The sequence below is a fragment of the Neltuma alba genome, unplaced genomic scaffold (genome assembly GCF_004799145.2).
Source record: "Neltuma alba isolate B1F8T4 unplaced genomic scaffold, ASM479914v2 tig00011274_pilon, whole genome shotgun sequence".
Taxonomy (NCBI): Eukaryota; Viridiplantae; Streptophyta; class Magnoliopsida; order Fabales; family Fabaceae; genus Neltuma; species Neltuma alba.
In genome coordinates, this window is record NW_021635984.1 from 312,199 (window position 1) to 369,294 (window position 57,096).

At 32.6% G+C, this 57,096-nt stretch overlaps 7 protein-coding genes across 12 annotated transcripts; 2 read left to right on the forward strand and 5 right to left on the reverse strand.

The window, feature by feature from the left end:
• Positions 1 to 1,151: 1,151 nt before the first annotated feature.
• On the reverse strand, positions 1,152 to 1,631 carry LOC114763296 (RING-H2 finger protein ATL70-like). Its single transcript, XM_028952919.1, has one exon. The coding sequence runs from the start codon at positions 1,629 to 1,631 to the stop codon at positions 1,152 to 1,154; it is 480 nt and encodes a 159-aa protein (XP_028808752.1).
• A 3,256-nt stretch (positions 1,632 to 4,887) lies between these two features.
• LOC114763297 (receptor-like protein 33) lies at positions 4,888 to 5,988 on the reverse strand. Its single transcript, XM_028952920.1, has 3 exons — positions 5,848 to 5,988; positions 5,525 to 5,642; positions 4,888 to 5,396 (listed from the first exon to the last, which is right to left on the reverse strand). Exons 1-3 carry the CDS (start codon positions 5,986 to 5,988, stop codon positions 4,888 to 4,890), a joined length of 768 nt encoding a protein of 255 aa, XP_028808753.1.
• Positions 5,989 to 14,090: 8,102 nt separating this feature from the next.
• On the reverse strand, positions 14,091 to 14,522 carry LOC114763298 (RING-H2 finger protein ATL70-like). Its single transcript, XM_028952921.1, has one exon. The coding sequence runs from the start codon at positions 14,520 to 14,522 to the stop codon at positions 14,091 to 14,093; it is 432 nt and encodes a 143-aa protein (XP_028808754.1).
• Positions 14,523 to 18,502: 3,980 nt separating this feature from the next.
• LOC114763327 (pentatricopeptide repeat-containing protein At1g02150) lies at positions 18,503 to 22,512 on the reverse strand. The gene is made up of 2 exons (XM_028952953.1): positions 22,076 to 22,512; positions 18,503 to 20,189 (listed from the first exon to the last, which is right to left on the reverse strand). Exons 1-2 carry the CDS (start codon positions 22,436 to 22,438, stop codon positions 18,972 to 18,974), a joined length of 1,581 nt encoding a protein of 526 aa, XP_028808786.1. The 5' UTR covers positions 22,439 to 22,512; the 3' UTR covers positions 18,503 to 18,971.
• Positions 22,513 to 23,371: 859 nt separating this feature from the next.
• Positions 23,372 to 30,837, forward strand: LOC114763329 (tryptophan--tRNA ligase, cytoplasmic). Of its 2 annotated transcripts, XR_003742335.1 has the most exons (12): positions 23,372 to 23,771; positions 23,850 to 23,969; positions 24,457 to 24,642; positions 25,356 to 25,473; positions 26,019 to 26,105; positions 27,003 to 27,095; positions 28,036 to 28,116; positions 28,769 to 28,840; positions 29,208 to 29,276; positions 29,381 to 29,491; positions 30,377 to 30,497; positions 30,602 to 30,837. XR_003742335.1 is itself a non-coding variant. In XM_028952955.1 (11 exons), exons 1-11 carry the CDS (start codon positions 23,548 to 23,550, stop codon positions 30,425 to 30,427), a joined length of 1,212 nt encoding a protein of 403 aa, XP_028808788.1. In that variant the 5' UTR covers positions 23,372 to 23,547; the 3' UTR covers positions 30,428 to 30,837. The 2 variants fall into 2 exon arrangements, 1 of the variants encoding a protein (XP_028808788.1); XM_028952955.1 differs by having other exon boundaries at positions 30,377 to 30,837.
• A 13,147-nt stretch (positions 30,838 to 43,984) lies between these two features.
• LOC114763324 (nucleoside diphosphate kinase 1) lies at positions 43,985 to 46,432 on the forward strand. Its single transcript, XM_028952947.1, has 4 exons — positions 43,985 to 44,115; positions 44,661 to 44,709; positions 45,074 to 45,305; positions 45,981 to 46,432. Exons 1-4 carry the CDS (start codon positions 44,065 to 44,067, stop codon positions 46,093 to 46,095), a joined length of 447 nt encoding a protein of 148 aa, XP_028808780.1. The 5' UTR covers positions 43,985 to 44,064; the 3' UTR covers positions 46,096 to 46,432.
• Positions 46,433 to 49,391: 2,959 nt separating this feature from the next.
• LOC114763326 (ELMO domain-containing protein A) lies at positions 49,392 to 56,202 on the reverse strand. Of its 5 annotated transcripts, none has more exons than XM_028952950.1 (10): positions 56,029 to 56,202; positions 55,505 to 55,680; positions 54,095 to 54,204; positions 53,077 to 53,145; positions 52,814 to 52,929; positions 52,664 to 52,718; positions 51,547 to 51,667; positions 50,704 to 50,751; positions 50,394 to 50,488; positions 49,392 to 49,927 (listed from the first exon to the last, which is right to left on the reverse strand). In XM_028952950.1, exons 2-10 carry the CDS (start codon positions 55,587 to 55,589, stop codon positions 49,826 to 49,828), a joined length of 801 nt encoding a protein of 266 aa, XP_028808783.1. In that variant the 5' UTR covers positions 55,590 to 55,680; positions 56,029 to 56,202; the 3' UTR covers positions 49,392 to 49,825. The 5 variants fall into 5 exon arrangements, with proteins under 5 accessions (XP_028808783.1, XP_028808782.1, XP_028808784.1 ...); XM_028952949.1 differs by lacking the exon at positions 56,029 to 56,202 and adding an exon at positions 55,900 to 55,938 and having other exon boundaries at positions 55,505 to 55,813; XM_028952951.1 differs by lacking the exon at positions 56,029 to 56,202 and adding an exon at positions 55,900 to 55,937.
• Positions 56,203 to 57,096: the final 894 nt, after the last annotated feature.

Here is a 57,096-nt window from a genome sequence, read left to right on the forward strand (position 1 = left end):
ATTCCATCAGAGGAATTTTTTTTAAGGTGTCTTGCTCCATGAAGTTTTCCGTAATGACTAAATGAAATAAACGACATATTAGTGCTCAGTTCAAAAACAGATTATAGAGGTGGTTTGAAAAGCAAAAAGATTATAAAAAAAAACTCCCTCCGATTTAAAATATAACTACTTGCTCATAATATTTAATTGTAGACATGGGAAAATTAGGAAGAGAAAGCAATTAATGCCATACCTGAGGATCAAATAGGACATGTTCCTTTCTATAAGTCACCTCTAATTATCTCATTAGAATAAAAAAAATAAGCAGTTGATTCATTAACTTTATCTGAAAATAAAACATTTTTTAAAATTTTGCCAATGTTTAAAAGCTTAGAAAAACACTGCATACACTAGTCTTCAGGTCTTGTAGAAAGCTGCTCCCTATATTAAGATTGGAGGAAGTATATGTTGTACTAGAGTTAGCTTAGAGAAAAGAACTTATTTTGGACCTAAGGCAGTATGAAAGAAGAGGGAAGGAGGGAAGGATGAAAGGAGAGGCAGACAGGGCTCATGGGAAACTGGAGGGGCAGAAAAAGAGGAAAATGTGTAAGATATAAAAAGGGGGACACGGAATTACATCTCCGAACATTGTGCTATCTTTTTCTTTTTGGCCAGGTACAGATATGTTTTTATTGAAGGTAATCTTGTTCAAAATACTATTAGATACTAAATGTATATATATCTCCCAACGGAGATTGGAACCTTAGTTCGTTATGTTGTGCAGAATTAGCCTCCTCCGCTAGAACTAACCCAATTGATATTGTGTTGTCTCCATGCTACATTATCCTTATAAGAATTTGATTTAAAAAAGATGAAGAGTTATGTCACGTAAGGTATGAAAGCAATTTTTCAAGGGATTGCCAATCTTTACAACTATGCTATGAGGAGTGACCTTGATAATCCAATAACAGAAAACACCAAGTATTGCGGACTTTGCCTCCAAGCTAATTAAATATTCTTGTTCATAAAACATCAAGGCAAGAAGAATTCTAGAAAACAACCATGGTTATATTTGGATGTAAGTTCAAATCCTACTACCAATATATATATATATGAAGGTCTTGTTAGCAGGTGATGATCTATAACTATCTCTATAAGTGATGTTTGAGTGATCAGACTTGGCTTGATTCGGATATGTTTTGAAAATTCTTTACCGAACTCCTACAAATAGGGCAGGTCAGATGCATAGTGAACCAAGGATCAACACACTTGAGATGAAAGAAATGACCACATTTTGGCAGAACTCGCAAGAGATCAGATTCTTTATAATCCATCAAACATATTGAGCAACAGCAAGGACTACTTGAAATCCCATCATCTTCTTCATCAATCCACAACTTGGCTTTTGATGATGAACTGCAAAGAACCTTAGGGTACATGCAAACCATAGTTTGGTCATCCAAGCATGGCTCCATTACTGTCACGGCCGCCGCTGCCGCCGCCTGGTTCGAGTCTTCTGTAGCTTCAACATTTCTGGTATCAGCCCCATCTGTGTTGGACTGTCTGGTGCAACAATATGATATTACTGAGAGGATAAAGGCTGTAAAGATTACGGTGAAGCACACCGTCAAGCTGTATACTATGTTATTCATCTCTTACAATATAATTAAGCCAATCAGCGATAAAGGAATGATGATAAAATTAGAAAATTGATTCATATGTATAAAATATGTGTGGATATTATGATACCGAGAGATATATAATATTTTTATAAAGTTGTTCTGTTTTCCTTAACGGGTGCTCTATACGAAACTACGTCCGCATTACGGTAGGCGAAAGCAGCAGATTTGAATCATCCCTAATATATGTTTGGAAATTTTAATATTTCTTAAAAGAAATATTACCCAAAATAAAAATAAATATTTAATGATATACTTTCTGAAAAAATATTATCGATAATGAAAAAAAATACAAATAAAATCGGATGAATTTAATCTGACATTTATCCTGCGGTAGGTTTAATATTTCTTTTTTATAGGAGATTATATTTCAAACGTTTAATCTAATTTGAAGATAAACAAAGGAAAAGAAGTGGAAAGGTTCTTGGACCCATATGTTGTCCTGTATTATAATTTTGCAATTACTATTACTATTGTTTCATGACAAATTTTGAGATAAAACATTATAAATTGCAAATTTGTAATTGCCAATATAACTCGTGCCATTGCCGAAATTATTAAAATATCGATTTTACAGGATAGACTTCAAAACTGGTCATAGCCTACGTTGTTGAATTTTACATTGTCTGGGAATATCTACATATAAACAAAACTCCTGTCCTGAAAGAGGCAGCTGCGTGCCGTTTATCTCATTTTCTTATATCAATTATATCCAAAATAGTATTCCACAAAGCTCTCTCTCTCTCTCTCTCTCTCTCTCTCTATCTATCTATAAACATTCAACTTTAATAGCATACTTCATATTTGAGTTAAAAAAATATGATTAGTTGTCAATTTTTTATCCTTACCATTTTTAATATGTACGTGTTAAACGTAGAAACCATAGATACTGCCTCAACTTATAAAATATTAAGGTCACATCATACATACAGCAAACGGAGCTGCGATCTGTCTTCAAATAACATTACTGTCTCCACTACTTAAAATAAGAGTTAGATAACTAATTTAAAAATATTAAAAAATTAGTTAAGTAGGATAATTGTAATAAATGTATATTGACTTTCTTAAATTACTCTATTTAATTATGTGCATTGGAAAGTATTTCTTAGCGGAAATCCTTACAATTAATAAGGATGTTTTAGATAAAACATTATATATCTGAAAAACAAAGTTGATTAAGATCATATATTTAGAACTAAATCAAACTCCTAACTAGTTCTTGTATTAAGGAGTGAAGATAGTATATTGAAATAACATGTTTTTTATCTCGAAATGGCATTGGAAATTACTCCCTTGAAAGAAACCCCTCTTAATATGCATATGGATAGTGTGGAAAAAGAATTATAAATTTAAATGATGCATTGAAGTATTACATTTAAGATTAAAAAATCACTCCCCAAAGTTGCTTCTACATAGAGGAACCAAGGGAGTAACAAATATCGATTGTTTTTAAAATACTCGTGATTGATTGTCTTTATATTTTCAACAATATGAGGAGGCTTTTTTTTCCCCTTCTTTTTTTTGTTGAGCTCAAAGTATCAATCACCAATAGCAGTGACTAATTCCCCTGCATCAGATACTTCTCAAAGAGATTTTAGTGCTGGCCACAAGACCTCCATTTGAATCAGCGATTGAAAAAGTATCTTATGGAGAAGTGAAGTTAGGTAAAAGCTAAATTAGATAAGCTGAATTGTGTTTGGATTGGAGTTCAGAAAAAACTAGTTTGTAAAAGTGAGATTGGTAAAATGTTGTTTGGATTATGGTTAAGTAAAAGTAAATTTGGTTGTAAAATGACCAAAATGGGTATGCATTTTAATAAATAATGAAACATGATAAAAAGAAATGATTTCACATAATACAACGAAATTAAAATAATTTAATATGAAGAAGTCGAATTTAATGAGTGAATTAAATTTTAAAATTTTAGAGAAATCATAAAAAAATATTTTAAATATAAATAAAGTGAAAGATGGAAAAAAAAGAATTGACATAAAAGATATTTTAAATATTTCAAATACTACTTCTAGTACTCCATGAATATACCAACTTGTTTTTTTAATTTTATGTCACGTCCTGTCATTTTCTGAATGCTTGAAAATCGTCAAAGAGTCTCCAAGACGAGGGTCAATATGGTCACAACGGCATGTTCACTCACAACTCATGGGTGACTGCTCTAAATAAAGAAAACAAGTGAACAACTCATGGGAAAATAATTGCCAGAAGGGAGAGAGAGAGGGAATAAAAGAAAATTTTGACACCTCAAAACAGTAACAAGCTCTTCATATTTGAAAAATAAACCCCCTCCTCTGGCTTACTCTGAACGTATGGTGGGATAGCTTATTTTTTCATAAGCCTAATACAATATAAGTTCTCTCAAACAACACCTTCATTTTGGATCGGGCTTCTTGCTATGTTAAGCCACGTTTGGGCCAGCAAACGCTGACCCAAACAGGCTCGAAGGCTTTTTCTTATCCGTGGGGTAAATTTTATCCTCCTTCGAGTTGTGGATTCTTCTAAAGGTAACTTATAATAACAGAACTAATGAATTATGTCGTATTTTCATTTAAAATCTTTTTCAATGTTAGTTATATTTGATGAGAATATTAAAAATATTTCAAAGAATAGAGTATAAGATTAAAACCAACACAATTACATGAAAATATTTAATCATCCCTTTATAATTTGATATTCTAAGGATTGACAGTTTTTTTATTTTAACTAATCAAACTGAAAAGACCAAACCGAATCATCATATATAGTCATTTGTTAACCCTGACCATAACTCTAACGACAAATTATGATATATCGAAGGAAAGAGGAAAGTTACGTATCAACGAGAGGAAAAATTAAAACTTGTTTATTATTGTTATTATTTCTAATGTGAGTTCTTGGGCTTTTCCAAAGCATTAAAAAGCTAGGAACACATTCTGGCACATTGTACACATCAAACCCAAAGACAAATGTAGAAAAATAAACACAAAACAAATTGTAGACGTAGGCACTAATTCTGCTTTTGTTTTTAGTGAATTTTAAAAAGGTTTCCGCCATAAACTTCTGTGAGTTTTCCCACCATGGTTTTCATATACAAAATCAAGCTGAGGGATAATCTTCCAAAGGATTAAGTCCGCACGTTTGAAGTATTTTAGCCTCCATTGCTTCCAAAAAATAAGGGGAAAGATCACAATTCCAAGGTCAAGAATGAATCCCAATGCAAGTCTCTTAAGAAATCCTAATCAATATTGGAAGTTTCAGAATTCTGATTAGAATTGTCATACGATGGTGGTGACGCTAATACTGGAACTGCACCAAAATTGCAGTTCTGTGTCAATGGAGGTCCGCATAATCCTTCATTATTTCCTTCAAATGAATCTGCTTCAAATGACTGTATTTGAGTACCAATTGGGATTGGTCCCTTCAAATGATCGAAGGAAAGCTTTCGAACTGAAAGGAAAGATAGGCTTGCAAGCTCTGTTGGAACATTTCCACTGAAAGAGTTTACTGACAAATCCAATGACTCAAGATACTTCAGATTCCCTATAGATGAAGTGATATGGCCTGAAAAAGCATTCTGTGACAAGTTAAGAGCATGGAGTGCTTTGAAACTCACAAGTTCTTCTGGTATTGGCCCTTCAAAATGGTTCGATGAGAAATCCAAAGAAGTGAAGGCATTAAGAATCTTTACCAACTTCACTTGTCTCCCTTTGTTGACAATTGTTACTGAATCTTGGTAACTCCTTCCTACAAAATCCACAAGACAGACATCATAGAATAAGTGGTCAATCACAAAAGGTGGCACTGCTTCCATAATTTTGGCTAGTTTTATGCAAGATCTTTGGTCAAAAGGAAGTATAATGCACTCCAAAAACCCATTGGATTGATGTTATCGTAGATGTCAAAAGACAAACGGCCAGATTTTGAACCAGCTTCATCACCATCGAGCATAAAGCTTTCCAGCTTTGCAAGAGTGAGGTTGGTATTGTGCCGCTAAAATTGTTGGAGGCAATATCAACAATTTGAAGAGTCTCCCAATAATTTCCAGCGATATTATGTGAGCATGCAAGTGGGCCATGGAAGTTGTTTGATCTTAAAATCATGACCTTTAAGGTGGATATGTTCTTTAAGAAGCAGGGAACCTATCAATTAATTGACTGTTTCCCAGATTCAAGACTTGTAGTTTTTGACAATTGACCAAAGATTTTGGGATGGCACCTTCTAAGAAATTTTCATTGAGATCAAGGAACCTCAAAGCAGAGGAAGTTGGAAATGTATCCAAAATTTGGCCTTCGAGTTTGTTCCTTGCAAGATTTAGTACTCTTAGAGTACTACTCATTCTTGTCAAGCACTTAGGAGTGGTTGGTTTCAATGAAGGAATTATCAGAAAGATCAAGAACCCGAAGATTTTGAATATTACGAAAGGATTCTGGAATTCTCCCATGATAACTATTGTTTGAAAGAGAGAGGGAAAATACAAAATGAAGTTTGGTGACAATGTCGGATGGGGCTATATGGCTAAATCTATTGCTGGAGAAGTCCACAAACATCGCACTTTTCGAAAAAATGGGTGTGGAGCGTTTAAGTTGGTTGGAAAGAAGGTCAACTGTACACAGATTGGTACTGATATTTTGGAAAGCTCCTTCTAAATCTGTCGAAAAATTGTTTGAAAGATTTAGGGAAATCATAAAATTAGACCACCAAATCCAACTGTACCATGAATCTGCGGTTGCTAGATAGGTCTAGATAGAGTAAATTGGACTGTTTCCTTAGAAAGACTGGGAATTCTTTCAACTTGCAAGAAGCTAACATAAGCTGGTTCAATTTGGGAAATGTTGACAAATCAGGTTTATCCCTCAAAGTTGTATTAACTGACAGATTGTAATGATTAAGGCCTAATGTAACCAAACTTTCCATCATTTTCACTGTATCCAAATGCATAGTTCCATTGAACTTGTTTGAGGAAAGTTGGAGAACACTAAGCTTTGTAAGATGGAAGATGGACAGGGGAATAGGCCCTTCTAAATTATTTCACCTAGCGTCGAGGATCTCAAATGAAGAGAATGATTCATTTGGGAATTCATCCAATACACCCTCAAATCTATTATGAGAAAGCATAAGTTCTCCAACAGATCGAAGTGTAAAAAGATACAATGGAACTCTTCGAATTCAAGACTCTTAAAATGGAATGATAGAATTTCACCTATCAAGCGATTGAGAGAATCAGATAGATGCTTGAGGTTCTTGGACATATTGAAATATGGAAGAGGACCAGTGAAGTTGTTGGATAACAAATCCACATGAACAAATTGGGTTAGATAAGACATTGAACCTGGAAGCGTCCTATTGAATTGACAGCTTGATATATCCAAGGTAGATAACTTCCTCAGCTGATGGAAGTTGGTAGTTGCCCTGAGAAATTTGTATGGCTGAGGGTTCAAGGTTTTGAGAGATCCATGATGTGGGAAGTTTGGCAAAGAGCCATGAAGATCTTGATTGTAAGTACATCAATGACTTCCAAATTTGGCATTTGAAAGATCTTTCTACAAAACACTCCACTCAAGTTGCAATTGTTGAGTTACAGGGTGGTTAAATTTGTTAAACTCACAAAGGACTCTGGCGCAAAGCCTGCCAAATTGTTATGGTTCAGTCTAAGAATTTTGAGGGACTGAAGCTCTGAAAGTGAGGAATCAATATCCTCATAGATTGCAAAATGACAAACTAAAAATCTGAAGCCTTTTTCAGTGAAGATAGATCATGGCCCCACTCTATTTCCCTCGCCAATATCTGCACACCATCCAAATGAAGTTCTGTTATTTCAGTAAGACTTTGCAGAAGTTCAACAATATTTGGCTTCTCAAGCTTTAGAGTGTGAAGTGAGGTAGACTAATCAAGAGAAACCAGGTTCGTTAATTGAAAGACTTCAATTGGAGTCTGTCCCTCAAAGCCAGCATTTGACAAATTTAGATGCCTCAAGATATTCAATTTGTGAAACTCCGGAGAAATCACTGAATTGAAGTCACTGTAGGCCAAGTTCAAATCCTGTAGATATTGAAGGTTGAAGAGACCGCTCAAGCTATCAAATCCTCCGGAGATAGATTCTTCACTCAGATCCTAACGCAGGTTTGAAACTGAGGTTATTCTTTAAATGAAGCAAGGCAGATCCTTGATGGCCGAGGCAACCATAACCAGTCACTTCAAAGATATTAAAACTCAAGTTCGTAAAGGGATATCAAGAAATTCCATGAGTGACAGCTAGTTCTCATTGGATTCTCTGAGACGAATATGGTGGGAGACAAGTATGACTGATGATTTTGAGGTTCACGATAGATTTTCCCTTAATTAGATGTTATGCATATCTAACTCGGACTAGGCATTGGTTGTGCCTCTCAGCTACGCCTCATTGTTGAGACCCTTCCCTTTTTATTTGTTCTTCCAATTAATCATTGGATTCTACGTAAAATAGTGACATTTTGACATTTTATTAGCAAAAAATGATTCAGTTTTCAATTTTTTTATGATTTTTCAACCAGCTGGAGGATAACCTTTGAATTAATACTCACATTTGCTTTTCATCTTTTTTCCTATGGGGTGAAAAGCGCAATGCTAGAGTATAACAAGGGGAAATTGTTGTAAAGACTGGTCTTATTCCTGTTTCAGAGCAAATGCACCTTTTCAGGGAAGCTATGAAGAGCCTCAGTTATATGGTTCAGGTTCTGCTAAATGCTGTTGAAACATCAAAATGCAGAATTCTCCATTTGCATTCTGTAGAACATTTGAATGTTTCTTTCTAACTGGTCACCGGTCCCTATAATGCCCTTTGTATTTGCATTAGCCTTTCTTTCTTTCTTTCTTTCTTTTTTCAATTTAGTTTTTGTTTTTTAACGTGGGTCACTATAGTGTGGGCACTTTTATAATTGGTGGAGGATTAATAGTTGCAAGCAACAGTGCAACGCTATATTTTTGCTCCTTCTTTCTTTACATCTCAATACCATCTGCCTGATTGATATTAAAGTTGACGAATCATCTGATATATTATTGTCACCAGTGTTCATTTGCAGTCATACTGAAGCCAAATTGGATTTGAAGATGATCTATATCTCAAATAACTTGCTTAAAGGATTCTTAAAAAAAGCTAAAATATAGAAAACCTCTCCAAACGTTGGCTTAATTGGTTTATGCCAGTTTTTGTATTTTTTATTATATGTCATGTTATTTTTTTTAAAAATAGTTGGTATTTGGCGTGTTTTTCTAAGTATTTTTTATTTTGATTCAAAGAGGGCGTGGACTATTTTGTCATTTCCATGCTCTAAAATTGCAGTGATGGTTTTCCACGTGCAACAAGACAAAGCTTTCCACGTGCAACAAGACAAAGCTCCACGGGTGAAAAAAATCTCAGGCGACAAAACGAAATGGTCAAAACTGATTAAAGGGGTGTTTGGCAACTTCCAAACCATAGATTCAAAAGTACTTTTTCGTAAAATGAGATAAATTTCTTCACATATTTATTTCGTAAACTGTAAAAACACTTCTGAAACTATGGTTTGATTTCTATCCAAACACCTCCAAAAAGAACCTCAATTAACCAAGTTGTGTACAGAGTGAAATACAAGAAATTGAAACTTACAAGCAAGGTCCAAAATGGTGATCCGCTTGCCAACACAATGGCTGGACGGTGGACCTCTGATGCCTGTGTTACAACTAACACTACTAAATCATCTAATGGACTGGCGGTGTCACTTGGAAGAAAATACTAAAAATGGAGTTGTAACGACGACCTCACTTTGGAAGGGGAAGATGGAAAGATTAACAAAAGAATTCAAACACCATGTTTTGAATGGAACAAGTCAACTATGGAGACGACCAAAATATCATGAGAATCTACGAAGTGAGATACAAGCAAATGCATAGGGAATTGTACGTTCTTGACACGCTGGACTATAAATTGCATCAGTCACGTCAGTGACGACTGTCCAGTTCCTTTTGAACTCAAACGCAGTCAACACATCATATATACTGCCTTCCTTCCTAATTATAACCCGCAGTTAACTAATTTGAAAAGATTAAGAAAAGAAATTAAATCAGTTATTTGTAATAAATAGATATTGTCTTTCCTAAAATATTCTTATTAATCAATTATATTGGTTAAGACTACAATTATAAGAAGGACAATCTTGGAAAAAAAATGCATAATATGAGAGACAAAATGGATTGAAGTCTTATATTTAGGACCAAAATAAAAGTCAAATAAGATCTTATATTAAGGATCGGAGGTAATACATACATAAACGCATATCGACGTTCTTTTCTTTATCAACATCAGATCGGTCTTCCAAATGTAAAATGCCTATTTTGCATCTCAATAATAATTATTAAAAATGTTTATAAAAATTCATTAATTAAGTCAAAATAATAATGAAAATTATTAAATTAAAAAATGGGAGGAAAAATGATTAAAATTTTCATAAATGTAAAAATAGATAAATCAAAACAAAATTGACTAGTTTAACATAAAACTGATCGGGTTTTATAGAAGACCTTACTTGGGAAGAAGAAAATCAAGATATCTTTGAATGGAATACAAGATTTGAATTTCAAATCCAAGAAATTAGAAAAGAGAACAAAAAAAACCTGACATATGGGTGTTTAGATTAACTTTCTGCAAAGTGAGGTCTTATATGTCTGGTCTCGTTTGGGGGGGGGGGGGAAGGTGTTTTAGTATAAAGAAAATTTTGTGGGACGGATCAGATATCATTTTATATTACTTAATTAATTACTTTTCTAGATTAAGTAGATAATAAATTATAAATTAATAAGATAATAACATAGTATTCCTCCGGTTCTAAAAATAAAACACATTTTATAGTGTAAATTACATTATAAAATGGATTCCATATTTAGAATTAAAGGAGTACTACATGCATATTAGAATTTCTCCCATATTATTTAAGAATTTATACACAGCGTAGAATATCAGATAATAAGCCGGCTCAGACCATGGCTAGGGACACACGATTCTTAATTAGTCTTTGACCAAAGATTATTTCTTATCGATCATCCAACCGAGAAACAAAATTATATTCGTTATCTTTTACTCCTCCGGTCCTAATTATAAGACCCAATTGACTTATTTGAGGAGATTAAGGAAGTAAGTTAAGTTGGTTATTTATAATAAATAAGTGTTGTCATTCCTAAAATATCCTTGCTAATTAAGTATATTGGCTAAAACTATCATTATTAGAAGGATTATCTTGGAAAAAAATGCATAAATATAAGAGACAAAATGGATTGGGTCTTATAATTAGGACCAAATAAAAAGTCAAATTGGGTCTTATAATAAGGACCGGAAGAGTACTATATAACTAGAAATTTCTCCCCGGACCAAAATATTTGATTAAATTTTAAATTCTAATAAATTGTATTATCTAAAGTAGCTCAAAATTTACTTCTTATAAAAGTGTGATTTTTTTATTCATTCAAATAAGATTTGAACTAGAGATTCCGAAATTAGGAGGAACATATGAAAATTTAAATTTATTTATTTATTTCTCCATTTAAGCCCCTAATTGACATACTATTTAATTATGATGCTTCCCATTTAATTTAATATATTCAAATCCCAATTAATATATTATTCAAATTCAAAACTAATTATTAATTTCTTTATTTGAGCCTCCAATTGAAATTTTATTTAATAATGATGCCCCTCATTTAATTCAATATACTCAAATCTCAATCAAAATATTATTCATACCTCATTAATTAAATATTTTCGGACGTCATAATGCCATACTCGACCCGTATTTAAACGAATCAGATATTACAAATTTTCAAGAATATAGTTGATAGTTGATTCTTTTAAATGAGAAGAAAATTTATTCAAAGGGACACTACAAAATCTTGTGCGTTCTAATGTCTATAGGAGAAAACTAGAAAAGTCTCGCTCCTTGGTGATGTACCACTCTCTTTCGGAGTCAAATACAGTTTAAGTCCCACAATGAACAATGAACAATGAACAATGAACATCACTTCCCCCCATGTCTCATTTTTGAAACTCCATTTACTAGTTCATACCCTTTTTCTATTTAAAAGAGCAGGCCCTAATAGTCTCAAAAAAAAAAATTAAAAGCGAGTTCAAATATACAGGCTACACTTGTGAAAAAGTTTTCATGCTGCTAAATTATAGAGTTAATTAATCCGCAAGTCCTTGTAGTTTCAACGAATTTTGAATCAAGTCCCTATAGTTTTTTTTCTTTTTATCAGGTCCTTATACTTTTATCTTTTTTTAATTAGGTCCTTGTATTTATTTTTCTTTTAATTAAGTCCTTATAATTTCATTAAATTTTTAATCAGGTCCATGTAGTTTTAATTTTTATTTATTAATTAAATATAAGCTTAATTAAATAGATTAATACTGAAATATAAAATATTAATAATTAAATTAAATTAATAATTATGTAATAAAAAAGTAATAGAATTAATTAATTCAGGAAAATTTTTTAGAACAATTAATTTTTTTTCTGAAAAAATTAAAATCATTATAATAATTCAATATCTTGAGAATATTATTGTTTATAAACTAATATTAAATAATATATACTATTTTATGTTTATATAATAGTACTGTTAGAATTTATAAAATAAAGAATAAAAAATTCAGGGACTTAATTAAAAATAAAGTGAATTTATAAGGACTTGATAAAATGAAAAATAAATACAAGGACCTAATTAAAAACAGGTGAAAGTATAAGGACCTAGTAAAAAGAAAAAAAATTATAAAGATCTGATTCAAAATTAGTTGAAACTATAAGGAGCTGTAGATTAATTATCCCTATTTTTTATTATATCTTACTTGTCTTTCCCACTAAACAATTCAAAAGAAATGTATGAGATGGCATGTCTGGTGTTTTTTCATTTGCCCCTTTTTTCGTCTTTTTCTTTTTATTCTTTTCATTTTTCTGGTCTCTTTTGTGATGTGACATGTGATAAGTGCAGGAACGAAGAGAATGAGAAGCTAACACGCACCCATGAACCCGGAAGCGCTCATCCTTGATGAGTACTTTGGACCTTTGGATTTTGGACCCATTTATAATAGTTTATTAGTAGCTTTTAATAGTGATTTATTGAACGAAGTTAATATACCAGAGGAGTTTTGTTTTAATTTACGTAAAATATATTTATAAATAATTTAATTGTGATGACAAATAAGGTTATTATCTTAGCAATCTAGATGTAACATTTTCAATTAATTGCTTTTAAATAAGAATTATTTTTTTGAAGAAAATGACAAGTAAAAAATTATCTTTATTTTACATTATGTACCAATTAAAATTATTATTTTAAAAATATAAAAAAATAAATCTAGGCAATTTACGGATGGGCCCTGGGTGAAAAGAAATAAAGAGGAATATAAAGCTTTTCTTTCTCTGGTTTTATTTTCTTTCTTTTTATTTTTTTTTCAGGTCTAAAGTTATTTTCTTGAACCACAACCACAACCTTTACCTATCCTCTTTTTTCCAAGTCCAACCAAAACCAATTCATTTGTTTTTTGTCCAATTGACTGATTTGTTGGTTCACTTTCTAAAAAAAAAAAAAAGGTTAGACGATAGATATTAATTTTATCCTAAACACAATATTGCATTTTAAACATAAGATTTAATTTGGTTCTACCTTGGTCCAATTATACCAACAATAAAGCGTGTTTTTGTAAACATATCATATAAGGAGTTTGTTACTTGCTAGGGGCTTTAATTTTGATCCAAAGTATAAAATATCAATCCACTTATAATTTTTTTCCCTAAACTATCTAGATTAATAGCATGTGTTAATGGAGGTTCTATCAAGGAGAGTACAAAATGCAGATGGCTAATAACAATATTTTTAAGAAAATCAACACATATTTTTAATAAATAATTAATTTGAATTTTTTAATGTATACAAATTAGTTACCTAATTCTTATATTAAGAAGCAAAGATAGTATATGGCCCCGTTTGGCATAACGGTAGAAATTTCTCATAAACACATTTCACATAAGTCGAGACAAAACTTTCCTCACATACTTGTCTCATATTCTGTAAATCACTATTGAAAAGCTATTTATAAGCTGTTTCAAACAGGTATTACCTTTGCCTAGCTCAAAAAGACTGGCTAATACAAAAACATATGCAACTATCACCAATTGTGTATTTTGGTGTCCGTTTCAGACAATCAAACTCGCATTTAATCACCTAATTAATGAGAAAGGGGGAAAAAAACGTACTTTCTTTAAATTCAGAAATTCGTTGGATCTAAGGAAGCTACTTTCAATTTGTTGTATCCAAACACAGTGGACTTCAGATCATGTTGCTTCAGCAACAAAACGTAGAAGCAGCCTTGTAAAAGTGTGTTTGGAGCCCTTACCAAAAAAAAAAAAGTGTGTTTGGAGCGAAACACGGCCTTAACTAAGCAACATTAACTATCACGGTATTTTGCATAGAATTACTAACTACAGAGGGAGAAGAAGAAGTTCGACACAAGGGACAAGTAGGATGCAACCTGAGCCATGGATCGACACAGTGAAGGTGATAAAGGTGGCCACAATCCGGAAGCAATCTCAACTTATCAGTTTCCTTATAATCCCTCAAGCAGATTGAACAAGAAGAAGGATTGAAGACATTGCTGATCCGCTTCGCCTGCGAGTAGTAAAGCGGCCACGAGTTTCTGCGTAAATTGCTTTCATCATCAGTGACGACATCGACGACGCCGCCCACGGGGGAGCTTTCTTCTCCGACGGCCAGAGAATTTGAAGAAAACTTGTACCTTCGAAGGCGACCACAAGCCAAAAGTACGGTTAAGAGAAAGAAGATCACAACAAAAAGGAAGGAGAATTGCATAATAAGGTGATGGAGTTGATGAAGGTGTTTATTATATATGATTGTTCACTTTCTGCAGAACAAGCAGACAAGTGAGAATGAAGAGTAAAATGTAAGCTTGACTGAAAGTTTATTATGTAAAGTGGGGATCAATGTTTATTTGTATATGTCTTTTTCAGTTTCGAATAGTTTATAGTTTATGTCGTTTTTGTTAATCTCTGGGTTTTATTGGTAGGGTAAGGTTTTTGAATGGACTGGCCGATTGATGTTAGGTTACTGTTTGTTTTGGAATTTTCTGGGAAAAGATCAGGACAAACGAGCTGCGTAGACAATGAGTTTGCGCGGATTCTGATGATCAATTAGATCAATAATACAACACCAATGATTCTAATCCGTTGCTTTTTACTGTGTCAACTTTGGCCCAATATTGGCCTGGCAGGTCATCGATCTCGAGATGAGCAAGAGGCAAATCGAGGGGGGAAAAAACTTGGGACTGTTTTTGGATTAGGATTGGACCAAAATGATATCCAAATCTAACCCCAAGAATACTCTTATTTCCTTCTTTTTTTTTGGTAATTATGTGAATACTACACTTGAGATCGAAACCTCATCTCGAACAATTACAAGATAAAATTATTATAATTTTAAATTTTTAGAATAAATTCGCACTTAAAAAATTTTCAAATACCCAACGTTTATGAGTAAAATTTTTCAAAACAAATTTGCAACTTAATCCTAAAATTATACATAACTTATGAATAGTACTCCTCCGGTCCTTAATATAAGACCCATTTAACTAATTTGATTAGATTAAGGAAATTAGGTAAGTTAGTTAATTATAAGAAAAGTGACACATTTTTCCTAAAACACCATAATCATCTTTCTTTATACCCCATCTCCCTTTTCTACTTGATTATAGTTGAAGGAGTATCCATAGAGGTAATTTAGAGAAAATTAATGAATATGAGAAATGGGTCTTATATTTAAGACCAAAACCAACTCAAGAATTAGGTCTTATATTAAAGACCGGAGGAGTATAATTTATTACCTCCTTTACTCCATATTATAAGGCATTTTAGCTAATTCGCTTGGATCAAAGAATAACAGTTAACTTATTAATTCTGTGTTAAATAAATAAAATTTTTTAACTTTACCAATGAGATTTTGAGGGAGAGAAAAACATGAAGACTTGAAGAGCCATAAATTACCGGGAAAAAATTAATGAATAAGTATTAATGGTTCTTCAAATGACTTATATTAACTATAAATAATCCTCCTAGAAAATAGCTTATAATAAGAATAAGAGATAATATAAAGTTTATATTTTATATTAATTTTAGGAAACATAAAGCATATAATCCAAACACTAAGAAAAGGAAGAGAAAAACAAATAAGATTAGCATTAAAAAAAATTATTAGAACTGAAAACACAGAGAAAAAGTCATTATAGCAGTTTGGCCACTAGCTAGCTTGTTTCCTTTATTTTCTTTGAGTTCACACGCTGGTGTTCATATTCTGGAACTCAGCGTTCATCTTTTAATTTTAGTGTCTTGAAGTTGGTGCTTGGTGCTGCTTGTCATCATCTGAGTCTACTAGTCAACATTCTAGTAAAAAATGGTCAAATGAGTTATTATTTTTAAATAAACCACTTGTTCACTTCACTTAATTATCAAAGTTAAGACTGGTTCAAAAATTACTTGTCGAGGTATTTATATGTAGATAATTTTTATTTGGAAATTTTTTTCCTAGCCATATCTTTCAAGAGGGAAACTTTAAAAGAACAACTTTGAAAATTATCATTAAAACAGTATTTGGGACTCTCAACTTAACTCTTTCATTGTATTGTATCACCTTATATGAAAGTAGTATTCATATTAGCTTGTTTTAAATACTTTTGTGCCATACAAAATAAGGATATTTCATTAATTAAACAAAAATCCTTTTTCGTCAACAGTTAAAAGAAATTCCTCAAAAGAACTCAGTTCATAAAATTCGGAAAAGAAAAATTTATTGCTATAATCTCTGTTTCGGGAAAAATTTATTAAATAGTATGATTTAGGCAGAAAAATTTCCTTCTAAGATTGCGTTGTTTAACCATTTAGCCAAAGCAGGTTCTCCAAATAGATTAAAGGGATTAATTAGTGGTTAAGGAATGTGCTGTCTCTGTTTTCTTTATCTCTAATTATGTGATTACGCTTATATGATAAGCATGATCTGTTAATTTGTCTTATTCAAATTGCTATTATTTCCCCCTTTTTTTCCCCTAACATTTGAAGGCGTGCTGCTGCCATTGTTTTCTGCTGATGTTGACTTATCTGCCTAAATTGCAATTTGTTTTTTCTTTTATTTTTTAAATTAAAATGGTCCAAGAAGAAAGCACTACAACATTAAAGAAATCCAAATAACAAAGAAAAGAAGAAAGAATGGGATGACTGAAGAAGGAGGAGGAGGATGAAAATGAAGAAGGCCAGGAAAAAAATCAGAAGAAGATGGAAATGGAACGAGAGAAGTGAGTAAAATCCAGACAAAGTAAATATGTAAGAAAAATTCTATTTCATGAAACATATAATACTACTTTCGGTTCTTAATATAAAAATTGATCGACTAATTTAGAAATATTAAAGAAGTTAGTTAAATTAATTATTTGTAATAAATATATATTATCTTTTTTAAAATATCATTATTAATAATATAAAATTATCCTTTCATGGAAATTTATAATATGAGTTCCACTATAAGAACTATTTTGAAAAAATGTAAATAAATATAAAAGACAAAGTAAAATAGAATTTTATATTTAAGATCAAATTAAATATCAAGTTAGTTCTTATATTAAAGACTGGAGATGATAATTTTTTTTTTTTTATTGATTCTACCATTTGCCAAACATGTATCAGAGATCCACCGTGCAGCCGTTGTGTTGGCAAGTGGATCACCATTTTGGACCTTGCTTGTAAGTTTCAAGTTCTTGTATTTCACGCTGTACACAACTTGGTTAATTGAGGTTCTTCTTAGGGTGTGTTTGGATGAAACCAAACCGTGGTTTGGAAAAGTGATTCTGGAGAATAGATTCTGGGAAAAATAGATTCTGTGAAGAATAGATTTTGTAAAAAAGTGATTCTGAGAAGTGAGAGTGTTTGGATAGTTGTTATCAGAAGCATTTTTTATACATACAAATTACTAAAAAAAAGACACAAGTTAATATGATAATTACAGAAAAAATAGATTTTATGATATATTTTAATTTGAAAGAATAAAATTATTAATAATATGTTTTTTACCAACATAATTAATAATACATAAGACAATATAATTAATAAATAATTAATGTGTATATATATTTATAAAATATAAGATTAAATATATTTATAAAAAATATGTTTATAAAAAAAATAACAAGATACATATCATATAGGCCCTCACACTCTCCCTTTTTTCTCCAAAAGCAAAAAAATTTTGCTTTTTCCAAAACCATGGTTTTGGAGTCAAAACCATGGTTTTGACCCAAAACCATGGTTTTGGTTTTTGGAGGGGGTGTTTGGGTGACTTATCACCCAAACCATGGTTTGGGTCCCCAAACCATGGTTTGGGGTGTCACCCAAACGGAGCCTTAATCGGTTTTGACCATTTCGTTTTGTTGCCTGAGATTTTTTTCACCCGTGGAGCTTTGTCTTGTTGCACCTGGAAAACCATCCTTGCAATTTTAGAGCATGGAAATGACAAAATGGTCCACGCCCTCTTTGAATCAAAACATAAAATACTTAGAAAAACACGCCAAATACCAACTATTTTTTAAAAAGTTAACATGACATGTAATAAAAAATACAAAAACTGGCATAAACCAATTAAGCCAAAGTTTGGAGAGGTTTTCTATATTTTAGCTTTTTTCAGAATCCTTTAAGCAAGTTATTTGAGATATAGATCATCTTCAAATTCAATTTGGCTTCAGTATGAGTGCAAATGAACACTGGTGACAATAATATATCAGATGATTCGTCAACTTTAATATCAATCAGGCAGATAGTATTGAGATGTAAAGAAAGAACGAGCAAAAATGTATGGCAAATATCATATAGTGTTGCACTGTTGCTTGCAACTATTAATCCTTCACCAATTATAAAAGTGCCCACACTATAATGACCCACATTAAAAAACAAAATTGAAAAAAGAACGAAAGAAAGAAAGGCTAATGCAAATACAGAGGGCATTATAGGGACCGGTGACCAGTTAGAAAGAAACCTTCAAATGGTCTACAGAATGCAAATGGAGAATTCTGCATTTTGATGTTCCAACAGCATTTAGCAGAACCTGAACCATATAACTGAGGCTCTTCATAACTTCCCTGAAAAGGTGCATTTGCTCTGAAACTGGAATAAGATCAGTCTTTACAACAATTTCCCCTTGTTATACTCTAGCATTGCGCTTTTCACCCCATAGGAAAAAAGATAAAAAGAAAATGTGAGTATTAATTCAAAGGTTATCCTCCAGCTGGTTGAGAAGAGTCTGGGAACCATCATCTGTGTTCTCATTGTCATTGTTATTTTCTGCTATATCAGATAATCCTATGAGTGATGCATAAACTTTATCATTATGAAGTCCTGATTGTCGCAACAATTCAATTAACACTTCGGAGCTTGCCGTGTCATTTTCATCTTGACAGAGCTTGAAGTATGCAGAAACATTCACAGGCTTTGGCTTCCAGCTCTTTGAACCCTCCTCCATGAAAGCTTCCTTAAAGCAAGACAAGGCCTCAGAAACCTTCCTTTCTCTAATATGCCCCTCAGCAAGAATCTCCCATGTACTTGAATTCGGTTTCCCGTCAACATCAAGCATATGTTTAAAGAAATCCTGAGCTTTATCTATATTTCCATTCTTCACATGCCACGCTAGGAGAAGATTTCCTATTCTAGCATCATAAGATGTTTTCACAGAAAGCCATTCCTCATAGAGTTTTTCCGCACCTTCAATATCACCTATCCTAACCAGAGAAGAAATAATAGCATGATACCCCAAGTTTGGAATAGTGGGGAAAACCGATTTATAGGTATTCCACATACGATAAACCTCCTCCTTTTTACCAACACTTCCATATAAACTCAGGAGGTAATGATAAGGTATCCTATCTCGACCTCTGATTCGACTCTCAACTTTTCTTAAGCTCTCTTCAGCCTTTTCCAGCAGATCCATCTTAATGTACATTGTAGCTAGTGTGCTGAACGTAGTCCAGTTTGGAATAATGGACTTATCCTTCACCATCTGCTCAAAGACTTGTTCCATCTTTTCTGATGATCCTTGTGATCCACAAGAAGATAACCAGATATTATATGAATATATATCTAACTGTATGTTTTTCTCCATCATTTCTGAAACCATCAAGTCAACCTTATCATATTCCTTTAGGTTCATGTACAGAGTCATCATTACATTAAATGGAAGTGAATGAGTTGCATATTCTTTACTCCTCATGGTGTCAAGCAACGATTCTGCCTTTTCTTTCATCTTATAACGTACATAGGCATTCAAAAGAGCCCCATACGTCCTCCTCTCTTTTAATTTATCAGGCAACTTAAGAAAATATTCTTCAGCAGTAGAAACTCCACGAACTTTGGAAATAAGATCTAATTGAATTGCAGCATCACTTGCAGATAGTCTAAACCTCTCCCCCCTGTTGTTCATCCATTCATATACCTGCAAGATTTGCTTATGGTAAGTGGATTTTATTCATGTGATATTTTTCAAGCTTAATAAAAGCATATTATAAGGCGAACAACAGAAGATATATTTTATCAATGTTTTTCAACGCTGAGATATTAATGTCATTCAAGATATCTGAGTTTCTTTTAGACAATTAGCACGATAAATGGAAACAATAGTGAGGGAAAAAGAAAGAATTCTGCTCAGGCACCTCGGCTCATCTTTCATGTTAGAAAAATGATCATCTACTACAAGAAAACAGTCTTTCCCTTTACCTAAAAAGAAAGTAAATAAAATGTGCAATCCCACCATCTGATAAATTTAAAAGCCATTAGACCATCTCACAATGTGGGGAACGAAAAATGGGCTTTGGAATTGTATGAATTTCACGAATAACGGTCATAGTATTGACAAATCCCAAATCTCAAAATAAAATAAGTAATAATAGTACAATAATCCTCCAAACTCAAATTCTACATAAAAAATGACATAGAAAGCATGCTTTCTCAGGCTCAGACAAAGATAGAGCTCCCAAGGAATCAATCAGGTTATACTGCAGTCTCGATTAATCTGGTGCCTAATACTTTATACCAAAATTTTGAATAGCGCACATATTTTAAGCCAAGTTTTGATATGCTACATTGATGCTTCCAAATTATTGGAACTTATTCTTGGTTTCTACAGAGTGAAGGATAGTCCAAGAATGTCAACTATGCATATAGCCACTGCCTCAGATGACACATAATGAAGCTTGAAAAAAGCCTAACAGATTCTGCTTAGAAATCTTGAATTTTTTTTTTTTTGGGGGGGGGGGGGAGATCAAGACAGAACAGTTCGAGATTTTCCCCTAAATTTAATTTCTTCTTCTGATAATTTACACTCAGAAGCAAGGAAAGCAATACAGAAGTGGCACAGCTAAATGGTTTATTTTGGTGTGGATTGTGACACAAGCAATACCCTCAATTTGTAGAATCTTCATTCTTCCTCTCACCCTCTATCTCGCCCCATTTGGTTGGAGCAGAAAATGCTAATGATTGAAAATTTGAAATCATCTGAAAGGCAGAGCTAGCTGCTCTGTAGAGTTTGTTGAAGGATTGAAAAATATATATATATATATATATTCTACAACACACTTCAAAAAAAAAAAAAACTATTCATGAGTATATCTTTTTTTTTTCTTTTTGGCTTTTATATGTTCCTTTTGTCCCTCTACTCATAACAAAGTAATAAGATGTCCCATGGGGCAAAAATCAATGCTTAACATAGCATAGACCTCAAAGCAATTTCACACAACAAGCTAATAATCTGGACGGAGTGATGTAAATTTGTATCAATGGGGTATCAAATCCTTCCACTAGAAAGATGGTAATGCCTGTATTGCAGTCTTTCTTTGGGGCTAGAAAACTAGCACATGGCCAGCCTACAACCCTGTTATGGTAAGTGAAGATCCATATACTAGTACATATTTAACTAAATATCTTTCAATACCGCAAAAATTCTTTCATTTTACATTATTGGATCACTGAATTTGCATAAGCTGAAAATTCTGACCTCCTATTCCAACAAGCAACAATTCTATCCTACCCTTTGATCTTTCTACAAACTCTGAGGACCTTGGTCTAAAACCCCAAATTTAATGCTTGGGTACAGCAATTCAGCACACATGTAAACTTTAACACAGTCCCCTCTTGTTTCAGCTAGTCAAATAATACCTTGGCATAGAAGTATAGTATCAAAACTAAATAACCAATTCAATCCTGAATTTGCATCATCCATCACGAACTAAACAAAGTAACAAAATAAATCACAGCTGTCAACCAAAATACACAGAAAGCGAATTAAATATTACGAAAGATAGAAAGTCATTTTCAGTTTCTGACCTCAAGAGCTCGGTCATGCTTCTTGTATTTCCTCAATTCTTTCACCACTCTACAAAGCTCCCATTTTGTGAGAGTCTTCCCTTCATTCTCCCACTGATTCAACACACTCGCAGAACCCAACTCTGGGTTTTTCATCAACGATATTCTCCTGTACACATCGTTCCATCTCACAATGGGTCTTCGCTCATAGTCCAGAGTTCCGTAGCTATGAACTTTAGAGATTGAGCATCTGATGGAGAGTCTCTGGAAACATACGGATTGTCGAAGTGTGCAAGTGGAAATTTTCAGAGGAAGGGGTCGAGCGTAACATAGAGACGATGAAAGAGATACGTTTTGATGGTGCAGGGAGGATTGAAGGAGCATGTTGTTGGGTTCAGTGGTACAAGCTCGACCTAGAAAGCGGGAAGTAGATGTGCTCTTTGCCCGAAGGAGATAATAAAAAGGGAGGACAAAGTATCCCAAAATGATGATGCAAGCGAAATTAAATTAAATTAATAAAAATAGGAAAAAATAGGAATCAATCCTCTTTAAAAATTTTACTTGTCTCAATGAATTTTTATATCAAAAAAAGCATTAATACTCCGCAAATTTTTAACAAAGTATTGTTATTTAAGTCTCCCTTACCAGTAAAGTTTCTGATAAGGAATTTTTCATATTTTTCCCTACAAATTAATATTTTAGTACAAATCATACTACCTCTTGTCCTAATTATAAGAGCTAGTTGACTAATTTGAGAAAGTTAAGAAAAGAAGTTAAGTTAACTATTTGTAATAAATATGTATTGTCTTTCCTAAAGTATCCTTATTAATCAAGTGTATTGGTTAAAATTATAATTATTAAAAGGATTATCTTTAAAAAATTGAGTAAATATGAGAGACAAAATGGATTAAAATCTTATATTTAAAATTAATATAAAAGTCAAACAGAATCTTGTATTAAAAACCGAAAGTAGTACAATAAATGAGTTATTATAATAAAAATATTTCTCATGATATGTCTAGTTAGAAAAATAATAGAAACATAATGACATTAAGGATAAAAAAAACTCGGTCTGATCATTCATTTGGGAAGTTATGAGTTTAATATATTCAAAGTTAAAGAATCATTAGAAAAATTCAAAGAGTTAGGTTTATGCAATATTTATAATAACTTATAATTTAATTTTTATGCCCACAATTAAACTTTTTTAAGTCTGTGAAAAAAAATTTAGAATTTTTATTTTCAGTTTCTCACAATTTTTTTTTAAATTTTGGAAAATAAGACGAGGAACTCTAGAATAGTGCTTCACAGGGCCACGCTCACTGGCTCACTGATCCATTCCCCTTGACAACTTTCTCAGCTGAAGCGCGAGGGGCAACGCCGCAACGGCTCTCAATTCGGCTCTAATCGATCAGAATCTTCTCTCTCTTCATTGAATCGCAAAGTCTCTAATCCCAGTTTCTATCTCTTCCTGTCACATAAGAATCGTCGAAATGGCGGCTATGGAGGTTGAAGCTAAAGCAGCAGAAAAAGAAGAGGAGCAGGTGGTGAGTCCATGGGAGGTTTCCGCCAAGGATGGAGGGAAGATCGACTATGACAAGCTCATCGATCGTTTTGGCTGCCAACGGCTTGAACATTCTCATATTGAGCGGGTTGAGCGCTTGACTTCTCGTCCTGCTCATGTCTTCCTCCGTCGTGGTGTTTTCTTCGCTCACCGGTATGCGTTCTGTCTGTTTGAATTTTCTCCTACATAGAAGAAATTCAATTCTAATGTAGATTTCTTATTTGGACGCAGCGATTTCCATGAAATTTTGGATGCATATGAAAGAGGAGAGAAGTTCTATTTGTATACAGGACGAGGACCATCTTCAGAAGCTTTGCATCTGGGTCATCTGATTCCGTTTATGTTTACCAAGTAAGTTGAACATGCGCTTGGCAGTTAAAAGAGAAAAAGTTCAATCATTATATGGACATATAACTCAATTTCTTCTGCAACAAAGTATGCAGCAAGAGAACAGAAGTTTGTAAATTAGCATATACTGTTCAAATTATTTTATTTAGGGAAAACCATATTGAAGGTACCTATACTTTCTCTTCATTTTTAATTTGGTACCTATGTGTTTTTTTCCCTTTAATTAAACATTTAATTTTATCTTTTTAGCAACATTAGCTCTTATAACTTTGTTCTATTGATATTTTTAGTCTCTACATAAGGATTAATGATGTTAATAGAGGAAAAATAAAGATTTAGTTAAGAACAAAAAACACATAGGTACCAAATTGAAAATTGAAAAAAAGTATAGGTACCTCCAATATGGTTTTCCCTTTTATTTAAGGAAATGAAGAATTACAAAAACCGTACTGTTTCAAAAGGATGTTAACTTAGTTTAAAATGTGTGTAGGTATTTGCAAGATGCCTTTAAGGTTCCTCTTGTTATCCAACTCACAGATGATGAGAAGTTCTTGTGGAAAAATCTCAGCATAGAGGAGAGCCAAAGACTTGCACGAGAGAATGCTAAGGATATTATTGCTTGTGGCTTTGATATTTCCAAGACATTCATTTTCTCTGATTTTGATTTTGTTGGCGGGTGAGTTTGACATGAGGGTAGCTTTGGCCTGATGATATATTTTCAAGTATGCTTTCATAAATTTAAGATGTTTTATCAAATTCTATACTATCTACGGTTTTAGGAATTTCATTGGATTAGATATGAATCTATATAGATTCTGGAATCCTGCTACCATTGAGGAACTGAATTGGACCAAAAAAATGAAAATAGAATTTACAATGCTTAAATGATGTTCAATCTTCTAGGAGCGTCTTGCCCATTAAAATGAAAATAAAAGGACTTTTCACTTTCCTCATTATTAGTAGTTATTGACATCTTAAGTCCAATTTGTTGTAGCTTGATCCTTATTAAATGTGTACAGATGAAACTCATTGGTTTAGGAAATCCATTTAGTTTATCATACAATATCTCTATATTCAACGAAGTAAAAAGAGCTTCCTCTCTGATGTTTGGTCTTCCAAAAGAGAATTATGTCATATTCAACCAGCTTATAGATTTGGCCTGTATTAATTGAGAGTTCCAAATCTAAAATTCATGGGGGATTGATCAGATTGCTTGGAGTCTTACATACAGATCATGATATTAAACTATGTGGAAGTTTATTCTGTACATTACTTCTTGAATGAATTATCACTTTCATTATAGAATAACACTGACTATGCATGCTTTTTGCTCAGAACTTCAATTTTTTATATACATTGTTTCTTTTTGACAAAAGCTTTCCTTGCCAGCGCTTTTTACAAGAACATGGTACAGGTTGCAAAGCGTGTAACTTATAATCAGGCTGTTGGCATTTTTGGTTTCACCGGTGAAGATCACATTGGAAAAGTTAGTTTTCCACCAGTGCAAGTAAGGTTCTTCTCTGCTCCACCTCTGTGACGGAAGTACCATTCTATATTTCTGTCAGCGATTTTTTTTTTTGGGGGAAAAAATTGGTTGCCGGGTGCTTGAACTTGTCCCTTTACATTTACACCCTTTCTTCCCTTGATTGTCTTTTCAAGCCTCTGAAAGGTTTCATTTAGCTGTAATTGTTGTTGTATTTCCCCCTGATCTGGTTGTTAGTATTCTTCAATTTTAAGTTTTGCACTTGCTTATTATGATGCAAAAGTTTTTCCATATCAACAAAATTCCCACCACAATCTGTTGCTTCTTGATTTGTCTGGAACGCTGAACTTATTGTGTAAAAGCACATATATGTGTTTGTGTTTGTTGAAGCAGAAAATGTGGCCAAAAGGCAATTTGCATATAATAGATTTGATCTCCTATTCTCCCATGGGGGAAAAAAAAGGGAAAAGATGCTTTCCTAGATTTGTTTTTGTTTGATCATGTTGGATACTTGGAGGTTAATGCATCATACATGAAAGTTACTATGGAAGCTTCATTTCTTCATGCAGGCTGTTCCGTCATTTCCCAGTTCATTTCCTCACCTTTTTTCTGGCAAACAGAACCTCCGTTGCTTGATCCCTTGTGCAATTGATCAGGTCTGTTTGTCATCAAGCACTTTTGTGGCAGTTTTCATGTTGATTGTGCATAGAATTGACTAATAAGACACTATATGTTAACATCTGATTAAATTTTACATTGTTTCTTGTAAATTTGGTGTAATGGGATCCATTATGTTACAGTTGTCTTCATATGAGTCAATATGAGAATGAAAAGGAAAAACTGAAAAGGGACCTGTTGCAACTTCAAAACATTCAGCTTTTATCTATGACAGTGCACCAAAGTATCAAGCTGTCATTTGAAGCCCCGTATCTGGCTTAAATTGTTTGTCAACTTACACGTAATTATGGGGTTTGCTATTTACTGAAGTTGCCACTTGTGTAGCGAAATAGTTCATTTCTTAAAGTAGCTGTTCAATTTTTTCGCTTTTGGTAGACCTCATGTTCATGACTAAGAAGTATTGGGTTTAAATTCTGAGTTTGCCTTACCCATGGTAGTTAATCATTGGATGGATGAAAACTTGTTCGTGCTAGCCTTAAGTTATTCCTAATGGTTAAAGGAACACTCAATCTCATGTTAAATCATGCATTAAATACTTGAAAGTAGTGCATACTATGTTTTACAAAATAAAGAGTCAAAATTAATGAGAATAGGAAGGGAGCAAACAAATATAATGACAACAGGTTATTTCTTTACATCCAGTGACCCCTACTAATATGATAACCACACAAGGCAGTTGTACTTTTTTACTTTCAATTTTCAAACCTGAAGACTTTTTTAACTGCTTTGGGCAGAAAGTTATATATGTTACAACTTTTGACCTTCCATTTGGACACACTTTCTTTCTCTAGGTTTTCCCGACTTGAAAGCTATGATGAATGCGCATTTCAAATTTGCTAACATTCTATAATAGTTATTCTTTATGACATCTCCAGGATCCTTATTTTAGAATGACACGTGATGTTGCTCCTCGGATGGGATATCACAAGCCTGCATTGATAGAATCATCATTCTTCCCTGCCTTGCAGGTATTATAATGTTGTTGTTAAGAAAGAATTCTTTTATTTTATGTTATTTTTTTGGATTGGACCACTAATATTTACTTATTTATAAATACGCAAGTTATTAGTTTGCATGTGTGATTCTGCCGTTCTTGTGTATAGATTTGGCTGTTGGAATGCTAACGTAACATTGCTTTGAGTTGTTGCTAATCCAATGTTTCTTGTTTGACGTTTGTGTTCCAATTTGGCTGTATGTATAGTAACCTAATTGTAACTACTACCTTTAACTTTCTATGTTATGTGTCCCAAAAAAAGTAAACAAAATCTGTGAAATGGGTTAAAAAGTACAAATTTCCAGTGAATATATGTGAGAAGTCCCATGATTAATAGCATTTATGGTTAATCAATGGGATAAGGTGTTTAAATACTTCGGAAGTATCTACGAAGGAGCACTCAACACTTGGAATTTTTTTTTTTTTTGGCTCTTAGATGCTCTTGAAGTTTTATTTTGTAGCATTTCTACCCTGAACCGTATATGCCATTAAGTTTAATTGTTAAAGACCCTAGTCAAACCACATAATTTAATAGTCAAACTTAACAGTGGATCAAGGTATTTTTGCTACGAATATAAACTTCCAGGGCATATAAAAGCTGAAAAAAACTTCCAAATAATGGATACTCCTTTGTGGATACTTCCGGGTTATTTAAGAATCTTATCCCTTAATTAATGACATGATTAGTGACACCCCCCCCCCCAAAAAAAATCTGGTTAACTTTCTGAGAAGCTATGAAATGACTCCACTGCCTTTCCCTTTAAATATTAAGCCTATAATGAATTGCATGTGGATTTCAAGAGTTTACTCCAAAATAGGTATCTGCCCATCTAGCTTTTTCTTTTCCTGCTTGCTGTTTATTATTAATAGATTGCTTTTCGCTCACTGCTTTATTTGAATTTGGATGCTTCCAGGGGGAGACGGGAAAAATGTCTGCTAGTGATCCCAATTCTGCTATATATGTGACTGATTCTGCGAAAGATATTAAAACTAAGGTTTGTTTTGAAATTGCTCTGCTAGCAGCTTACGTGTTCCCAATTGTGTCTATTATATTTTGCAGAATCTCCTGAACATATGATAAATTAGCTACATTCTCGTTTCCTAAACTGGAATTTCTCTGTCTTTTTCTTGATGGTGGTTTTTTTTTTTTTTTTTTTTTGGGGGGGGTGTTATTAGTTCCTTTACTTTGAGTTTATCTGCAAAAGACTTCAGGTTTTCTATTCACTTTTTGAAGACGTTTACTGTTATTGCACTTTGACGGTATTAAAGCCTCCTCAACCAAGAAGTCAAGAAGGCAGTGCTTGTCTCCCGTAAACTTCATAATTAATTAAATTTCAACACGTTATTTGGACCCCATGATTTGTCCATGCTTCATTCCATAGGGTTTTCATGTGATGTGGCATGGCTTGCCCTTGACTGCACAAGATTTTGGAAATTCTTATTCCTCAATCAGTATATTTGCCAAGTCATTGATTACCTATATTTTCATTTATCATTTAGTATAACTTGCTTTATTGCTCTATGTTAGTGGGTAATCTGAAGATTCAATGGGATTGCCACCTTTCTTCCCTCTCTAACGCTCTTCTCTCCTGATTCCCTGTCTGCGCATACAATTCTTATTATTTTCTCCCATGTGTCTTTTGCCAGATAAACAAATATGCATTCTCTGGTGGACAAGACTCTATTGAGAAACATAGGCAACTGGGAGCAAATCTTGAGGTAGAATTTTTTTCCATATTGCCTTTTTCCTCTAAGGAATAGTGTGCTTGTACGGGTGAATATCATTAAGTGTGGTGTGGACAAGATTACTCAAATTTAAGTTTCTTAAATTTCAGAAATACAAATGTAAAAGTTTCTGCAATTTTGGTCCCATGAATGTCTTATCCTTCACACACAATCCTATGTATGTGGTGTGAAAGTTAATTTAATAATGCCACGTTCTGCTCATTTGTCTACCAGTACCAATTTCTTTTGAGTTAGTGCCCCCTTAACTGTCCAGTCAATTCCTTTGCTTATGTTAGTTGCTTGCTACCAAGTATTTTATAGCTCAAGAATGTTGATATATTTTCACTTTTACTTTATTCAGGTTGATATACCTATAAAATACCTTACTTTCTTCTTAGAGGATGATGCTGAGCTTGAACATATGAAGAAGGTTAGATTTCTATTGTTTAATTTGAAAGTCTGTTTACCTGAAATCCTTACCAGTAGCTTGATAAGAATTAGTACGTTTCTTCTCTGATTTTCTGGCATTCCAAGGAATATGGGGCTGGACGCTTGCTAACTGGCGAGGTGAAGCAACGCCTAATTGAAGTTTTGACTGAATTGGTAGAAAGACATCGTAGAGCTCGGGCTGCTGTGACTGAAGAGGTGAGCTTTGTCTGCTCATACAATTTTTGGTCTACATGAGTAATTAAACTGGTTAACTACACAACTGATTGACATTGGTGGATGATTTGTGAAATCTTGGTTTTCGGATTCTCTGAGAATGGAAATAAGAATGTAATACTACCTCACCTGCATTACGTCCGATATTAACAGAACATCTACCTTCAGCTCGATAGACGGTGCAGAATTTTACTATAGGGCTTATGAAGGTTTTGAGAAGAAAATCCTGTTTTCCCAGTACATTCCTGATTAAGAAAATAATAGAGGTTCCACTGGGGTAAAGAAAAGATAATAAGGCCCCCACTACCCCTTTTCTTTTTGTCATCTTGTTGTCCCAAATTTCGTATGATTAGTCTATCTAGACTATCAGAGGGAAAATTGAGACTTTTAGATAAACTGTGCTTCTATGTAAACACCCCCCCGGGGGGGGGTCTGCATGTCTTAAACAGAATGACTGTTTTGACTAATAAATACTTAAAGATTCTTGAAATTACATTTTTAAAAGAAGAACAAGAAATGAAATAACAAGTGGATTGATTATTTGACATCTACTTTAGTGCATGCTGTGCTACTCGTTTCATTTATTGCTGATCTTTTAAAGGGTTCCGTCGGGGTATAGTAATTATTTAATTAATACAGGGTGGCAACTTTTTCATCTTATGAACCAATTCAGTATGTCTAGCATGTTTTATTTTGTTTGTATTCTATATAGTTCACACAGTTGTAAGTTTGAGCCAATCTAATACATTAAGCACTGTACATTCATGACCGAAGTTTAAATATGATTGGTTGCTTACCTCATCTTTACAAGAGTTGGATTTATAAAATGCAAAATTTAAAGCCACAATTTTCATTTTTTCCCTTCAGATGGTGGATGCATTCATGGCAGTAAGACCGCTTCCCCACATGTTTGACTGAAGTTCTCGTCTCATCAATTATTTTCCATCCAAGAATTGTTTGAAGATCGATGGCTGAGTAGATTTTACAGGTTTCTGCATTCGAAAATTGACTCTAAGACATGCTCTTTATTTTGTTGTCTTATAGAGAAGATTTGTAATTTGTAATTTCAGGAAAAAATGTTTCTTGTTTCAGATTGGTTATAGGCTATTTTGAATACGGAAGAAATGCAAAAGCATGTTGCAATGGATATTCATTTGGGACAATGGCACAGCTGAAAAGTGGAAACATTATTTCCACTGAATATGTATTGACAATTGGTACGGAGGATTACTTTTCTAGTCACTAGAAGCTAACTACTTGCCATTGGCCCAGTGGGCATGGTAGCTCCCCCCATAAGTGGGAGATTGTACATCGAATTTTACTTGTAACCATGCTGTTAATGATTGCCCTTTTAATTTAAACAAAAAAAAAAAAAGGGAAGAGGAAGCTAATTATTTTTCTATTCCCTAGAAGCTGGGCGCTCGTTTGGTTCATTGAATTAGAGGGAACAAAATATAATATAATGCTGATTATAATGACTTTTAATAACCATAAAATGAACATACTTAAATACTGTCCTTGCAATTTTTTCCCCTATTCCTTCGCTTTAATCACCTTTTCCCTTGCCATAATCAATGTCAAGAGTCATAAGCCAAAGCAAAATCAGAAATTGAAGCCAACATGGGAAATGGAAATAAAAATTTGCCAAGAACAAAAAAAATAGAATCACCACTACATATTAGTTTGTAACACGTTAAATTTGTATCGCTCTTACTATTTATCCCTCTAAATTAAAAACCAAGAAACAAAAGACACTTGTCATGTTGAAATAGTTTTTTTTTTTTGGTATGTAACACCATTCTTTCGTAATGATCATAATGATGTAAGGTTGTGTAATTATGACGAAGACAAATTCAAAAGACATCTATCATGGTAGAAAAATTTGAAACCTGATTGATAAAAATTAATCATGATAGAAAAGATAAAACTAGAGTGACAAAAGTCTACCATGGTTAAAAACTGTATACTTATTAATAAGCGAAAATAAAACTATTTTAAGACTAAGATTGAAGTGTAAATAGAATTTAAATATTAAATTAGCAGAGTTATCATGTAAATCGAGTATATTCTTTTTTTTTAAAAAAAAAGAACACAAAAGAAATATCTTAGAGCCATGGCAAAGTTAAATATAAATGAAGGAAACATGTACCACACATGAGGAATACAACAGAGCCTTCAAGCTCACTCCTCAGGTGCCTTCCCTCATTTTGAACCTTTTCCTAAAAATGTTAAATTAAAAGGGTGAGCACAAACGTCTCAGTAACCAGAGTTCAACCATGTAGATACACCCGTTACCCAACCACTTTCATATTAGCTAGGCAAACAGATATTGCAACAGTTTAAATAATTGTTAGCAAAATATGTAACTAATTTAATAATATATCATGTTCATATGTAATGGATGCTTCCTTCCTTGTTGCTCCATCCAACCTTATTCCGCTGACTGGAACCATAGGCTTATACATGGTCTGGCCTACACACTAGACTGACCAAAGCTACTCCAGTACTTAGGATATATTTGGCCAAAGATACAAAACCCAAACCTAGACTATGGCTCCCTTTCTTAAAAGAACCAGGAGGTGTCATTGTCCCATGTTCCCCCTTTACAAACCTGGCCAAGTAAGTATTAAGGAACAGGGCTCTAAAAAGGCCAATCACTTTGTGCTAAGTGGAGACAAACCACGTGGTCATAGTTTGTCACGTATATCAGTATCATAAACTCCCAAGTCCAACTGCCTATGCATGTTATGAATATGTAGCAAATGCTATATATGCAAGCATGCTTGAAAGAAAACAATTTACCATAAATTTTCACAAAACAACCAAAACACATTCATGCTTGCAAGAGAATTCAAATAACACATAAGATAATATTATTATATCCTTTCACTTTTTTAGTTTTATTTATTTATTTGTACCAATTAAGTGGATAGAGTCAATACAAATTTAATCATAATAGATAAAGATTGCACACACATGAAAAAACCCCAAGTTACCTGGTTTCTTCTAGCTCTCCAACAATCACAATAATAATTCCAATCAAGAAGGCTCTCGAAGAGAATCTAAAAGTCAACATAATGAAATATTAATTTACAATTTTAGACAAAAAAATTATATCCTATACTTATTTTAATGTTATATGAAGGTTACTCTAAAACTTCAAAGTTATCCTAGAACCCACAACAAATATTACTAATTTCTTCTAATTAACTTTTCATAAGTACTATTAAAATTTTACATTTCATAATAACTTATATGAAATTCTTACTGTATTTCAAGTTCAAGAATATATATATATATATATATAGCCTTCAACCCACTAACGATTCGTAAATTACTCGATATATATATTCCCAAATGTATTATAAATATATAGTAGGGGTGTTCATGGGCTGGGCAGGGCTGGACAGGACATGCCCCCTGCTCGATGCCCGGCCTGAAAAATAAACGCAGCCCGCTGCCCTGCCCTACCCACAGAAGCCCTAACCATTTTCAGACTGGGCAATAACGGGCTTAGTAGGGCGGGCTTCCAAGCCCAAATAGTGATACCTTGGTGAAATTTTTTTTAGTTAAAGTAAGGATATCTTATAACAACTATAAAGAAATAAATACTTGAATAAACAATAAATTCAACAAATTAATAACTTTGATTTGTCTTAAATTGATATATCTTTTAATACAACACTAAAGCGAGCTTGCTTTTGCATCTTTGCAAGACAACCAACAATGAAAACAAACTAAAAGATACTAAACCATATTAGAAAAACATTAAAAAGATACTAAGAAAGAAGTATTACACATACCACTAAATGTATCTATGGCAAATGGAAGAGGAGAGAATAATATATAATATTATATATATTATATATCATTATAAGTATTTCTGGCAAAAAAAAAAGAATTATAAATATATATATCACGGGCAGGGCAGCATACTTTGCCTACAGCCTAGCCCTGCCCATAATATGCCCAATCCAAAAATGCCCATTTTTCTTTGGGCTGTTTTTTTTTTCAGGCTGGGCAGGGCCGGGCCATTTTCTCGCGAGCTCGGCGGGCATACCGAGCTAGCGGGCTTGATGAACACCCCTAATATATACATGCCTATATATAAAGGGCAGAGTACCGAACGTCTTTTATATTTATACACACAAGTCTTACATATACATACGTGCCTATATATATGCACACACCTATTATTAGAAGGGAGAAGTGCCGAAAAGGCTGATGATATAAAGGGTGTATATATATATATTCATATTTCCATCAAGCATATATATATATATATATATATAAATATATACACATAGTCATACGAAGAGGCATAAAAATCTGAAAAGAAAACGGATGATACAAGGAAGAGGATGAGGGAGGGGGGGAAAATCAATGAAGAAAGAAACATTAAGTTTTAAAACGGTAGTCAATGGTGTCAAACCATTCTTATCCTTTTTCCTATTAATGTATATGAGTGTATATTCATGAACAATAGTTGTTAAATGTGAGAAAGGAGAGAGAGACGAAAAAGGAAAAGAAAAATAGGTACACACCTTAATAAATATATGTAGGCTTGGAGATGATGATGACAAGAAGGCTTATGATGGACTAAGGGGAAACACGAAAGGAATAAGGTAAAGAGGAATTATGAGAAAGGAAATAAAAAAATAGAAAAGAAACAATAATAGAAAAGTTTATCTTGAATCTATTTTGATTTATGAGGATGGAATGTTTAGAGTAGAAGAAGGAGTAATGCTTTCTGAAAAATCACAAGTCTACAGTAGTGAAAAAGCTAAAGAAGGAATTAAGTGGCTGCTAGGGGTGGAAATAGGTTTAAGGGTGGAAACAAGCCAAGCTTGCTCTTAATAGGCCAGGCCTGTTTTAGAGCCTATTGGCCTGAGCCTGGCTTGTGGCTTGTTACATGCTTATTTTTCAGCCTGAGCCTGGCCTATATAAAGGCCTAGCCTGGCCTGAAGCCTGTTAAAAGACCTATATTTTTAAAAAAATCAAATTATAATTATTATTTTTTTAAAAAAGCTAAGATTAAAAAAACATACATAATAATTAAATTTCTAGTCTTGTCTTTTATTTAAATTTTAGTATCATAAGTACTATTTTAAATCTTAATTATAATTTATAAGAATATTATTGAAAACTAATTGTAATTATATGTTAAAATTTAGAATAAGACTACGTTTAAGTACACACACAAAATTAAAATTAAGACAAATAAATAAAGAGGAAAAAATACTAATTTTATAATGAATAAAGAGGGTATCATACTTAAATTAACATAATATATAAGTTAGTTAATTTATCATTCCTGGAACAAAATTTTTCTTTCCTATTTTCTTTATATTTTTAAGATTTAAAAATCATATTATTTATTGATATTATTATTTTAAATTACATTTTTATCTTCACTTGTCATGTAAACTTCAAAATCTAAGAAAAGATTAAGCTATTAACTATATATTAAAATTAAAAAATAAATTAAAAGAGCACATTAACAATAATAACATTAATTAATTTTTTCATATATTATAATTATAAATTCCTAACAGGCCTAGGCTGGCCTAACAGGCTTAACAGACTTTTTAAAAAGCTTAAGCCTGGCCTGTTTAACTAAACAGGCCTGAACCTGTCTTTTTTGGGAAACAGGTCAGGTCAGGCCAGGCCAAATGTAGGCCAAGCCATAGGCCCTTGACAAGCTGCCTGCATCAGAGATCTAAAGCCTGAGCCTGAGCTTGCATGTAGGTTTTTTTTTAAGCTTGAGCCTGAGCCTTCAAAAGGCCTGATAAGACCTGAAAGCCTTTTTAAAAGCCTACTTAAAATTTAAGTATTTAAATAGGCTTAAAAGTACATGCTTCCAAATTCATGTATAACTCTTCAAACTTATTTTAAAGCTTACGTTATGTCTTAAAAGCTTAGAATCTATTCTCACATACAATATAAGATAATAAGAATCTAGTAAGGAAAAATAATGCTTAGTGACAACAATTGTTCCAACAAATATGAATAAGAAAAACCAATTATATGTTGACTAAGGAGATTCTAAAACCAATCAAACCCAAGAAGTGGCAGGTAATTAAAACTAGATTTTACTTACTTGCTTTTCTAGTAGTATTATAATATTTCATTTGGGCATCACTAAAACAAACTTATTACAATTATTATCCTTTAGTGAACAACGCAAGTCAGGGGAGAGGGAGTGAGTTAAGGTAGTCATCTTGAGTGATCAAAGAAAAGAAATGTAGAGATGAAAGATCTAACACCTCACATAATTATATCAATATACGCAACAAAATATTTAATTTAAAAGTCCATACATATTTCTAATACTTCAAACAAGTCATAATTTCAAAATATTTCTAACATAACAACAAAATAAACTATTAAAGTCTTATAGTCATAGCAAATAAAAATATAACATAACATTTGCTTGAGGAGCACAAAAGCCTTCACAACTCATTCCATTCGTGCTTTCCCTTGATTCCTACTAGATCCTTCACCTGAAAATTGTTAATATAGGGGGTGAGATCAAACATCTCAATAACTACTGAAATTCTAACATATACAAGCAAACCATATATAATAAATCAAAAATCTGTTTATATGTCTGTATATATGTATATATTAAAAATCACAGATTTGATACATTCAATTCAATTTCATTTTTTTTCAACATATCCAAAAATAATGCAATATGCTACTTCCCTTATATCACCGTCCACCCTTATACCGCTGACTGGAGCCATAGGCTAACACATAGTCCGATAGAAACTAATCTATTTTACTGAATTATTCCAAGCTCACCTATACTAGAGATATATCCGGCCAAAGATATAGAGTTCAAGCTCAGACTATGGCTCCCCTCCTTTGTGAATAGGGAGGTGTCACATGTCCCATAGCTCCAATAAATTCCCGACCAAAGGAAAACATGGAAGAATGGACCCTGACAAGTGTCATCGACTATGCACCGAGTGATGGCATATCACGTGGTAATTTATATCCATGCAATTTACTTCTATCCTTAACCCAACAATGCATGTCATATGCAAATAATGGTACATCATAAATATATTCTCAAATATATTATTAAAAATAAGATAGTAATAAAATTCATATACCATTTAACAGCAACTCATGATAATTTTATAGCTATTAATATATTTAAATATTGATCATAATTACTAGCAATAAATCTTAATAAAATATGGTAACATACCAAAACATTTATTTTAAAAAATTCATAATATTATATTTCAGTAATATAAAAATTAGTAAATTCACAATATAGTCATACACAATTCACATGTACAAGAAAGAATTTTCAGAGTTACCTGGTACTCTTTAACTTACAAATAATTACATAAAGATTACTCTAAAATTCTCAAGGTTCTACAAAATTGCACATAAATATTTATTAATATAAACTCAGAACTACTCCAAAGCTACTCTAAAATTCTAAGACTACCCTCTAAACCAAAATTACATAAATATATTAACTCTCCCAAATCTGGGCATTTATAATAGATATAATATTATTTTGAAAAATATGATTTACATATAAGGCTATTTAAATTTAACAAGTTAAGTAAATATATTTTTATTACCCAGAATCTAAATATTTTATATTAAAATTCTCAATTATTTATTATAGTCTCCTTTAAAATTTTTCCTTGAACCAAACACTTCTTTGAGTTATAAATAAACTATAACTTTATTTAATTTCACAAAATTCTCAATTTACAATTTTTTTCAAGCCTTCAAAAATTATTTTAAAAAAATATATATTTACTTTTTCAAGATTAAAACCGATTAAAACCTCAATAATCTATTAAATAACTCAAATAAATTATTTAACTTAAATTTAATCAGTAAAAACATGCTATATGTCTAAATAACAAGTTTTTCAACTAAAATTTCAATTTAAAATTCTCAAAACAATCATTGAACAAATATAAACCTATTAAAAGTTCTTAATAATATATCTTTAAATTTCTACGGTCATACATTGTCAAAACTTTATATTTACTTCATATCTAAACGGTAAAATTTTCTCTAAACTTGATAATGAAACTAATAATATAAAGCTATAAATATATAGAAAGTATTCATAAAGAAAATATGATAAAAAGAAGTTGTTTTGTGTACCTAAATTATTCCCAAAATTGTCTAGTACTCCGCAACTCGGCTCTCTCTCTTTTCCTCTCTCCTTCTCACTCTCTTCTCTCTTCTTTTGCTCTCTCTTCCTCTTCCGTCTGCTCCCTCAACTTGAAAATCATCTGGGATGAAGGTATTTAATAGCCCCATGTTCAATTTTTTCCACTGTCTACGCCTTATCCTATTTCCCTTCAATCGTCCCTCACCCCTTCTTTTTCCTTTGCATTAATTATCCTCCCATTTTCCACTCTCTGTGGAAAAAAGGGGGTTGGTTTTTTTTTTTTAAACTAATAACATATTATATTTTCTTTTATTATTTTGTTTGTACGTTACAAAAGATTGATTGATAAAAGGGTTATGTTTGTGTATGAATGATGGGATGTGAGACTTAGGATTATGACTAAGTTAGTAATTTTATAAATAATTTATAAAATTAATCTAGATTATATTATATAATAATGTAAATTAAAAAAAAAAAGCTAAATAGGCCAAGCTTGTAGACTTGTAAACTAGGCCTTATAAAAATAGGCTTGACCTGTTTACCTAAATAGGTCTTGCAATAAGCCTAAGCCTGAGCTTGGCCTGTTTACTAAATAGACTAGGTTAGACTTAAAGTAAGCTAGACTGTAGGCTCCTAATAGGGGCCTAACCTACTTCTACCCCTAGTGGCAGCTAAAGGATGAAGAATGAGTGGGTAGGAAGTAGGGTTAAGTCCTTATATTTTTAAAATTAATAACTCTTCATTTAATTAATTAATTACTTTATCTTATTGTTATTATTATTGAAATCTCATTATAACCGACTTATATCAAATCTGCCAGAATCATTCAAAAGTTTTTTTTTAAAGTTAAACTCAAATCTTTCTTTTTTATATATAATTATAAATATATATTTTATTAAAATTCATATAACAAAATTAAAATTTGAATTTCAATCTATTTCATATTATTATTATGATCATCACCATTTTTTTTCTATTTTTATTTTTAAATACCTATACACTTATTTACAATTTTGTTTTATTTTATTTGACTCTTTTTTAAAGATCTCATTTTCTTGAATTTATTATTTTTTTTATATATTTTTTATCAAAGATTTCATCCAAACTTTCTATAAATAACTACTTGTAAACCCAAATAAAATTTTGGGATGTTACAGGTGGGTTGGCAAGTTTTTTTTTCTTTTAAAGCATAGGTATCCTCTTATTGGAAGCAATTATATTTAAGGCACTATCGGATACTAAATGTGGATACCTCTCTTAACGGAGATTCAAATTTTGGTTCATCATATTGTAGGAGACTAATCCCTTTTGCTAGACCCAACTCCTATTAGTGGGGTGGCAAGTTATTGCTTGCTAAACTTGGATTCTAGGTGAGGGCGCATCCCGCGCCATTATGCCAAGAAGCTTTCGACAAATATCTTTTTCGTTTATAATCTTCAACACATCCGCATCAAATTAACTTTTTGAAGAATCAAAAAGTAAATTACATAGCGCTACCTTGTTTCATGAAAACAATTTAGTTTGTACCTGCCCTTTAAATTCACCCCTTGTTCGCCTTTGTCGTTGAATTGACAAATCGTTTCCTAAGATATACGACTTCTCCTAACTCGATCTCCTGTAGTCCGTAAAAATTGTCACGAAAATCCTTGTATTTCATGAAGAACATTTAAAGGGATTAGAAATATTTGAATCCAAAGCCTCTAAATATAAAGCAAAACTAAAGCTGTCACCTGCAATGGAACTCCAATAACTAGTTGTCCAGTGCCTTATTCTCATTAAAACCTTAGAAATAAGGTATTCAAAGTCAATTGTATTCAATCTTCTAGAATTTGGGGTCCACTTGAATATTTAAGAAGTTGATTACCTGCAGCGAACCCAACAACGTTGAAGATCTCATTTTCCCATTCATATCTTTGCAAGTGAATATACATAACTTAACTAATTTTTTTAATATTTATAAATTAGTTATCTCCCTCTTATATTACTTCTGACCAGTTGAATAATTTAGGGAGATTAAGAAAATTATTAAATTCTTTTAAAATATTTATATTTATTATTTTTCTCCAAATTAATTAGACTCACTTATAAATTAATATATAATCTAATGATACACATAAGTATTTTAAAGGGATCATGTAGTATATACTATAATTAAGTACTCCTCTGGTACTTAATATAAAATCTATTTAACTAATTTGATTAAATTAAAAAATTTAAGTGAATTAGTTAATTATAAGAAATATAACATGTTTTTCCTAAAACACTATAGTCATCTTTGTTAATATCCTTCCTCCCCTTGCTTGATTATAGTTAAAAGAATATCCATAGGGGTAATTTAGAAAAAATTAATGAATATAAGAAATAAGTCTTATATTTAGGATCAAAATTAACTTAATAATTAGATCCTATATTAAAGACCGGAGGAGTAATTAATAACTTTTTTAATCTTCTTAGATTAGTTAATTAGATCTTATATTAAAGACTGAAGATAGTATTAAGAATTGGAGGTAGTAATACGGTACACTTTAAGAAAAGCAAAATCTCTCATGAATTTGCATAATTGCAGTTTGATTTGTGTTTTTATTTGGTAACTTCGTAAAAGCATCGTTTTAAGAATGGTTGGTCTGATTGTGTGTGTGTGAAACTAGTTAGACTTCATCACGGGCTTGCGTGACTAACGTGCAGCCTGAGTAATTTGCTTGCGTTCTATAAATTTTTCTTTGGTCAGCTCCTCAACGTTTTGTAATTGTTTCATCATTGTTTATTGTCTTCTCTTTTATATATACACACACAACTTCTCATCCTTAATATAAAACATAGATGACTAATTTGTTAATATTAGAAAATTAGTTAAATTAATTATTTATAATAAAAATGTATAGTCTTTTTTACAATATTCTTATTAATCATTTGCATTGAAACAATTATTGCATACACGGTAGAAATTACTTGGGACAACATAGATAAATATGAGAGTCAAAATAAATTAGAATTTTATATTTAAAATCAAATTAAACCTCTAATAAACTCTTATATTAAAGAGGGGAGGTAGTATTTCACTTATTATATTCTTTATATTATAAGGAATAAAAAATTTGCTAACAAAATTTTATTATTATAATGATAGAAATAAAGCACTCCGCCTGTAAGAGTTCCACATGGCTCTTGTGAGGTCCAAAGGCCGAAGGTAACATAAAGGGAGACCCTAAACAGAGGGCAGAATAAAAAATTGGGAGAAGTTCCCATTTGAAAGTTTATTTACCGAATGGTACCTAAAATATTGGAGATTGTTGAGGTCCTACAATGTAAATAAGTTTCATAATGAAAAGACAAAAATGCCCTTAAAGTTTAGTAAATAAGAGATAGGCAACAACAGATGAAAAAATAAAAGATCAATTGCACATTTAGAGATTTTAGTTGCACATACGAAAGATCAATTATACATATTGAAAATTTGATTACACTCACCATGTTTTGAACTAAATGGAAGATCAATTGCACATGTGGAGATTTTAGTTACACACACGGAAAATCAATTGCACATGATGGAATTTGATTGCACACATCATGTTTTGACCAAAATGGAAGATCAATTTTTAGGGATTTTAGTTGCACATACAGAAAATCAATTGCACATGATGAAAGTTCTATTGCACACCATATTTTGAACAAAATGAAAGATCAATTACACATATAGGGATTTTAGTTGCATATATGAAAGGTCAATTGCACATGATGGAAGTTTGACTGTACACACTATGTTTTGACCAAAATAAAAGATTAATTGCATATTTAGAGATTTTGGTTGCAAATATAGAAGATCAATTGCACGTGATGGAAGTTTGATTACACATACCATGTTTGGACCAAAATAGAAAATCAATTGCACATGTAGGGATTTTAATTGCACAAACAAAAGGTCAATCACACATTTAAGATCAATCACACATTTAGCGCATGTTTGGTGTAGCGTTTCCAGGAGTAAACATGCATTGGACAATGTAAAACGTAAGTTAGAAAGAAATTTGAAGATCACAAATATTTGGATTGTCATTGAGTGTAAATGAACTTATGCCATAAACTGATTTTTTTGTCAATGCTCTAAAGAATAACTTTTGCCTTTTGCACCGCAACTAATGGGGACCACATAGTTGAATGATAAAATGTTTTTATTTTTTGGCTAGAGAGAGGATGCTTTTAGCCTTTTAATATAAGATTCAATAGACTAATTTGAAAAGATTAAAAAAGCTAAATAAATTATTTAATTATATTTTATGTTACATGATCTCTCTAAAATACTTATGTCTATTATTAGATTACATATTAGTTCACAAGTCAAGAAAATTAATATAAAAAATAAATATAAATATTTTAAAATAATTTATTTAACTTTCTTAATCTTTTTAAATTAATTATATATATTTAATTTTATTCTATGTATGTTCAAAATTTTCTCACTCATATTTTTATTTTACAATTATAATTTTAACTATTTTTTAGCAATTATCATATTAATATCATATAATATAAAACATCAATATTCAATAAAGTTTATTTCCCTTTCAGTCATTTTATATGTAAACTTACTTTTTTATTAATTATCCAAACAAGTTTTAGTTTTTTTAACTGACTTTTTTATGAACGTCAATCCAAACATAAATTTATTATATTAATTGATTTTTATTCTAACTTAAGTGTATAAAAGTTAGCTAGAATAAAAGTCAATTTTGTCACTGTTAATCCAAACACACCTTTAGTTACACACATGCAATTGATCTTCCACTTCAATCAAAACATGACGTGTGCAATCAAACTTTTGTCTCGTACAATTGACTTTACGTATGTGCAACTAAAATCACTATATGTGCAATTGATCTTCCATTTTGTTCAAAACATAGTGTGTGCAATCAAACTTCCGTCACATGCAATTGACCTTCCGTATGTGTAAATAGAATCCCTAAACGTGCAATTGATCTTTCATTTTGTTTAAAACATGGTATGTGCAATCGAACTTCTGTCATGAGAAATTGACTTTCCGTATATGCAGCTAAAATCTCTATATGTGCAATTGATTTTTCATTTTGTTCAAAACATAGTGAGTGTAATAGAACTTCCATCATGTGCAATTGATCTTTTGTATATGTAACTAAAATTCCTAAATGTGCAATTGATCTTCTTTTGTTCCTCTATTCTTGCCTATTTTTCATTTATTAAACTTTAAAAGCATTTTTATCTTTTTATTATGAAACTTATTTACACTATCATTTAGCAAATAAATTTTCAAATGGGAATTTATCCCCAGTTCTCCTTAAAAAATTTGATGCCTCCAAAATCAACCTTTCATTCAGAGAGGGAGGGCCAAATGAAAAATTGATCCCTTATAAATCACCCATTTATTCAATATATATATACAGAACATTATTTATAAGTCATAAAAAATTAGCTTACTTTATAGTGTAATGCATACACAATAATATCCAACTAGCTGTTTAGGCCGGCAAATTAGCAAACCAATCTCCAATCTTGATCTCATCAAGAGTTTCATTTAAGTTGGATTTAGAAGGTGTTTGGACTTTGGAACCTCATAAGCATTTTACCAACAAAAAAAAAAGTTCATGCAAGCCGAGCTAAAATTCCTCTTACATACTTATTTCAGGCCCGTAAAAACATTTTTGAAAAGCTAATCCAAATACCTTCTTTTCCATTTTATTAGATGATTTGTGGTCTATATATGAGTCATTTATTATTTGTATATTAATATATTTTTTATTTTAATATTACTTTATTTAGAGTTATATATTAATACTTTGTGTATTTTAATTAAATTATATTATTTTAATCATGATTGCATTGATTAAATTACCTACCCTTAAGTTATTGGCTCGATTGTTTTAATGACCTGTTTAATTTTCTGTATTTTGATCAGATTTAGCTCAAAATAATAGTAAAATGAATTTTTAGAAGCTAAAAAGAGCAAAACTGAGTAAAAATTTAATACAAGTTTCTCTTCATGTGAAATTTATTATTTTTATTTCCAATTAATTAATATTGTATTGCCTATTTTTAATTAATTTTATAATTAACATGTGGGAACATTTTTTTCAGGGGCATAATTGTATTCCCTTCAATGCCTACTAAAGTACCAAATACCAATAGGCCTAAAATTGCCCCCAGTTTTTCCATTTTTTTTTTTTCTACCGAACAATGCCTTCGTATTTTCCCAACGTCATATCCGCCGAATATTCTTTTGTGAAATCCCAACTAGGGTTTGTTTTAACCTTTTCAGCCATATATAAACCTGCGTTTAGTTCACTTTTTCTCTTCGCCTGCGCAACTCACTTCACCCACCGTCGAAATTGCAGTGAAGCTGAGCTAAGCTAACAGCCAACGTAGCAGAATGGAGCAAACTTTCATCATGATTAAGCCCGATGGTGTCCAGAGGGGCCTGGTATTTCCCTACTCGTTTTGCTTTTGTGGTTTTGACTGATTGATGTGTGGACCTTACGCATCTACCTACTGATGCCTTTTAAGTGTGTTTCGAGAAAGATGCGATTTATGCGTAACAGCGTAAGCGTAAGTTTGAAGATAATAGTCGGGATCTGGATTTTTTTGTGATAAATGAGGATAAATGTTCTCCTTTCATGTATCTCTCCTGAGAGAATCCATCGTATTTTGACTTTTTTCTGGTACTGTTATTTTCTGACACGATTAATCGTAATATAAACTGGATTCTTGCAAATTGTTATTTTCCGACATATTTATGAAATGGGATGTTGCTAATTTTTATGAATTCCCGCTAATTACTGACCGATTGAAGTCATAATAACACCAACTCGGTTCCTGCTAATGAGAAATGATTCCCTCCTAATGCTCGAACCTCGATTATTGTGGATTGTATAAAATAATCAAGTTTAGGATCAATTTCTAGTAAATGATTACTTGGTAGTCATATATAACCGAAAGTGGTTGCTCAAAGGTTCTTACTTGTTTCAGGTCGGGGAGATTATCAGCAGATTTGAGAAGAAGGGGTTCTCACTGAAAGGTACTAGTTTACGGCCACGATATGATAACTTTTTAATGATGATACTAATCTGTCACTACAGTTTGTGGCTAGAAAATTTCTTGGCTTCCATCTTGGAGCCGGTTCTGTCAATAAATATGAAGCTTTCTCAAAAGACCACTTTTTACAAAACCATTTGAAGGTCAAGGTTTTGTGACCATTTACGAGACTCGTTACAATTATGTTGTTGTCTATCTAAAATTATGGTTTGATAATAAGCTAATTAAATTTAGTGTTTTAATCAATTTTATATTATTGATTTTGAAGAGGGTGGTAGGAGACATAGATTGTGGTCCTCTGTTTAATTTCAGAAGTTGATGATTATGTTATGTGACTTTGAACTTAGGTCTGAAGCTAATTTCTGTCGACCGTCCTTTTGCTGAGAAGCACTATGAGGACTTGTCTGCAAAGCCCTTCTTTAACGGATTGGTGGATTACATTATCTCTGGTCCTGTTGTTGCTATGATTTGGGAGGGTAAGAATGTTGTGACAACTGGCCGAAAGATAATTGGAGCCACAAACCCAGCACAATCTGAGCCTGGAACAATCCGTGGGGACTATGCCATTGATATTGGCAGGTAGTTGAATAATCTCTCGTTTCTCTTCGTTTGGTTGAAATGATTCGGTTCTTGTTTTCCAAATTAGTCTTGAAAGGTTTTGCAGACTGATACGCTATAGCTGCTGCTCTTAACTTTGTTGCACCGCTGGAATGACTTTCTCTTTCCATTGCACAAAAGCAAGATGCACAATCATTTTATATGGAAAATGAAATAGAATAGATGGAATGAAAAATTAAAAATGATTTTGAGGATGAAAATTGAGCTTGTGATCTCCTTATTTTAAAGAAGAATAATATGAAGAGTAATAAAAGGACAGAAATTGTTGAGTAATGTTTTCAAAATGCAAAATATTGGGGAAAGAGAAATCACTCCATTTTCCGTAGAGCCTAGAATACATAATCATTTTTTTTTTTTTTCATTTCATTCGATTTCTATGTACTGAACATAGTAACTTTTAACTTGGTCGCCAATTCTAATGCTAAATGTTAATTGAAACAGAACTTCATGATTTATGCTTGCACTATGATCTTGAGCAATTGCACCTGAACTTATGAGGACACTATAGTAAACTAGATCTCTTCATGGTTTATTGATTTTAAGAGAGAAAATTGGTTTGCTTATTGAATTTTTCATGAAGTTAGCTTTGAAGTTGCTGGTTTGGCATGCAGTGTAACGAAATTGATCTCTGTGCAGGAATGTCATCCACGGAAGTGATTCTGTTGAAAGTGCAAGGAAGGAAATTGCATTATGGTTCCCCGAAGGTCCTGTCGCTTGGCAGAGCAGCGTCCACAAGTGGATCTATGAGTGAAACTCGACTGCCTCAGCAATTCCATCAATGTTATGATCCGCTGTTGCTAAACTTGTGTTCTTTAGTTATCTCTTTTAACAGTTGAACGTATTTATAAATTTTGATCACTACCTATGTTCGTGAGTGTTTACTGAAGCTTCTTTGGTATTTGATGGTGGTGATGAGTGATGGGTTGCGACTGAAATCTACTTTTGTGGCTTGATAATGCATTAATTTCACCTGTAGCGACCAAATCAGTTCAAGTATGAACTGTACAACTAAATCGTCTGGTTGCCAAGTACTGATGATTACTTGTATGCACAGAGGGTTTCCAATGGATGAATCAATAATTGCAGATTGCTCAAGGTGAAGGTAAATAGGTAATGTCAATGACGACAATGATGATCAACAGAAGTAGCTGCCTAATTGTCATAGTGATGATGGTAAGTGTGATGAAGGATAGAATCGACATTGCTGGGGCATCTGGAATTCAGAAATTTACAATTCACAATCTAATTTTATTTGAAGAATTTTTCCTTCCAATGCAATTATACAAAGCCATGGTCAAGTGTGGCTGAATGAAAATAAATCCGTGGCAGTGATCGGAATTTCCTTTCTAAACATCCCGTGGCTTGCTTTCATGTGGTGAGCTTCCGGAGTAATCCAATGAACAGATTTGTTAGTTCCTCTAAATATTTAATGATAAGTAACAATCTAATTACGTATGACAGAAATGTCTTAATTTTTTTCTCTTCAATAGTACTTACAAAGTAGACGATGCAACGAGTGATATTTAGATCTTTGGCGGAGTCCGTAGGGATATTAACCTTGCTACATCTTCGAGTTTAGGCGTACTTAAAGCCATCTAAGATTCCAGAATAATGTTAGATGAGAATCCTAGCTTTCTTGCAAAATCCTTGATCTAATTGCCGTCATCACAAATGAGGTCTTCACGAGTAGATGCTGTTGGTCTTGGTCTTGCTCCTCATCCGTGCCTCCTATTTGTGATCATCAAGGCCTTTTTCTCGTACGATGGGTGCCAAAATATAATTTGCTGCACCTAACGTCCATATGAACTGGCGAACATGCATATGTGCTCCCTACTTCATTGTTGGCGTTCTATAAGATCTAATCTTGCAATGATAAGGAAGCAAAATTACTAAGTTTAGAATGTTTAACCTATTTAATCCAAACTTCTCTGACTTGTATATTATCATGAAGGATAAGAAGCAAAGTTAAAAGAATTGTAGTCGAAAAGACAAATGCTTCAACCTTATACCAGTTCTTTCGTTTCTAATAAATAATGATACTTTTTCAATCCTAAATATAAAATTTATTTTATAGTATAATTTACATTATAAAATATGCTTTATATTCAGAACTAGAGGAAGAATTAACCTGGAGAAAATCTCACGTTACTTTCCAAATGAAAGCTTTGATTTTTTATTATTTTTATAAGCGGGTCATTTCAAAATCTTATCCTAAACATGAGTTAGCCTTTTTAGCCAGCTTTTCAACGTCTTTATAGGCTCCCCCGTCATTGAGGATTTTCAACAGATCATGTCTTCTTCTACATTAGGGTTTGGGGGTTGGAGCAGGATGATTTGCTTGATGGCTTAACAGCCCTAACTGTATACTATTTCTTATCCTTAATATAAGATCAAGTTGATTAATTTAGAGAGATTAAGAAAGTTATTAAATTATTTAATTATGGCATATGTTACATGATCTTTCTAAAATATTTATGTGCATAATCAAATTATATATCAATTTATAAGTAAGACAAATTAGTTTAGATAAAAACAATAAATATATATACTTTAAAGTAATTTAGTAACTCTATTAATCTCTCTAAATTAGTCAATTAAGTCTTATATTAAGTGTTGGAGTAGTAGCATGAAAAATAGTGATTCATTTTATTCATGTTTCACTTGCCTGTTGTATTCTTAACTGATCCTTTAATGTACAATTGCATCTTTGTTAGATCCAAATATGCCGAGGTTTAGGGAGTGGAGTCAGTTTAACAAGTCAGAATAACATTTTGTCTCCCTTTCCCACTTTTCAACTTATGTTTTCCAAGAATTTATCCCAAACCTTGCCGATGTTATTTCAGGTGTATGAGGATGTTTCTTACTCGAGGTTTTTCACATCAAAATCATTTGTACTTTATTGGAATTTTTTTATCTATCATTTATACTTTATTGGACCTTTTTATAATGGAGAAAGATTGTTACTAACTTTGATTCATCATCTATCATTTTACTTAGTATTTAATTTATAAACAGCTTTTTAATCGTGATTTACGAAACATAAGATAAGCATATGAAAAAAATTTTGTCTCAACTTACGTAAACGTGTGTATTGATTATGGATCCAAACAAGTCCTAAGATCAAAACTGATTTGGATATTATAAAGCTAAACATCTCTAAAATGACAAAACTATCGGAGAACATACGCACAACTCTCTTTTCTCTCCATACCTCTGTTACTTTAGAAACAATTTTTAAACTTTAAACTTCAAAAGATCCTATAAGAGAGAAATAACAAACAAAGGACAGTCCAACATGGGGAGTAGATGTATTTTCTCTGCTATCTTGCTTGCTGAAGCCATGCTAACCATGATGGGATGGATTTGAACGTTCGTGTCTAACCATCAATGTCACAAGCATCTAAGCTGAATATTGATATATTTATATATTACCTCTAGTCCTAATTATAAGAGCTGGTTAACTAATTGAAAGAGATTAAGAAAGTAAGTTAAATTAATTATTTATAATAGGAAAAGCCATATCATAGGTACCTCTACTTTCTCTCAATTTTTAATTTGGTACCTATGTGTTTTTTCCTCTTGATCAAACATTTAATTTTATTTTTTTTTAGCAACATTAACTCTTATAACTTTGTTCTATTGGCATTTTTAGTCTCTATATAAGGATTAATAATGTTAATTGAGCAAAATTAGAGATTTAGTTAAGAACAAAAAACACATAGGTACCAAATTGAAAATTAAAAAAAATACAGGTACGTCCAATATGGTTTTCCCTTTATAATAAATAGAAGTTGTTTTTTCTAAATTATCCTCACTAATCAAGTGAATTAGTTAAAACTATTATTATTAGAAGGATTACCTTGAAAAAAAATATAAATATGAAAGACAAAATGAATTGAAATCTTATATTTAGAATAAAAATAAAATTCAAATGAGGTCTTATATTAAGAACCGGAAGTAGTATATCAGAAGCAGAAAGTGGAAAGGCTTGTGCGCCAATAATAACGCCAAAACACAGCCAAAAAAGAAAAGAAAAGACGACAAATATGTGGGAATTTCTCTTTGGACTCAAATAAGCAGTGTTCGGATTCCTTGACATACGAGAAGAGATAAATGCAAAGAGAAGCCTGTTATACAATACCGCTCCAAGCTGCATTATCCCATTAATGGAGCTCAGAAAATACATACTGAGAAACCAGAATTCATTTCTACCTAAAATTCCTTTTTGGTACCAACCAAACTACATTTCATGACCTGGCAGTTGTGTCTGATAAAATATCATCCTCCAACTAGACCAAGGTTATGCCCCGTTTAAAATCTCGATGACATCTTTCTTAGGTTGGCCCTCACTCTTATTTTGAGCTCGGTTTAGTTGAAAATTCAGGTTAAATGCCAAATTGACTGGAAGAAAAATTATGCTGAGGAGCATTACATGATGTACAAAGACCTTCAAGCTGCAGCTTGTAGACATGGACTAATGTCTATCGCGCAAGAAGCTTGTATGAGGGCAAATCTTCTAGCCGTGTCAAGTCTTCCACCAGAAGCTCTTTCTCCAGCTGACGGCGTGTAGCTTTCATTACTGCCTGTTAGAAAATTAAGTCATGGGTGGAAATCAAGAACAGGCCTTCTATCTCCCAGAAAAGCTCTTAGCGTTATTCCACCCATGTAATTTCCACATGAACAAAATCGACTGCTATCTATCTATTTACTACCTCCAGTCCTTAATATAAAAATTAGTTTGATTTTCAATTTGGTTTTAAATATAAAATGCTAATTCACTTTGTCTCTCATATTTATCCATTTTTTTCCAAGATAGTCTTTACAGTAGTTGCACATGTTAAATGTTTCATCAAATAATAATTCTAGTTAAATAGCTAATACACTTAATTAGCAAGAGTATTTCAGGAAAAACAACACCAATTTATCACAAATAACTAACTTAACTAATTTTCTTAATCTGTCCAAATTAGTCAACTACTTCTTATATTAAAGACCGGAAATAGTATTCTATAAATAACCTATACATGGTTCAGGATAGAAAGCACATACATTAAAATCCATGTAAGACGCTCGCATAGCAAGCCATTGATGATCCATCAACTTGAATGTTATGCAATAAAGAAGATCGAAAGCTGATTCATTCTCTGTCAAGCAAAGATGAACGATTAGTTACTACAAAAGCTAGTTAATTAGATATATCATTTGAACAATAAGAACAGCAACTCTGAAGTATAAATCCACATTAACAAATAATTTTCGTGATTCCCCACATTATTGAAATTGTTAACCTCAGAAGACTCGTATAACCATAATTTCCTTCCAGAAGGAGAAACAGAACAGAATTAGAGATAAAGAATACCTGCAAGAAACTTCAAGAAAATGGCTCCCACCATTGTCCGTGGCTTGACTGCAAAGGCAAGGCAAATTAATTGTTTAGGGATAACATGAAATATATGGCCAAAAACAGAAACATCTTATTCTATAAATTTTTCAGGGTACTGATAAAAGCCAAGGATTTAAATTTTGCACACGAATGATTTCAGCTTAATGCATTCTAACCACAATTATCCAGAAAGAGAAGTGTCTATACATCAAGGAAATAAAGGGTTGAAAAGGCCCACCCAAGGAACTGAGGGAAGGTCACAGAAACTCTCTTGCCGCTTGATGTTTGCTTAAAGGGGCAAAAAGTAACTCCTAAGATGATGAGGCGAGGTGACTTATTTGGTTTCAGGGTTATAGCCAATATGGTTTGGTTTTAATTGAATTTAATTCAGTTTGATCTGGTTTATGACAAATTTTTTTTTTTTTTTTTAAATCTAAGTCATTTGATCATATTAGGGTTTTCAATTTGTTTCACCCAATCCCTTTTTCCTAAAAATTTTCTCAGCTTATTATTCCAAGCATGAGCTGTAGGGCTGTTTTCTCTTTCTCTAACAAATTTATGGCCGCTTGACTCCTTTTTTTATTTTAAAGCTACTAAGGGCCACCACATCATTTTTAGCAGTTAGATTAAATCATTATAAATATTGAACTGTTCTTAGTAGTTAATTTACATGAGGTATCATGTTGGTAGGTAAAACTTAATCAAATTTATCTGTTTGTGGTTGTGTGTGTGAGGGAGGGAGGGAGGATTGGCAGCAACCCACTTTCTTGAGACAAGATGGAAAAAAAAAAAAAAACTACAATAACAAAAGTAAAGAACCTGCTTCAAGATCAAGCATCTGAATAAGCATGAATGTGATATTCACACCAGCAACAGCAAATGGGTATTCCCAAACTGAACGATCTCCTTCCTGCTTCCTCAAAAGGTCTTGAAAAGATTTCTATGAGATGAAAAGTTTAAGTTATATGATGAAGATTACACTGAACAAAAAAAGAGGAAACCTATAAGCCCTGAAAGCTCAAATGAAAATTTTCAATATTTTTGGTTGTACCTATAATAAATTAAAATTCAGTCACTGGGAAATAAGATACAATAAATTGACAAAGTGCCAAGATGAAGCAAAACCCCGGAAGACCATGAGCATACACCTGATACATTTCTAGCCCTAAAAAGAAAACAAGAGGAACAATTTTTCACTGTATACCAAAGATATAGCACTTTCTGCACCAAAAGAGCCAAAAATATTTGTTTGGCCGGGGGGGGGGGAGCAAGGGTTTAAGCAGAAAAGTTCATTTCATACTTAATGTCATTTACTTTGATATGGTCCAATTAGAGAAAAATAGATTAAATAATTAAAGAAATGTCCATCGCACCAAATGCATGCAGACAAAACCAAATGAGTTTATAGAAAGAGTATGGATAAGGAGCAAATGACAAATATATTGAGATGGCAAAGTTTTTTCAGAGTAGAACAGTTCAAATCCAAAAAGACTTCTTCAGATCAATAACAGAAGAGTCTGGATCCACTGACTACTGGTTTTCTTTGTGTATGGCAGGCAGCAAATAGAAGTTCAAATCGGCAATCTATTAATCCCAATAGGTTACATAAATTAATTGGGGTACATAGATCAAGGGGAAAAAAATGCAAGGAAAATCAGCCTTCAAGGTTAAAGCAAATAGACACCCAATAACACCAGTATCGTTTGAAAAATAAAAAAACATGGTTTCTTATGGAAGGCTGACAATATAATTAACTCATTATTTGCTAAATTAATCAGGGGTTCCAAAATTCAGATGAGTTGTTGGTCATAATGGCAAACTTTGCATTTGAAACAATTATTTTAATCAACTAAAACCAAGCCCCAGCCACTAAAATTTTCATTCAAAGATAAGAAAGGAGTAAATTAAAAAAAAAAAAAAATGTAAGAGATCATACCGGAAAATTTCTGGCAAAGAACAGCAAATTCTCCAATGATATGAAACCGCCGCCCCTGCCACATAATTCCACATAAAAACCAAGAGCAACATGGATTTAGACCATTAAGAGATCAGGCACTAAGTAGGAATTAACCAGGACATCCTATACCTAAAGTCTGTTGATGGGTCTTTTCCTTGCCATCCCATTTCCTTCCACTGTTCAGATATCAGACCATGCAGTTCTTCCTCAGGAAAGGCAGCATTCCATAAAGCCCTTAAGGCATCCTAAAATACAGCAGCCATGTGAATTACACCTGTAGATTAAAGAAAAAATTATGTGTGTCGTGGGTGTGTGTGTGTGTGTTTAGTCTAAGCAAGGATGAAATCTTCAATGAAATTAATTTTTGCCAAAAATATTAACAGAAAAGATACCTGGTGCTCTGGTATCGAACCATCATAGGGAATATCTATACGGTTCTGTAGCCTCTGCAGGCACTCCTCCTGAGAGTTCGAGATTCAACATCATGAATATAAGTTGCCGCATATTTATAACTAACAATATTTGGTAAAATAAAACAGTAGGAAGCGAACACATTATGACAATCCTGAAAAGAATACAAGCAGTAGAGCAAACGTTTGAACGAAAATTAAATTTAAAATAGTCAGGTTAAACGTAGGTTTCATGCTACTTTTTTACAATGGATAAATGCAAATGTTGCCAAGGTAAGTGAAATTTTAAATTTAAACTTGACTAAGAAATGAAAGGGCATACATAGCTGCCTAAGGGGTCCAATCCACACTGTTTACTTCCTTTAAATTGTTTAGTATAACACGCAGAGACAATGTACTTTGCCCTATTAAAAGCTGGGCATTTTTAATAAGGACCAAAACACATCAAGAAGTTGAAAAGCAATAAATACAACATAAAAGGAAAAGGGAGGACTTCGCTTTATGATGGCCTCTATTTTTCATATGAAGGCTTTCAGTTTGCAACAACAAAGGCATTGATATTAATTACGAGCTGCAAGTCACAGAGAGGATGAATCAATAGTCTAGACACTCAACGGCACCTTTAATACAGATAGATCTATATGACCATCTTGTCAGATAATTTAAGTTCAGATATGGTAAGCATTTCTTTGTCCACACACATGTAATGGAATTTGGAAGGTTCATCCCCTCTGTTTGATGTCCTGCAAATGGGATTTTATAAGGGAAGTTTTTTCTCCAATGTGTGCGAGATTGAACAGCTTTGTCACATTCATGAGCACCCCAGGCACACTGTTTTATAAACATTTTCCTGTTTAGCAGGATAGCTTATGATCCTTTCTCATTACACTCTATCTTTCCCCTTTATGTCCAATTTTCTTTTTCTTTAATCCAAGGCAAAACTAATCAGGTAACTTCATGGTAACCATATTGATATTTGATTAAACCACAAAAATATTACCTGGGCTGGAGTCAAATCAAACGAGGGACGAGCATCACTCTCTCTCCTCTGTGCACAGACACAGGATAAACCTCTGCCAAGCCATGCAGCTGATCCTGCCACAACCTCAGCTGTAACAATATAAAAGTGTCAGTAAATGAAGATTGATCTTCCAAGTTATGTGATACAAAAATTTGAAATAAGATGACAGCATGTTTTTGTTTCAATTAGCAATTAATCATCCTCTGTACATGATCATAAGTTTGGTCTGAACCATCCAGCTGCTGAATCCCAACAGACAAAAATGTAGCAGGTTATAACTTCAATTTGACTGCAGGGTTGTGCATTACTTGCCACAAGCGACTTGCCAAAACAAAACATATGAGAAGTATAAAGAATAAAATTGGATTTAATTTTGCTATCTAATTAAAAGTAGCCTGGTCCAGTTTGATCCCTGATGAGCATAAAAAACCAGTTCCCACATCCCAGCGAATCAAACAAAGTCCAAAGAAACTTCTAACACATTTCTTTCATGAATTTAGTCACAGCAGACTAAGGCGTTTACTGTTGGAGAATTCAGATTAACGTTCCATTCCGCCCTCACTAAAAACATACATACCGAAACTGCCCTGAACCCACACGCAGCAGACCTTTTCACCATAACATTATGAACCTCAACTTTAAAGCATCCCCATAGAGGACTGGTAACAACTTAATCTATACTCTGCTTCACACTTTGCTATACGGTCCCAGAAAGATAAGTATAGGTCCATTTTCCAATATAATAATAGAGGCGCGTGTCATGAAAGAGAGGGATACAGAGATAACGAGTAACAACTGTAAAGCTGGCAGACTATTATAAGCATACAAAACGGCTCTAATTCTGAACAGTACGGAAAATTAAACGTTGAAGCCACAAAGTAGAATCTTCTATGGTGAAGCCAGTTCGACAGAGGATTTGACATTGCTATCGATCAAACGGGACCAGAGAGAGATTACGAGTCTGAGAGAGGATGCGGTAAAGAAAGATTCTGTGTGCTTATCAATTACGCAAGCCAAAAGTCCTATGTAAGTTTTAGAAGATACTTGAACCAAATTACACAGAAAAGTAATAGAATTAAAATGCGTGAGCGTATGAATTCACCCACCAATGCAATTCAGGATACCATCAAGCATCCTGCAAGTGGGTACTTGGGTTATGATCAAATTACTTGAACATGGTTTGATCTCTACTCAGGGATCTGTGCTTCACAAAATTGAGTGACAAACACGCGCACACACAAAAGAAAGAGAGAAGGGTAGAGAGAGAAATTGCAAAACAAAAAGTAGGAAGCTTCTGTGAAAGTACAAAAGCGAATCAAACCCTTAGGAAATAAAGAGTGGCGAAATAAAAATTACAAAATGATATTTATGAGAATTTAAAGCATTTACCAGAAGTTGAATGGCAGGTATTGCCTCTGTCAAGACCCTGCGAGATCCTCCTGACAGCAACGAATGAGTCACCTCTATCATCCATACCCTCCTATTCCTTCTTCCACAATCACATCATCACCAATCCAGAAGTTCTCACTTTCCCAGAAAATCCAACTCCCAATCCACCAAACAAACTGTAAATGCCACTAAATGAAACGTACAAAATCAAACTCTCCCAAAACCTCCCCACAAAACTCGCTAAAACCCGTAAACCTCAGTGGTAACAATCAAGTGATCAGCCTCAAACGTGGAAAAATCAATACCGAACTGGCCCAAAAAGAGCAAGAATCAGTTCAACAACTAGGCCAGTTCAGATTTTCCCGGAAAAAGGACGGTGGAAAAAAAAAACTAACCGAGTAAGAATGAAGCCGAAACGGAACGAAAATGAAGATGGGAAGGATTGGGGAACGATTAAAAGTGAGAAAGATAAAGAATCTTGAAGGGGAGAGAGCGAGGAATGCAGGCGAGAAAGTGGGTATTACTATAGCAAGATCTGAGAGAAGAAGCAGAAGAAGTCCATGAGAGCCTGCGACTCAAGAATATGGATATCTATTATCTCTCCATCCCTGGCTTCCCCCTAAGGTCTAGCTTTGTGAGTGCGCTTGGTGATGGCGTTGGCGTTTTGTTCAGAGAAAAAGGAGAGTGGATTAATGGGATCTTTTCAGAAAGCAATATTTTCTTTCATTTTTGTGGTTAGACAGACATTTGTTAGTAGGTGAAGCCAGAAAGCTTTGCCGGGGACATCCACAAAATGGAAAATTGCGTAGTTAACTAAATATTAATTTATTATTTATTATCTGTGACCTCTAATTAATATAATCATTCATATCAAATAGACAATTGTTGTATGTTGTATGAAATTTTAAGGTTCAGTTTATTTACAATTTATGTCTATTAATTAATAATTTTTTAAATTTTATTCTTATTGACTCAATAAATACAAATAAAAATAAAATAATTAATGAGAGAAAATGCAAAACATATTTTTAATACACTTTCTTTAATAAGGACAAACATAAAAAAATTATTAATTTAATGTATTTCTTAATTTGCAGACTCGAAATACAATTAAATAGGAATAGGGTGGTACTATGAGTTGATATACATTTAATTTTATATGATAAATTTATATATTGGTGCATTAATATAGTAATAAAATTTATAATAACAAGATTAATTACCAAACAAAATTTATTACAAGATTTGTCAGAGCACATAGAAGTTTTTAATAATATATGGAATTATATATATATATGTAATAAAATGTATCTCATTTTTTCATGATCAACTTTGGTTTTATCATATTTGAGAGCATGCTCATAATATGTAGTTACAAAGAACTAAATGCTCTCAATAGGTCAATAATGCCGTAGGATAACCAATTGGATTGAACGAAAAGAATTAATCCTGCACAGCGTGACAAATTTATGAGCAGGACAAATTCATACCGAAAAAGATGACCAAATTATTTTTTTCTTATTTTGTCATCCATTACCTAAATAGAAAGAGTTATGCTGCAGCACCATATTCATAGAAGAGTTGAGCTTGTG

Excerpts from the sequence above, each read along its gene's own strand:
- LOC114763329 (XM_028952955.1), top strand. The coding sequence starts at position 23,548 with ATGGCGGCTATGGAGGTTGAAGCTAAAGCAGCAGAAAAAGAAGAGGAG. Across the intron at positions 24,643-25,355 it reads GATTTTGATTTTGTTGGCGG|CGCTTTTTACAAGAACATGG; the intron begins GTGAGTTTGACA and ends TTTCCTTGCCAG. Across the intron at positions 28,117-28,768 it reads CGAAAGATATTAAAACTAAG|ATAAACAAATATGCATTCTC; the intron begins GTTTGTTTTGAA and ends GTCTTTTGCCAG.
- LOC114763297 (XM_028952920.1), bottom strand. The coding sequence starts at position 5,988 with ATGAGTAGTACTCTAAGAGTACTAAATCTTGCAAGGAACAAACTCGAA. Across the intron at positions 5,643-5,847 it reads GTGCCATCCCAAAATCTTTG|CGGCACAATACCAACCTCAC; the intron begins GTCAATTGTCAA and ends CAACAATTTTAG. Across the intron at positions 5,397-5,524 it reads CGATAACATCAATCCAATGG|GAAGGAGTTACCAAGATTCA; the intron begins GTTTTTGGAGTG and ends TGGATTTTGTAG.
- LOC114763296 (XM_028952919.1), bottom strand. The coding sequence starts at position 1,631 with ATGAATAACATAGTATACAGCTTGACGGTGTGCTTCACCGTAATCTTT.
- LOC114763326 (XM_028952950.1), bottom strand. The coding sequence starts at position 55,589 with ATGGATGATAGAGGTGACTCATTCGTTGCTGTCAGGAGGATCTCGCAG. Across the intron at positions 54,205-55,504 it reads TACCTGCCATTCAACTTCTG|CTGAGGTTGTGGCAGGATCA; the intron begins GTAAATGCTTTA and ends ATATTGTTACAG. Across the intron at positions 52,719-52,813 it reads GACCCATCAACAGACTTTAG|GGGCGGCGGTTTCATATCAT; the intron begins GTATAGGATGTC and ends ATTATGTGGCAG.
- LOC114763324 (XM_028952947.1), top strand. The coding sequence starts at position 44,065 with ATGGAGCAAACTTTCATCATGATTAAGCCCGATGGTGTCCAGAGGGGC. Across the intron at positions 44,116-44,660 it reads ATGGTGTCCAGAGGGGCCTG|GTCGGGGAGATTATCAGCAG; the intron begins GTATTTCCCTAC and ends TACTTGTTTCAG. Across the intron at positions 44,710-45,073 it reads GAAGGGGTTCTCACTGAAAG|GTCTGAAGCTAATTTCTGTC; the intron begins GTACTAGTTTAC and ends CTTTGAACTTAG.
- LOC114763298 (XM_028952921.1), bottom strand. The coding sequence starts at position 14,522 with ATGCAATTCTCCTTCCTTTTTGTTGTGATCTTCTTTCTCTTAACCGTA.
- LOC114763327 (XM_028952953.1), bottom strand. The coding sequence starts at position 22,438 with ATGCTCCTTCAATCCTCCCTGCACCATCAAAACGTATCTCTTTCATCG. Across the intron at positions 20,190-22,075 it reads AGCATGACCGAGCTCTTGAG|GTATATGAATGGATGAACAA; the intron begins GTCAGAAACTGA and ends CAAATCTTGCAG.